Source organism: Chiloscyllium punctatum, chromosome 36, assembly GCF_047496795.1.
Source record: "Chiloscyllium punctatum isolate Juve2018m chromosome 36, sChiPun1.3, whole genome shotgun sequence".
Lineage (NCBI taxonomy): Eukaryota > Metazoa > Chordata > Chondrichthyes > Orectolobiformes > Hemiscylliidae > Chiloscyllium > Chiloscyllium punctatum.
This window is the reverse complement of record NC_092774.1, coordinates 65,808,271-65,880,359: the sequence shown is the minus strand read 5'-3', so window position 1 is coordinate 65,880,359 and position 72,089 is coordinate 65,808,271. Positions and strand designations below refer to the sequence as shown.

At 46.4% G+C, this 72,089-nt stretch overlaps 1 protein-coding gene and 4 non-coding genes across 5 annotated transcripts; 1 reads left to right on the top strand and 4 right to left on the bottom strand.

Annotated features, from left to right (window-relative positions):
• Window positions 1-196: 196 nt before the first annotated feature.
• trnae-cuc (transfer RNA glutamic acid (anticodon CUC)) lies at window positions 197-268 on the bottom strand. Its single transcript has one exon. It is a non-coding gene; the product is annotated as a tRNA-Glu (tRNA).
• Window positions 269-13,678: 13,410 nt separating this feature from the next.
• Window positions 13,679-59,346, bottom strand: LOC140460115 (uncharacterized). Its single transcript, XM_072554513.1, has 5 exons — window positions 59,291-59,346; window positions 52,541-52,808; window positions 32,064-32,134; window positions 20,196-20,360; window positions 13,679-13,733 (listed from the first exon to the last, which is right to left on the bottom strand). Exons 1-5 carry the CDS (start codon window positions 59,344-59,346, stop codon window positions 13,679-13,681), a joined length of 615 nt encoding a protein of 204 aa, XP_072410614.1.
• On the top strand, window positions 22,190-22,261 carry trnae-uuc (transfer RNA glutamic acid (anticodon UUC)). The gene has a single exon. It is a non-coding gene; the product is annotated as a tRNA-Glu (tRNA).
• On the bottom strand, window positions 47,175-47,246 carry trnae-cuc (transfer RNA glutamic acid (anticodon CUC)). Its single transcript has one exon. It is a non-coding gene; the product is annotated as a tRNA-Glu (tRNA).
• On the bottom strand, window positions 54,492-54,563 carry trnae-cuc (transfer RNA glutamic acid (anticodon CUC)). The gene has a single exon. It is a non-coding gene; the product is annotated as a tRNA-Glu (tRNA).
• Window positions 59,347-72,089: the final 12,743 nt, after the last annotated feature.

Genomic DNA, 72,089 nt, shown 5'->3' with positions numbered 1-72,089 from the left:
TACAGGAAAACAACGCACGCGAAAAAAGAACTTAACTACAGAAGCAAACATCCCTACACATACAAACAAATCTGCATTAGGAAGCTATTTCAACGATCCACTACACACTGCAGCACCCAGGAACTATGAAGATCAATAAATAACTGTACAGCGCATTTAAGAAGAATTAGTAGCCAACAGACACGCAAACAATTGGTTTCCTGACCGGGAATCGAACCCGGGCCGCAGCGGTGAGAGCGCCGAATCCTAACCACTAGACCACCAGGGAGATATGCACGCTCTGTGCTAGCTCTACTGAGAATTGCTTCTCTGCCCGGGAATCGAACCCGTGCCGCGATGGTAAGAAGACTTTCACCTGAACATCCACCAATGTAATGTTTTGCATCCATTGCTCCCGATGCGATCTCTACAACTTTGGGGAGACTGGAGAGTCAAGTCACATCTCCGGGACACCGGCACCAATCAACCCCATCGTCCTATGCCCAACATTTCAAACCCCCCCCTCCCACTCTGCCAAGGACACATACGTCCTGGGCCTGCTTCACCGCCACCCCCTCCCCACCCGACGCCTGGAGGAAGAACACCTCATCTTCCGCCTCAGAACACTTCAACCCCAGGGCATCAATGTGGACTTCACCAGTTTCCTCATTTCCCCTCCCCGCACCTTACTTCAGTTTTAAACTTCCAGCTCAACACTGACATCATGACCTATTCTACTTGCCAAGCTCCCTTCCCACCTATCCGCTCCACTCTCCTCTCTGACCGATCGCCTCCATACCCACCACCATTCACCTATTTTACTCTTTGCTACCTTCGCCCCAGCACACCCCCCATCCCCAATTTATCTCTCCAACCTGGAGGCGTCCTACCTCTACTCCTGATGAAGGGCCTTTGCCGGAAACTTCGATTTTCCTGCTCCTCGGAAGCTGCTTGACCTGTTGTGCTTTTCCAGCACCACTCTGATCTAAATCTGGCTTCCAGCATCTCCAATCCTCAGTTTTGCCTACCCAATAAACCCAGAATGCCGATTTCTCATCAACAAATTGACACGAGCAGACACAACGTGTGCAGAATCCCGAGCCGCAATACCTTACATTAAATACATCTGTTAAATGATGTCCAGACAACTCAAACCCCTCAGCATCATGGTAGCCCACAAACCTACCAACACACTTGAACAGCGGCTAATGAACCTGAAATACCCGATACAAACAACCAGCAAACGAATGTTAATTACAAAATACCATGCAAGGAAATATATACATGAACTCTGCCGCACGGGTCTCTGTGGCAAGAAATGCTGGGATGAGATAAGGAAGATATTTTCAGCCAAAAAGAATTGACACTGACTGGACAGCCATTTAAAATCACCCCTGTCAGCCCAGGATGGAAGACCCGAAGGAATGAACATTTTTCTTATTTCCTGAAGATTTACAAAGCTGAGACTGGGTTTTGGTGTTTGTTGCCTTTCCACTCCCAGGAGCCGCAGTGGTTGGGGCGGTGAGTTGGGGAAAGTGAAATGTGCCCGTGAGCAGCGTGTGGGTCTCTTTCAGCTTCCCCTCCTCTGACAACGCTATGACTTGACTTTGATGTTCTCAGGAACAGTCACTGACGCGAGACAGTGAAAAGAGTCTCATTCCCGCAGATCGGGAATTCAAACCTTATGCCCGCTTCACGACAATGAGAAAGATTATTTGGGGTGTGTGAAGAAGCTGTGAGCTGCATTTCAAACAGGTAGGTGGAGTCAGATGCGTCATCCATTGCGGCCCTGGCACTGTGCGTACCTGACACCGCCATGCTGCAGAGTTCTGATGTTAACACGGACATGCGCAGCAATGGGAACATTCACAAGGTGAACAGCCAAAGATAATCACCGTCACTGCTTCCCTTCCATAGTACAACTTTGTGAAGCAGTATCTTTCACTGGCAAATATAGCACCTTTGTCCTCAGGTGCCTGCTTCATTTCGATCACGACTTCACGCCCCTCATTGTTCTCATCTCATTTCCAAATACTTGACTCACTGCCTCAAAAGCAGCTCTGTGGGTATCTGCTTGTACCACCCTGAGAGGCAGTGGGTTGCAGATTCCCGACCAGTCCTAACATGAGCGAAATATCTTTCACCCTCCACTGATTTGAATCTGAAAGAAGAAACCAGGGAACAGTCTCTCTTTCTTTTTGACGACATTTCTCATTTTGTAGTCGGCAGGCTTCACACCTGCGTGGGGAAATCGCAGTTTTTAAATCCTTATGTTCAGCAGCACAAGAAAACTGTAGGTCAGCAATCGTATTTCGAGAGTGGTACTTCCAGCTCTGGTAGTCCTGCTGGGTCACCAGAGAGGCAGGGAGAGAAGATGTCACATCTAAAAAGCAAACCGAAAAGTTTTTGTTTGTTCCGTCAGTTGAGTGGGTTCTGCACTCAGATGACACTGGATACTGATTTTAATGGATCAGAATTGAACACTACAATGGAACACATTACATTTCAAGAGTGTTGAAAGGGCAAATCAAACTGTAACCTTGGAGAGATATGCTTCCATTTCTAACCTTAGGGAATCCAAATGAGACATTTTTACTGATCACTCCATTTCAGAGTGCTGCTCTTTCATCGGGTGGTCGTGGACAATAAGATCATGATCACAGAATTTATAGCCAAAGGAGTCCACGGTCATGGAACTGTCCTTCACTAAACAATTTTAGATTAAATCTTTCATATTTTAGAATGGGCTTCTGTTCTTTGGTACATTAATCCCAGAACTTGTTTTAAATTACCTTCAAGAACTTCATTTAAACGCAGAGCTTTTTGAACAACAATGCCAGTCTGACTCGATATTGGGACACAGACAGAATTCACACCTATTTTTAGAAAAGCTCTACATTTAAATAACTTTCTGAAATGGCTGATCTTTAACATCATGCTGATGACGTCCTTTTGTTCTTGGCCAATCTGGAGGAGTCCGTTCCTCGATTGATTCAAACAGTTAATTTATTTGGCAGTGTTTTGGGTTGCAGGATCAACTTTACAAAATCGGAAGGCGTGCCGATGTGGGGGGAGAATTAGTGGAGGTGCCTGATCATATTTCAAGTAACAATATGCAGAAATACACAGAGAAGGTAAGTGAATGATACGAATAGAGACACACGTTTACTTGCTTTGTCGAACCAGCAGAGTGAAGGTGGGCCGCATGGCGTCCGTCTGCGCTGTGACACATGCTGTGATTCAGAGTGAAATCACAGTTCGACCAACAGAATGTGGGAATTGAGAAAAAAGTTTATATTTACACCGTCTCCATACGTCTGTGAAACAACATATTACACGACAGCAGTGGAGGTCTTTGACACCAGTCTCGAACGTGTCTCCTTGAGCAGCTTCTCAGATGGCAATGAACCGGTGAAGTTGAAACACATGACTTGCTGTTTTTGTGCATTTCCTGCAGTAAAGAAACCAACAGCCGTGTAACAAAAGACTTTCTGCAGGATTGCTGTGTCAAGACAAATTCTGAACACCAAACAGGCTGCACAAAAATGCACTCATATCAATTTACCTGAGGGAAGAGTCTCCGGTGTCCATTTCTCTCTGTCCCGACAGCGCAGAATCTTTCTATCTCTCCGTTAACAGGACCTTTGGAACAAGTTCAAAGTTGGCCATTTCCTACATATGACTATAACTGACTTCTCCTGATTCACGTAATAGTGAGAGAGAGAAGAAGAGTGAATGGGCTCTGCCTTCCACCAGCACAGCTTGTAAGTAGAAACGAAATGGTTCAATTATCCACCAGTGGAGACAGCCTGGCTCCTTGGGACGGGACAAACAGCAGCTTCCTGAAAACAGACAGACAGAAAGAGAAGCGGATGGTCTTGAAACTCTTTGCTGCTTGTAATTCTGGGAGCAATGTACAATGTATTTCGTACTGAGCAACTCCCAGTTGCTTTTGGAGGCGAGCACTCACATGGTATTTGGCTGGTTGGTCTCGGGGTATGATGCGAGCTTTGGGTTTTCTCGCATATACAGAAGTGTGGGAGGTGCCGGGCTCCAATCCCAGGAGAACCTTAATTTCTTAAATTGACCAAAGCAAAAATGCCGGGTCAGTTTTCTCAAAAAGCCGCTTCGTTAAATCAGATCGGACTGCCTGAATGAGGAATGGGACAGAGGTACCATTGCAGTGAACATGGCGAAGGGAAACACTTGCTCAAAGTGAAAACAAGTATTGCAGAGTTTTTGCCCGCGCAATTCGAATGAATCCTCTACCTGTATTACGCTCAATCCTCAGGGTGTTACTTCAGGAAGCGGGGAAGTGAAGTCATTGCAGACAGCACTGAATTGGTTGAAATGAATGATGCCGTGCATGAGGAATGTCAGTCATGAAGGTAGATTGGAAAGTTGGGGCAGCTCTCTTTGGTGAACAGAGGGCTGAAAGCTGGTCTGATTGAATTTTCCACGTCATGAGTCGAATTCTTCGAGGAGGTGACCAAGCATGTGGATGAGGGTAGAGCAGTGGATGTAGTGTACATGGATTTTAGTAAGGCATTTGATAAGGTTCCCCATGGTAGGCTTATGCGGAAAGTCAGGAGGCATGGGATAGAGGGAAATTTGGCCAATTGGATAGAAAACTGGCTAACCGGTCGAAGTCAGAGAGTGGTGGTAGATGGTAAATATTCAGCATGGAGTCCAGTTACAAGTGGAGTTCCGCAGGGATCAGTTCTGGGTCCTCTGCTGTTTGTAATTTTTATTAATGACTTCGATGAGGGAGTCGAAGGGTGGGTCAGTAAATTTGCAGATGATACAAAGATAGGTGGAGTTGTGGACAGTGAGGAGGGCTGTTGTCGGCTGCAGAGGGACTTAGATATGATGCAGAACTGGGCTGAGGAGTGGCAGATGGAGTTCAACCCTGCCAAGTGTGAGGTTGTCCATTTTGGAAGAACGAATAAGAATGCGGAATACAGGGTTAATGGTAGGGTTCTTGGTCAGGTGGAGGAACAGAGGGATCTTGGGGTCTATGTACATAGATCTTTGAAGGTTGCCACTCAGGTGGATAGAGTTTGTAATAGGCCTATGGAGTATTATCGTTCATTAGCAGAGGGATTGAATTCAAGAGTCGTGAAGTGATGTTGCAGCTGTACAGGACTTTGGTTAGGCCACATTTGGAGTACTGTGTGCAGTTCTGGTCGCCTCACTTCAGGAAAGATGTGGAAGCTTTGGAGAGGGTGCAGAGAAGATTTACCAGGATGTTGCCTGGAATGGAGAATAGTTCGTACGAGGATAGGTTGAGAGTTCTCGGCCTTTTCTCGTTGGAACGGCGAAGAATGAGGGGTGACTTGATCGAGGTTTATAAGATGATCAGAGGAATAGATAGAGTAGACAGTCAGAAACTTTTTCCCCGGGTACAACAGAGTGTTACAAGGGGACATAAATTTAAGGTGAAGGGTGGAAGGTATAGGGGAGATGTCAGGGGTGGGTTCTTTACCCAGAGAGTCGTGGGGGCATGGAATGCGCTGCCCGTGGGAGTGGTAGAGTCAGATTCATTGGCGACCTTTAAGCGGCATTTGGATAGGTACATGGATGGGTGCTTAATCTAGGATAGAAGTTCGGCACAACATCGTGGGCCGAAGGGCCTGTTCTGTGCTGTATTGTTCTATGTTCTATGTTCTAAGTTCTATGAGTGTTTTAGACAGAGGAAATAATGCAATGAAAAAGCTCCCAGGCCGCAAAGGATCGAGAACGATTTGGCAGAGATTGAAAGTCATCAGGAAAATCAGGAAAAGTGACATTAGGAAGACCGTTTAAGCACAGGGAGTGGGGTCAGTCAGTTCCTGTATGACAGTGATCAAGAGTTAGATTCAATGGACACAAAAGGGAATTCGGTGGTCACGTTCAATGTAACAATGTGCAGATTCACACGGAGAAGGCGACAGAATGAGATACTTATTTACATATTGTGTTGAGCCAGCAGAGCTCAGGGGGGTACATGGCCTCAGTCTGCGCTGTCACACATTTTGTGATTCTTAGTGAAATCAGAGTTGGACTAACAGAACGTGGAAAATTTGACAACGGGTATATTCTGCCCAACAGGATACTCCATCACAGCAATGAAGGTGTTTTGACAACATTATTGAAGGTACATGACACAATGCAGATTCAAAACCGAGCAATCCTTTGAATCACTGAGTAATTTGTTTAGTTATGCAGTTGAGGTGAGCGGAGTTACGCATTGGGAGCCACTCCAGTTGATAGGTCGAAGCCGTTTTCTCCTGTGTGATAGTCCCACCAGCACTCCAATTTGCTGTGCTTCCAGTTAGTAGATGCAGATTACTATCCCATACTGATACACGGGCCACGATGACCCAGCTGTGGTGATAAGCTTGTGAAGGGCTGAGTGCTCTTCTCCTGTTCTCTGTCTGGCTGCTATGATCCGAATCATCAAACCTCTCTTCTCCGAGATAGGAATAAATTGGTGAAGGTGAAACACATCAGTTGCGGTATGTTCCATGCGCAGGAGGCCCTGCAGTAATTCCCCACGCTGTTTCACACAGCAGCATCCTCTCGGTGAGTTTCACTTGGCAAAAAAAACGATTGAACCAAATCAGTGTCCGCCACTGGATTTTACTGACACTGTTTATAAAAGTCAGGCTCACCGTTAATGTGGAGAAGGCCGTCAGACTGTAGTTTCCGCTCCTTCTGTTGAATAAAGATAATTTTAATTGTGTCCAGTGAGAGGAAAGGACTTGCTGTTGGTGGGAAACATTTCTATCTGAACTCGCTGTCACTCTCCTGATAGATTGAAACATAAAGCTGGGCGTCTCTGGATTATGTTGTAAAAATATCGGTGTTATGTTGTTCACACCGCGCTGTCACCAACTGAACGAAGCGGCTGCCCAAAGGGAGACGGCTGTGTTTGAATCCCGTGATGAACTGGGGGAGCTGAGCATTTACCCAAACAATGGGCACACCACCTCCCTGACACAGTGTTCACAAATCAAACTGACAGCAAAGCTTCACATGTGTTCGAAAGTTTCCATAAAGAAGATTTGCCTCAACAGATATCCGGAATGAACATGCTCCTTTCTTGATTTGAAATGTAAGAAGTCGACGTCAGTGAACCAGATGTGATTGGAATACGTAACCTTCTGATGTGGAGTCAGACGCGCTACCCTTGCGCCACAAGCTCACGGATGACCCAGGGCTTCTGTTCATGCTTAAGGAAAGTGATCGCACTACAATGATTTTACGTTATGAGTAACAGCGGAGATCAACAGTTTATGTCTGTTCTGTCTCTCCCCTCTCTCCTCCTGTCTGTCGAAACAATTTCCAACTCTACCTCAATAAAAAGGTGAAAGAATTGCGGATGCTGTATATCAGAAACAAAAACACAGGAGTTGCCGGTGCTCCTTCCACAGAACTGATGGTGATCGGGAAAACTTTGGTTTATATGCAGGAGATATTGTGGGAGGAAGGCGGATGCAGTAAATGATAGATCAGGATAGAGCCCAAAGCGAGGGAAGAACTGTTGGACAGGAAAGAGAGTTGACAACGATGTGCGTGGGAGGGTGAATGGAGACTGTTTGTGGCTAAGAATAGGTAGTGTGCAAAGACAGACTACGTGATAACAAGGCTTGGTGTGTGTGGAAGGGACGAGGATACTATGGATTTCAGGCCCTAGAATTATTGAATTCGACATTGGGACCAGAGGGATGCCCAACCAGGGAGCCCAACCTCGTTTTGCGAAGGTGCTTTTTGAGAAAATTAATTAGGCACTTTCGCACACGTCATGAAACGCGGGCTCGTCCGCGATTCGAACCAAGGATCTCTCGCACGTCTGTGTCGACGAAGACCCAAAGCGAGAATCATGCTGCTAGACCAACGAGCCCCCCGGTTGGCGCGCTGGCGCCCCTGCCCCCACCCTACCTCTTGAACCAGTTGATATTGAACAGGCTGGGGCTGTTTTCTCTGGAACGTCGGAGGTTGAAGGGTGACTTTATGGAGGTTTACAAAAGTATGAGGGGCATGGATAGGATAAATAGGCAAAGTCTTTTCCCTGGGGTCGGGGAGTCAAGACCTCGAGGGCATAGGTTTAGGGTGAGACGGGAAAGATATAAAAGAGACCTAAGGGGCAACTTTTTCACGCAGGGGGTGGTGCGTGTATGGAATGAGCTGCCAGAGAAAGTGGCGGAGACTGGTACAATTGCAACATTTAAGAGGCGTTTGGATGGATGTATGAATAGGAAGGGTTTGGAGATATATGGGCCGGGTGCTGGCAGGTGGGACTAGATTGGGGTAGGATATCTGGTCGGCATGGACGGGTTGGACCAAAGGGTCTGTTTCCATGCTGTACATCTCTATGACTGTATGAACAGCTGCTTCTCATTCTGTCTCTCTGCTGCCGTTTGCCCGTCCCCAGGAACCGGGCCCTCTTTACTGGCAGAAAATTAAACCGTTTTCTTTCTCAACTTTTGTCTGACACCGGAGTGACCAGTGACAAGCATTGGCCTCCTCATCATAGGGTACAGAGAACAGAAGAAGACCCCGTAGACCTCCACGAGTGTGTCATCTCAACTCTGCATACTGGGCCTGTATATCAATGTGAAATATTTACGTCGAGGTTTTTTGGGAAGCAGATCAGAAGGCGAGGTGCACAACAGTGCGCCGTTCTACTGGAAAGCTGCTAAAGACGACATTGAGTGAATAGGGAAGATGGTTTCCCTTCTGGGTTATGCTCCCATCACGCACCGGCAGACATGTCGCCGACAAGCAAATATCAACTGAGTGGCGTTTCCCCAACGGAGCATGAAGTATAAACTGGGTGTCTGCTTCGCAGAACATCTCGGTTCTGCCCGCAAAAAAAGGCCCTGAGCTTCTGTTTTCCTGCCACTTTAACACGCCACCCTGTTCCCGGGCCAACATCTCTGTCTCAGGCTTGCAGCATTGTTCTAGCAAAGCTCAGCTCCAGATGGAAGAACAACGCCTCATATTCCACTTCAAAACCCTACAGCCCTCCGGTCTTCAAGATCGAGTTCCATGACTTTAGGGCCTGAAATCCCCCATGTCCTTGACCCCTACCACACACATACGAGCCCTTGTTATCACATAGTCTGCTATGACACACTACTTATTGTTAGCCACTAACGGTCTCCATTAACATTATTCACCCTCCCACACGGATTGTTATTCACTCCTTTGTCCCTCCTATTGTTCTCTCTCTGAGCTGGCGGGAAAGAGAGCAATGTACACTGGAGACTCTGAGCCAGCTGAAACTTGCTCAGTGTGAAACACATTCCACTTTGCTCCAAGAATTGCAAGCAGCAAAGAGTTTCCAGAACATCTGCTTGTCATTCTGTCCCCGGGATGCGGTTTCTGACATGCGGATCGTCTTGTCATTCACGTCGGAACCGGCGTGGCGAACTACTGCAGGGAAGGCACGAAATCACAAGGTATGCGTTTCAATTTTATCAACTCATTGGCATCTCAGAGAAGTGGTTTTGCGATTAAGTTCATAGGAAACCGACGAAGAACAGGAGAAGACCACTCAGACCTCCAAACGCACGCAACTTGAACGGTGTGAGTTTCGCGACAGTATCGGCCTGATAGGGGGCATTCAGACACTGAGGAAGTCGTTTGAAAGGCAAGATGCTGAACAGAGTACCTTCACAAGTGAAAGTCGCTCGAGGAGGCACTGAGCAATAGCAAAGGATGGTTTCGATCCATTGACCGCGGGGTTATCGGCCCAGCACGCTCCCGCTGCGCCAATCGGCACCAACGCGCCGTCTGCTTTTCCACAGGTCCCGTCAGCCTTTCGTCTGTGGCGTGGCATGCACGTTCGAGACTGATGTCAAAGATCTTCACTGCTGTCGTCTTATATGGTGTTGCACAGACGTATGGAGGCTGTGTAAATATAAACTTTTTCTAACTTCGCACATTCTCTTGTGATTTCACTCTGAATAGACGCCATGCGGCCCACCTTCGCTCTGCTGGGTCGACACAGTAAGTAAACGTGGGTCTCTATTCGTATCATTCTCTTGCCTTCTCCATGTAATTCTGCACATTGTTACTTTAAACAGGACCACCGAATTCCCGTTTGCGTCTAATGAATCTGCCTCTTTGTCAGTGTCAGTTAGGGATTCACTGACCCCAACCACTCCCTGTACGAAAGCATTCTTCCTAATGTCACTTTTGGTTCTTTTCCTCATGACTTTAAAACTCTGCCGAATCGTTGCCGATCCTTTCAGGCGTGGGAACATTTTGACTACATTACTTTCTCTGTCTAGACTTCGCATGACTTGAAAAGCTTCAATCGGGCCAGATTTCAAACTTCTGTTCTTCGAAGAGAGCTGTCCCAAATTTCCAATCCACCCTCATCGCTGACATCCCTCAATCACAGCACCACTCGCGTCAACCAAATTAAACTGTTTTCTTTCTAAAGTTTTCTCTGACACCGGAGTGACCAGTGACAAGCATTGCCCTCCTCAACATAGGATACAGAGAACAGGAGACCCCTCAGAGGTTGTCACCTCAACTGTGCACATTGGGCCAGTATATCATTGTGAAATATTTATGCCGAAGCTTTTTTGGGGATCGGATGAGAAGGCAAGGTGCAGAACAGAGCGCCGTTATCCGGGAAAGCTGCTAAAGACGACCTTGAATGAATAGGAGAGAATGGTCTCCCTTTTGGGTTATGGTCCCAACACGCACCCGTTGTGCCATTCTCCTGCATTGCTCAGCAGTTTTTCCAGAGAAGTATTCAGCTTTTCATCTGGCGTGTGGCAGGCACGTTTGAGAATGACGTCAGAAGATCTTCTCTGCTGTCGTGTCATTTGTTGTTGTGCAGACACATCGTCGATGTAAAAAATAAACTCTGTCTAAATTCCCACATTCTGTTTTTCGAACTGTGATTTCGCTCGGAATCACTAATTTTCAAAACTCACAATATTCAAACTTTAACAAAGTGCTCATAGAAATGATTAGTGAACACCTGGAAGAAATTCTTCCAAACTAACCTGGGGAATTTCGCTTTGAGGGGTCTTGAACTTTAAGTGGAAGGAAGGGAAGTTTGCCTCGAGGCTGTTTCATGTGGAGATGTGTTCTCTATGTAAACTGGTCGTAGTTGACCATCCCAGTGCTTCCCGATGCAGGGCTGCCTGACCCACAGCGAGGTTTACTTGTAGCAACTGGAGTGAATCCAGAGAGGGAGCAGATTCTGCAAAGGTGCTCAAATACTTTCTATCTCTCTTTTCGGTATTTTCCATGGGTATTCCCTCAGTTTGGCACGTATGTAGTTTGCACCCTGGAAAATGATTGCTTTTTTCCTCATGTTCACAATTAAAAGTGTAGTTTCTCATGGAACTGAGCCGCATTGAAAGGATTGTCATATTGATATATATATATGTACACGTATTTAGTTTAAGATTAGATTAGATTTGAATGAAGTTTTCCTCTAAACACACCTCAGCCTTTCTGGCTGCATGAGGGATTTCAGGTTTCTGTGTGCTAGGTATCATGTGATCAGCAGGCATCTGGCAAACTACAGGAACTGCCACCTATGTTATGTTCATTTTAGTGTACTGACAATGATCACTTATTTTGTGACTTTTTTTGCAGGAAGACGTGCGGAAAGAAATCTGAAAACAAATGATACATCAACTTCTGATAGAGCCACTTGATTCATTGGGACTTGAATATCAGCAGCCATTCCAATCAAGAAGACATGGTTGCTTTTGTTTGCTTGAGAGATTTTGGACACTGGTGAGACAGGAAGAATACTGAGACACCGAGTGAGGGAGATTCAGTGCGCTGACTGTGAAAAGTGCTTCACACCATTTACTCAGCTTGCGAGAATCAAAGTCTCACCCCTCACTGTGGGGATAGACTATGTCCCCGTTCTGATTGTAATTTCAAACCCAGACCAACGCATGGAAAGCTCCCCCAATGGGGAAACTGTGGAAATATGGGGACTGAGGGAAAGGATTCGCTTTCCCATCCGTGTTGGAAACCCACAGACGTATTCACAGCGGGGAGAGGCAATTCACCTGCTCAGTGTGCAGGAAGGGCTTCAGTCGGATCAGCCATCTGGAGACGCACGAGTGGATCCACAAGTGAGAGAAGCCATTCACGTGCCCCATGTACGGAAGGGGGTTCACTCAGTCAGCTGCACTGCTGACCCACCAGTGGGTCCACACCGGAGAGAGGCCGTTCACCTGCTGTCAGTGCCGGAAGGACTTCACCTGCTCCTCCCACCTGTGGAAGCACCAGCGCGTTCACGTGCCATCGCAGGGGGGATGGAAGGAGCAATGGCCGAGCGCCGCTAACAACCCAGCTCTGGGGACTCCCAGGTTCGAATCCCGTCGCGGCAGACGGCAGAATTGGGATTCGGTCAGTAATCTGGAATTCAGAATCTAAGGATGAAACTGTTTTAAGAGGACAAAAACCCACCTGATTCACTCATGTCCTTTTCAGTGATGGAAACTGCCGTTACGGGAAAGGATTCACTCAGTCGTCCCAGCTGCATGCTTTACCCGGCTTTACGAAGGATCCAGTTACAAAGGGACAACAACTCAACTGACCAATAATAAAGAAAGTGTGGTGGGAGGAGTGGGGGTGAGTGTGTGCACTTTGAGCTTGAGGTGTTTTTTTTGAAGAAAAGCAACTTTTTGTACGCCTTGTGATGTGGAGATCTGAAGCTGCAACAAAGTTGGGTCGCAGTAATGGTTACCTGAACTTACCGTCAGTCTTAAACTCTCATTGAAAGCTGGGAGATCCAACAGCTTCTCATTTCTTTCAGCCCCCAGCACCGAGTTTCCAATATCGTGTCTCAGAAGGAGCAGTGAATGAGTAGATGGTATTGTTCGAGATTGTAATTTTTTTAGGACTGCAGGTTTATTGTTTCATTGGCATTGCAAAGTTTACTGGCAACAGTGGGAGGTGTGGGCTGTATTCACTGGAAACAGTTTTAAAATGACACAATCACCAGGGTATAGTCCAACAGGTTTATTTGGAAGCACTCGGTTTTGGAGCGCTGTTCCTTCATCAGGGAGCTGTTGAGTCGGATGGTAAGACACAGAATATATAGCAAAAGATTACAGTGTCGTGCAACATAAATGATATATTGAAGACACCTGTTAAGTTTTTCATCTTTTAAAATGGGTTGCAGATTTCGGTTCATTAATCTGTAAATCTCAGAACTTCTTTTTAGTAACATTCTCCAGGTAAATTAATGTTTTATAAAGGGGAGTGACACCTGAGTTCAGATAATGCATGAGAGCTGTGAGGTTAGAGTCTGTCTGTATCCCAGTCTTGAGTCAGACTTTTTCTATTTCCAAACATATAATCCTGCAAATGCAATTCACCCCAAAGACTTCTATGTGTGAGTGAATTCATGAGACAGAACGTCTGTGTGTGTGTGTGTGTGTGTGTGTGTGTGTGTGTGTGCATGCTGGGTAAAGTGTGCGTGTGATGGAGTATAATTGTGTGAGAAGGTGTGTGCATGGATGTGAGTGTGAGGGGTTTATCAATGTGTTTTTAAGAGAGAGCCTGTCGATCAGAGAGGGTTTGCACGACCGTGTGTGTGTGTGTGTGTGTGTGTGTGTGTGTGTGTGTGTGTGCATGTTTGTGTGTGTGAGGCAGAGAGAGAGATAGGGTTTGTGTGTATTGTGTAGCTGGGTCTCCTGTAGTGAGACATGAATCCAAGGTCTCAGCTGAATTCATTCTCGTGTGTTCCAAACTTGTTATCAGCCTCTGCTCGGTCACTAGAAATGATTAAGCAGTTAAGCAGTTTCACAACACACACTGGAGAGGGCAAGGTGAAGGGCTTATGTCTGAAACGTTGATTCCCCTGCTCCTTGGATGCTGCCTGACCTACTGTGCTTTTTCAACACCACACTCTCGACTCTGATCTCCATCATCTGCAGTTCTCACTTTCTCCTCATGGGCGAGGTGGGATTTGTCTTTTATTCACTCATTCACTCTTACAGCCTATCCTTGGTTGTGGCCCAACTGTGCATCCTGAAGAAGGGCTTATGCCCGAATCATCGATTTTTCTGTTCCTTGGATGCTTCCTGACCTGCTACGCTTTTCCAGCAACACATTTTCAACTCTGATCTCCAGCATCTGCAGTCCTCACTTTCTCCTCAGAGAATAGGGCCCCTCAAAGATCAGAAAGGCGGCCTTTGTGTGGAGCCACAGAAAATGGGGGAGATACTAAATGAATATTTTGCATCAGTATTTACTGTGGAAAAGGATTTCGAAGATATAGACTGAAGGGAAATAGATGGTGACACCTTGCAAAATGTCCAGATTACAGAGGAAGAAGTGCTGGATGTCTTGAAACGGTTAAAGATGGATAAATCCCCAGGACCTGATCAGGTGTAACCAAGAACTCTGTGGGAATCTAGAGAAGTGATTGCTGGGCCTCGTGCTGAGTTATTTGTATCATCGATAGTCACAGGTGAGGTGCCGGAAGACTGGAGGTTGGCAAATGTGGTGCCACTGTTTAAGAAGGGCTGTAAAGACAGTCCAGGAACCATAGACCGGTAAGCCTGACCACGGTGGTGGCCAAGTTGTTGGAGGGAATCCTGAGGGGCAGGATGTACATGTATTTGGAAGGGCAAGGACTGATTCGGGATAGACAACATGGCTTTATGCATAGGAATTCATGTCTCAGAAACTTGATTGAGTTTTTTGAAGAAGTAACAAAGAAGATTGATGAGGGCAGAGCAGTAGGTGTGATCTATATGGACTTCAGTAAGGCGTTTGACAAGGTTCCCCATGGGAGATTGATTAGCAAGATTAGATCTCAGGGAGAACTAGCCATTTGGATACAGAACTGGCTCAAAGGTAGAAGGCAGAGGGTGGTGGTGGAGGGCTGTTTTTCCGGCTGGAGGCCTGTGACCAGTGGAGTGCCACAAGGATCAGTGCTAGGCCCTCTACTTTTTGTCATTTGCATAAATTATTTGGATGCGAGCATAAAAGGTACTGTTAGTAAGTTTTCAGATGACACCAAAATTGGAGGTGTAGTGGACAGCAAAGAGGGTTACCTCAGATTACAACAGGATCTGCAACAGATGGGCCAAGGGGCTGAGAAGTGGCAGATGGAGTTTAATTCAGATAAATGTGAGGTGCTGCATTTTGGGAAAGCAAATCTTAGCAGGACTTATACAATTAATAGTAAGGTCCTAGGGAGTGTTGCTGAACAAAGAGACCTTGGAGTGCAGGTTCATAGCTACTTAAAATTGGAGTCGCAGGTAGATAGGATAGTGAAGAATGCGTTTGGTATGCTTTCCTTTATTGGTCAGAGTATTGAGTACCCCATTTGGGCGGTCATGTTGCGGCTGGAAAGGACATTGGTTAGGCCACTGTTGGAATATTGCATGCAATTCTGGTCTCCTTCCCATCGGAAAGATGTTGTGAAACTTGAACGGGCTCAGAAAAGATTTACAAGGATGTTGTGAAGGTTGCAGGATCTGAGCTAGAGGGAGAGGCTGAACAGGCTGGGGCTGTTTTCCCTGGCGCATCAGAGGCTGAGGGGTGACCTGACAGAGGTTTACAAAATTATGCGGGGCATGGATAGATTAAATAGGCAAAGGCTTTTCTTTGGGATCGGGGAGTCCAGAACGAGAGGTCATAGGTTTAGGGTGAGAGGGGAAAGATAGAAATGAGACCGAAGGAGCAACTGAATCACGCAGAGGGTGGTACGTGTATGGAATGAGCTGCCAGAGGAAACGGTGGAGGCTGGTACAATTGCCACATTTAAGAGGCTTTTGGATGGCTATATGAATAGGAAGGGTTCGGAAGGATATGGGCTGGGTGCCGGCAGGTGGGACTAGATTGGATTGTGATATCTGGTCGGCATGGATGGGTTGGACTAAAGGGTCTGTTTCCATGCTGGACATCTCTGTGACTCTATGATTTTGTCTGGCAGCTCAACCTTTGTATATCTATTCCCCAGGGTGGTGGAATTCCAAACCTAGAGGTGTTTAGGCTGAGAGGGAAAAGGTTTAAAAGGGACCGAACGGGGTAACTTTTTCACGCAGAGCGTGGCATGTGTTTGGAATAAGCTGCCAGAAGCAGTGTTCGAGGCTAGTAGAATTACAACATTTAAAAGGCATCTGGATGGAGGTATGAAGAGAAAGGGCTGAGAGAGATATGGGCCAAATGCTGGCAAATGGATCACGAGGTTAATTTAGGAAATGTTGTCTGCGTGGACCGAAAGGATTGTTTGTCTTCTCTGCAACTCTTTGACTGCATTTCTACATATTCTGAACCAATTTCACAAGACAAGGAATAGGCCATTCCAAGTTTACCGGCTGTCCTCAATTGTGGCCCAACTGCGCAGATTTCAATGCAAGTTTCAGAAAGATGTCTGCAGCTTTTTTTAAACATTTGAATGTGCTTTCAGACATTACTGATGTTTCTGAATATATCATTTTCGCTATTCTCAATGTTAAAGGTCAACCATTTCTCACACTTCCTTTCCCCACCCTCACCCCAGGTCGCCATCACCATCCATTCTCTCTCTATCATTAGAAGGGTTTTATACAGTGATCAAAGACGGCTCGAGGCACGAGAAAGGACGGGGGAGGGTACTCAGAGTGAGATTGGACGGGGGTGGGGCGCGGAGACTGGGGGAAGAGAAAGAGAGAAAATGGGTAGGAGAACAGAGCATCGGGGGTAGAGAATCCATGGGGGGACACAGGGTGGGAGCAGAGAGAGAGAATGTGGTGAAGAGGATTGGGGAGGAGAGAGAGAATGCGGAGTTGCAAAGTGTGAAGTGAAAGAAATTGGTTGCAGAGTGTGGGGAGAGAGAATGGACGGGGCAGTGGGTGGGGAGAGAATGGACGGGGGCCTGTGGTGGGGAGAGAATGGACGGGACAGTGGGTGGGGAGAGAATGGACGGGGGCAATGGGTGGGGAGAGAATTCATGGGGCAGTGGATGGGGAGAGATTGGACGGGGAGCAGTGGGTCAGGACAGAATGGACACGGGGCAGTCGGTGGGAATAGAATGGACAGGGGTCAATGGGTGGGGAGATAATGGACGGGGCAGTAGGTGGGGAGAGAATGGATGGGGTCAATGGGTGGGGAGAGATTGGACGGGGAGCAGTGGGTGGGGAGAGAATGGACGGGGTAGAGGGTGGAGAAAGAGAGCAACAATGAATGGCAGGAGAAGGTGTTGGAGAGAAGGAATGGATGAGAGGAGCGTGTGGGAGGTGAGAGAAAATGAGTGTAAGGGAAGGGACTGGATTGGGGAAGGCAGAGGGTGGAGCGATAAAGGGAATGGATGGGGACAGAGGGTGGATGAGGTGCAGGACAGAGGGCAGAGGGTGCAGAGATAGAATGGACGGGGTGGGGAGAGTGGCATGTGTAAGAGAGAGAGAGAAGGGACTGGTAGGTTAGGGTAGAGAGAGAGAATGGACAGGGGATGCTATGGGTGGCGGTGAGGGAATGGACATGGGACGCTATTGGGATGATTGGATGGGGAGGTGAGAATGCATCTCACCCACTCCCAGCATCCCCTTCTCTGCACATGCAGACTTTTCTGAATGACACGAGAGACGAGTCTGGAACACTGTGTGAGTGCAGTCACCCTCACATCCTGGAATCAGCAAACCACTGCCTTTCTGTTTTAAAAACTAAATAAAGATGTGGGCTATATACTAAGGATGGCGAGATGTGGCTGAGAAACTGAACAGAGGGTCAGCACTTTCAGGAGAGGGGAGCTGGGCAAAGGCAGGAGGATGGAAGGATGAATTTGGATTGGAATACATTGAAAGGTTTAGGAATTGAGAGACAGAGATTTCGGGTAGAAGAAAGATAAGGCTGTTCTGTGCAAACTAAAATTCTCTCATCCTATTTTCTGCCCTGCACTGACAGCAGTGATCTGTTTTCTCAAGTTATTCGCAGAGGAGGATTTGGTTTTCAGGCATGGACAAGAAATTTAGTCAGGGCCTGAATATCAGCAGTGTTTGAATCCAGGAGGGGAAATGTTTGTCTGCAGGAAATGATTTCAAATATCAACATGCATTGAGAATCCCCGTGAATACACGCAGCCTGCGTGGGAGTACTCAAGGGTTCAAATTGCGGAGAGAACTTTAATTTTTCAGCGAAATGTGGACCAGTGTTCTCGCTATAGACGAGCCCTTCATTGGATCGTTGAATCTGCCGAGTAACAACGAACCCTGCCCCATGGAAACTCTATGGAAGCAAATTGAATTCCTCAAACTGATTGGAGTGTCACCAGGATTGGGGAGAAGCCAATCGATTGCCGAGAGCTGGAGAGGGGATTCCTCACAGCGCCAGGGACCTGGGTTCAATCCCACCATCACAGTGACTGTGTGGATTTTGCACTTTCCTACCCCTCCCCCACCCCCTGTCCGCGTCGGTTTCCTCTGGGTGCTCGGGTTTTCTCACATGTTCCAAAGATGTGCAGGCTAGAGTGGATTGGGCATTCTAAATTCAGGGATTCGCTGTGGGGTTATTGGGTGGGTCGGGGGGGTGGGGGTATGTTCTTCGGAGGGTCAGTGTGGACTTGGTGGGCCAAACGGCCTGTTTCCACAGTGAATCCCCCAACGTGTCTGCAGCCTGGCTTCCAGCTCCATCTCTCTGTGTCCTCCAGTATGTGTATTCCTTCGTTTCCAGCAATCAGAACGTCCCACCTTCTGCAAATCGAAAGACAAGTCCCACCCTGCCCTCTCCAATGTGTGTTGTGTAACTGCTTAATCACTTTTAGAGGCCCAGCACAGGCTAATAGCCAAGTTCGGAAATCAGGAGGATGGCCTCAACCGCGAACTTGGGTTCATGTCACATGACAGGTAACCCCACTTCACTGTTACGCTCTCTATCTCTCACTCTCTCACTCTCACACACACTCTTACATACTCACACGCTCGTCCAGAGCCTTTCCAATAGACATGCTCTCTCTCAGACACACACTAATACGCCCCCCACTCACACCCACGCATACATCTTCGCACATGATTACACTCCATCACACACACACTTTAAACAGCATGCACACGCACATACACACTCTCTCTCTCATGCATGCACTCAAACATTTGGTGTGAATTTGCATTTGCAGGATTATATATTTGGAAATAGAAACAGTCTGACTCAAGATTGGGATACAGACAGACTCTCACCTCACAGCTTTCATGCGTTGTTTGATGTGAGGTGTTACCTCCTTTATTTCCTCCTTTTATTTAACATCAAGTTTCCTGGAAAACGTGACTTAAAAGAAGTTCTGGAATGTACATATTAATGAACCGAAATCTGCAGCCCATTTAAAAAGATGAAAGATTTAACAGCAATCTAGGTTTCTTCAATACATCACTTATGTTGCATGACACTATAATCTTTTTGCGATATATTCTGTGTCTTATGATGGTACTCCACAGCTACCTGAAGAAGGAGCAGCACTTTGAAACCTCGTGCTTCCAAATAAACCTGTTAGAATATACTCTGGTGTTTGTGAGATTTTAAAACTTTGTTTCCAGTGAATACAGCCCACAGCTCCCACTGTTGCCATTAAACTTTGCAATTCCAATGAAACAATGAACCTGAAGTCCTGAAAAAATATGCAATGTCTAACAATATTAGCTACTCATTCACTGGTCCTTCTGAGACATGACATTAGTGCTGGAGGCTGAAAGAAATGAGCAGCTTTAAAACAAAAACCTGTTGGACCTCACAGAGTCTAAGCCTGGCGGTAAGTTCAGGTAACCTTTACTACGACCCTATTTTGTTACAGCTTCAGATTTCCCCAGGAAAAAGGCATACAAAAAGTAGTTTTTAAAGAAAACACCTCCAGCTCAAAAGGCACCCACTCCCCCACTCCCCCACCCCACTTTCTTTGTTGGTCAGTTGAGTTGTCCGTTTGTAACTGGGTCCCTGGTACAGCCGGGTAAAACATGCAGCTGGGATGACTGAGTGAACCCTTTCCCGCAACGGCAGTTTCCTTCACTAAAAAGGACATGAGTGAATCAGATGATGTTTTTTCCCCCTAAAAGTGGCTTCATCCTTAGATTATGAAGTCCAGATTACTGACCGAACTCCAATTCTGCAATCTACCGCAGTTGTATTCGAACCTGGGACGCCCCAATGCTGGGTTGATCGGAGCACTTGGCCATCGCTCCTTCGATCCCCTTGCGCTGGCATGTGAACTCGGTGGTGCCTCCTCAGGTGGGAGGAGCAGGTGAAGCCCTTTTGGAACTTACAGGAGGTAAATGGCCTCTCTCCAGAGTGGACCCACTGGTGGGTCAGCAGTGCAGCTGACTGAGTGAACTCTCCCCTGCACATGAGGCACGTGAATGGCTTCTCTCTGACTGAACCCCTTCCTGCACACTGAGCAGGTGAACGGCCTCACCCCGCTGTGAATGCGTCTGTGGGTTGCCAGCACGGATGGGGAAGGGAATCCTTTCCCACAGTCCCCACATTTCCACGGTTTCCACATTGGGTGGAGCTTTCCTTGTGTTGCTCTGGGTTTGAAATTACAAACATAGCGGGGACATAGTCTTTCCCACTGCGAGGGGTGTGATTTTAATTCCCCAATCTGAGAAAATGGTTTGAAGCACTTTTCAAAGTCAGCGCACTGAATCTCCCTCACTCGGTATCTCAGTATTCTCCCTGCCACACCAGTGTCCAAAGTCTCTCAAGCAGACAAAAGCAAACATTTCTTCAGGACCATGGGGGCAATGGATGACGTATCTGACTCCACCTACTTGTTTCAACTGCAGCTCACAGCTTCTTCACACATCCCAATTAATCTTTCACATTGTCATGAAACCTGCGTATGGGTACAATTCCTAATCTGCAGGAATGAGAATATTTTCACTGTCTCGCGTCAGTAAATGTCCCTGAGAACATCAGAGTCCCGTCACAGCGCTGTCAGAGGAAGCGAAGCTGAAATAGCCCCACACGCTACTCACCGGCACATTTCACTTTCCCCAACACACCGCCCCAACCACTGCGGCTCTTGGGAGTGGAAAGGGAACAAACACCAAAACCAAGTCTCAGCTTTGTAAATCTTCAAGAAATAAGAAAACTGTACATCCCTTCGGACCTTCCATCCTGGGCAGACAGCGTTGATTTTAAATGGCTGTGCAGTCAGTGTCGATTCGTTTTGGCTGTAAATAAATCTTCCTTATCTCATCCCAGCATTTCTTTCCACAGAGAACTGTGAGGCAGAGTTCATGTATATATTTCCTTGTATGGTATTTTGTAAATTACATTCGTTTTCTCGTTGTTTGTATCGGGTATTTCAGGTTCATTAGCCGCTGTTTAAGTGTGTTGGTAAATGTGTGGGCGACCATGATGCTGAGAGGGTTGAGTTGTCCGGACATCATTTCCCAGATGTCTTTAATGTAAGGTAATGTGGCTAGGGTTTCTGCAGACGTTGTGTCTGCTTGTGTCAGTTTGTTGATGAAAAATTGGCACACTGGGTTTATTGGGAGGCAAAAGTGATGCTGCAGATGTTGGAAACCAGAGTTTAGATCAGAGTGGTGCTGGAAAACCACAGCAGGTCAGACAGCTTCCGAGGAGCAGGGAAATCGACGTTTTGGGCAAAAGCCCTTAATCAGGAATAGAGGCAGGACCCCTCCAGGATGGAGAGATAAATTGGGGGTGGGGTGTGCTGGGCCGAAGGTAGCAAAAAGTACAATAGGTGAATGGGATTTGGGGATGAAGGTGACAGGTCAGAGAGAAGGATGGAGCGGATAGGTGGGGAGGGAGATTGGCAGGTAGGCGAGGTCATGAGGATAGCGCTGAGCTGGAAGGTTGGAATTGAGGTAAGGTGGGGGGAGGGGAAATGAGGAATCTGATGAAGTCCACATTGATGGCCTGGGGATGAATTGACCCCAAGCGGAAGATGAGGCGTTCATCCTCCAGGCATCGAGTGGGGAGGGAGCGGCGATGGAGGAGGCCCAGGACCTGCATGTCCTCAGCAGAGTGGGAGGGGGTTTGAAATGTTGGGCCAGAGGGCGATGGGGTTGATTGGTGCGGGTATCCTGTAGATGATCCCTCACGCGCTGTGACTTGACTCTGCGAGGAGTCTCCAGTCTCCCCAATGTAGAGGAGACTGCATCAGGAGCAATGTATACAAGAAATGACATTGTTGGATACACTGGTGAAAGCCTTCGATTGACCACGGCCCGGATGCGAATTCGGGTCAGGGAAGAAATTTTCAGTAGAGCTATCAGGGTGTACTTGCAGCTCCCTGGTGGTCTAGTGGTTAGGATTCGGCGCTTTCACCGCCGCGGCCCGGGTTCGATTCCCGGTCAGGGAGACCGTTTTCAGGGTGTTTCTCGGCTACCCGTTCTTCTTAAATGCTCTGTACAGTTGCTCATTGATCTTCGTCGTTCCTGGGTGCTGCGGTGTGTCGTGGCTCTTTGAAATCGTGTCCTGATTCGGGTTTGTTTGTATGTGGAGTGGTGATTGCTTCTGAAGTTAAGTTCTTGGTTCGCGTGCATTGTTTTCCTGTCGACGCTGTTTTGAATTTACCATTGACTGTTCGCTCTACTGTGACATCTAGAAATGGCAGTTTGTTGTTGTTCTCCTCTTTTGTGAATTTTATGCCAGTAAGGATATTGTTGATGGTGTTATCGGTTTCCTCTAATTTGTTTCATTTTTTGATGACAAAAGTGTCATCTCTGTAGCGGACTCAAAGTTTGGGTTGGATCGTTGGAAGGGCTGTTTGTTCGAGTCTCTGCATTCTTGCTTCTGCTAGCAATCCTGATGTTGCTGGTGGTTTCATGCGTATTTCGTTGATTTGTTTGTAGGGCTTGTTACTGAATATGAAGTGGGTGGTAAGGCACAGTTCCACGAGCTTGACAGTGCTATCTTTGCTGATGAAGTTGGTGCTGTATTTGTGTCTTTGGTTCTTCGAGTAGTGTCTTCAGTTTTCTTTGGCCACGTTGATGTCAATGGATGTGATCAGGGCTGTTATGTCAAAGGACAATATTATTCCTTCCTCTTCTATCTCAGTGTGTTTGGTGTTCAGGAATTCTTGCATGGAGTAAATGGAGTGGAGTGAATCTTCGACTAGGTGTTTTAGCCTTCACTGGAGGCCTTTGAATAGTCTGTATACTGGTGTTCCAAGTAGTGAGACTATGGTCTAAGGGGGGCTCCTGGTTTGAAGGGGAGGAGAAAAACAACAACGTGGCATTCCTTGATGTCACAGTAGAGCGAACAGTCAATGGGGAACTTCAAACTAGCATCTACAGAAAAACAACAGACCCAAACCAAATACTTAACTGCAGAAGCAATCATCCCAACACCCACAAACGAAGCTGCATCAGGACATTATTTCAACGAGTCACTACACACTGCAGCACAGAGAAACTACGAAGAGCACAAGAGAAATACGTATATAGTGTATTTAAGGAGAACGGGTCCCCAATAAACCCTCTCCGCCGATTTCTCATTGATGCTTTCAAGGTGACTCTCAAACATTCGGTTTGACCTTCCATTCTTTCCTGTTTGTTTTGTGTGGGTTTTGAAAGCTTTCCCAATCCTCCGACTGAGTATTGGAGTTGGAATGTTATGTTGTGGTTGTACAGGACATTCTTTAGACCACTTTTGGAATATTGTGTACAATTCTGGTCTCCCTCCTGTCAGAAGGATATTTTGAATTTTGAAAGGGGTCTGAAGCACCAATGGATCCACAGAGATGAAGAGGCCCTTCTGCTGCCCTGAGTGTGGGAAGGCCTTCAGTGATTCCTCTGCCCTGCTGACGCACCAGTTGGTCCACACCGGGGAAGGCTGTTCTCCAGCCCCAAGTGCGAGATGGCCTTCAGCAGATCTTCCCACCTACTGAGACACCAGTGGGTCCATATTGAGGAGAAGCCGTTCTTCTGCCCCGAGTGCAGGAAGTGCTTAGCTCTTTCTTCCGACCTGCTGGCCCATTGGTGGGTCCACATGGGGGAGAGGTCGTTCATTTGCCTAAGTGCAGGAAGGCCTTCATCAATTCCTCAGCTCTGCTGATGCACCAGTCCGTCCACACCGGGGAGAAGCAGTTCTCCTGCCCGAGTGTGGAAAGGGCTTTACCCGCTCCTCCACACTGCTGAAGCACCAGCTGGTCCACGTGGGGAGATGGGGGGCTGAGGGGGTGGAGGCATTTCTGCTGCCCTGAGTGCGGGAAGTCCTTCAGCAATTCCTCCTCCCTGCTGAAGCACCAGTGTGTCCACACCGAGGAGAGGCCCTTCAGCTGGCCCGAGTGTGGGAAGAGGTTCATGTTTTCCTGCAACTTGCAGAAGCACCAGTGGGGGCACCAGCGCTCCCAGCAATCAGATCCCACCAGTGACGCTGCCTTCGGTCACCCCCCAGGACTGAACCTTCTGCCAGTTCTGATAGTGGGTGCAGTGGGAGAGTAGGTGGGCTGTTTTTGTTTTCTGCTGGACTGCAATTGCCTCCCCCACCCCCCACAACCACAACCTCATGGTGGCTCACGGTTAGCACTGCTGCCTCATGGCACCAGGAACCCAGGAATACTTCTACACTTGGGTGTCTGGGTGCAATTTATGGAGGGTAGGAAAATGGAGCTGAGTAGGTTACCCTTCGGAGAATCAGTGCAGATGTGTTGGGCTGAAGGACCTGTTTCCACTCTGAAGGAGTTCAACCATCATATGAGCTTTGTTTTCATTGGAAGCTATTGCTCATTGAGCCAGGGACTGCATATCGCCGAATGAAATGATCCAGAGAAACGTGAGACCGCAAGACCATCGGAGCAGAAGTTAGGCCATTCGGCCCATAAATCTACTCAGCCATTCGTTAGTGACAAAAGTAGTGCAGATGAGATTAGCTACAGTGTGGAAACAGGCCATTTGGCCCAACAAGTCCACACCGACCCTCCGAAGAGTAACCCATCCAGACCCATTTCCCTCTGACTAATGTACCTAATTCTATGGGCAATTAAGCATGACCAATCCACATGACCTGAACATCTTTGGACTATGTAAGAAAACAGGACCACCCAGTGAAAGCCCACGCAGACACTGGGAGAATGTGCAAACTCCTCACAGACAGCCACCCAAGGTTTGAATCAAACCTGGGCCCCTGGCGCTGTGAGGCTGCAGTGGTAAACACTGAGCCACTACATGTTGCAACCTGAAGTAGGCGAGCAGGAGGCTGGGAGAATACAGCAAGCCAGGCAGCACCAGGATGTGGAGTAGTCAGCGTTTTGAGTATTAACCCTTCTTCAGGACTGAAACGTTGACTTCTCTGTGAGAAACGATTTACGGGAATGTTGCTGGGGGTTGGAGGGTTTGAGCTACAGGGAGAGGCTGAATAGGTTGGGACTGTTTTCACTGGACCATCAGAGGCAGAGGAGTGACCTAATAGAGGTTACAAAATCATGAGGGGCATAGACAGGTTAATAGACAAGGTCTTTTCCCTGGGATGGGGGAGTCCAGAACTCGAGGGCATAGGTTTAGGGTGAGAGGCGAAATATATTAAAGGGACAACGTCTTCATGCAGAGGATGGTACTTATATGAAATGAGCTGCCACAGGATATGGGTCAAGTCTTGTCAAATGGGACTAGATTATTTTATGATATCAGGTAAGCATGGACAAGTTGGACCAAAGGGTCTGTTTCCACGCTGTATGTGTCTCTCAGTACTCGTCCTGATGTAAGTTTACAATAGAGTCCAAGTAACTTTGAATAGTTCAATCTTGTTGAGCTCACCTCCTGAAAAGTTTCAGATGAATCCCTCTGAGAGATACTGTTTAAACATGCTGAGTTGGACAAAGTATCTCATCAAGTTCAACACAAACCCAGAGTTGAAGAAGTCAGAAGTCAGAACACCAAGGGGACCAAAACCGATCACAATATTCCAGGTGCAGCCTCATCAACGTCCTGTATAACTACAACATAACTTGCCAACATCTATACTCAATTCCTGAAATGATGAAGGCCAGTGTGCTGAAACCTTTCTTCACTGCCTTGTGTACCGATGTAATCAGAGTTATAGAACCTACTTTAAACTGATCCACAATCGTGCTTCTGGGAGCACAGTGACTAATAGGGAAGGCAAAAGGGAGATTGGCCTTTAAATGGAGAATAAAAGTAGGGAGGTTATAGTGGAGGTTTTGATTGAAAGGGCAGTGAAGATTCAACCAGCTGACAGTGGATCTGAATCACATGTAGATCAGACCAGGTTCGGACAGCAGGAAACCAGATAAATTTTTACAACAAACCACAACGATTTCATCATTAGACTCTTAATTCCAGATTTATATTGAATTCAGATTCCACCATCTGCCATGGCAGGTTTTGAACCCAAGTCCCTAGAACATGACCTGGGTGAATAGTCTGGTGACAATAAAGTCGGCCATCGCCTCCCCTGAACACATTGGCTGATTGTGTTTGGAGGTAATAAAGGAGCAAGGGGCTTCAGCAGCTGCTAAGTTGTTGATATTACACAAGGGAACATCAGCACTCTCAGTAATGGCACACACTGAAGTCAGTGTCCTGTATCAGAGGTAAGGGCTCGGGAACCAGAAGAATTAGGAACAGGAATATGCTATTCAGCCCCTTGAGCCTGCTTCTCCATTCAGTAGGATTCTGGGTGACCTGGCATTCCCCACATTCACTTTTCTGCCCGTATCCTGCAACTGTTCATCCCCCAACTCTTCACGAATCTATCGATCTTCGTTTTAAAGTGACATGAAGGCTGTCAACAGAGTTACTGGGGTGACGGTGGGGGGGGGGGGGGGGTACGGGGGCTCAGGTCGAACTTGGGGATTAAAACAATGGCTTCACACATCACAATATTTAACTTAGGGAATGTTTATGGTTATCCAATGCTGGAAATTGGGCAGGCATTCAGATGCAATTATTGGTAAATTATGAATGACAGAGGAGTCGGGAGAGAAGTGGTGTTCAGGCACAGTTGGATATCATTAGTATAGATGCCAAAACCAGCAGCTACGGTTAAACAAATCAGAACGGAAGACGCTAAAAGCAGACCCTCCCAGAGGATAGAGTGATGCTGGAGAGGGTCAGTACTGTCATTAACTCTGATCAAGGCTGTCTGTAGGTCGACGAGGGAATGCTTAGCCCTGTCACTGCTACAAAGGATGTCAAACATGACCTTGATAAGAATTGTTTCAGGGGTCGAAACCAGACGCGAGGGCTCTAAACACAGAACTCTGGCAAAGATGGGAATGGCTAATTCAACAATGATACATTCAAACCAACACTTCCATTGGTGCGATAATAATAGAAGTGTTTTGGTTTTTATTTCGAAGATTTTCAGCAACACTTAGGAAGAAGCAACAAAATTAACACAAGAAATACTGCAATTGCTACAATGTGCCTGCTCCCAATAGGGGGCCATCTGGTGTTCAATTAACTGGCTACAAGGGGCAATATTGGAAAGGAATTACCCAGTTCATAGCTATAAGAGGGGAGACACAGACTGCTTGATACAAACATATAATAGGCGGGAGTAGGCCACTCGGCACTTCGAGCCTGCTGCACCATTCAATAATATCATGGCTGATCTGAATTCAACCTCAACTCTGCATTCCAACACATCCCCGACAATCTTTCATCCACTTGGTTATCAAGAACCTATCTACCACTGCCTTAAAGATTTTGAATCCACTGCCTTTTTAAGAAGACACATAATCTCAGAAAGAAAAGAAATCATCCTCATTTTTGTCTTCTACATTTAAAATATGACCCTGTACTTTCAGATATTAAGATAGGGACACATGCTGCATTCAAATAATACCTGTCGTGCAGTTAACTATGTCAAAGTGCTTCACATGAACATAATGAGAATTCCTTTAAAAATCACAAGAGCGGAGCACAGATTAGGACAGGTGACCAAATACTTGGTCAAAGGGACAAGTTTAGGGCAATTTTTTAAACAGGTTCAATTTCCCAAACATCAGAAGACAAAGACGTGAACAACAAACACAAAATAGCAAAGAATGGGAAACAACAGTGTAGTCATAATGTCACAGGATGAGTAATCCAGGGAACATGAGTTCAAATCCCACCACAGCAAGAGGTAAGATGTGAATAATTCAAATCATAAATGGGGAACACAAAGTAAGTCTCAGTATGGTATCGATGGCACTGACGTCAATTGTCCTAAAAACCCATGTTCACCAATGTCCTTTCATGGAAACTACCATCCTTGCATGGTCTGACTTACATGTGACTCCAGACCCACAGCAATGTGGTTGACTCTTAAACTGCCCTCTGAATTGGCACAAGACACTTTGCACTTAGGGATGGATAACAAACATGAACCTTGTGAAAGTGTCATAACAGAAATTTCTGGAGAAACTCAGCCAGTCTGGCAACATTGGTGGAGAGAGAGAGAAAGAAACAAAGACAATATCCTGGCTTGAGTCCAGAACAGTTGTGAAGAAGGGTCACAGCACTTGAAATGCTAACTCTGCTTCTCTCTCCACATGTGCTGCCAGTCCTATTGAGTTTCTCCAGCATTTGATGCGTTTTTGTGTTTCAGATCTCCATCATCTGCAGTTCTTCATTACACTGACTTAGGGAAGCTCAAATCCCATAAAAGGGTAGAGCAGAAGGGCTGGAATTACTCAGCAAGTCTGGCACCAGTTATGGAGATAAAAGCAGTTCGTCCTTCGGGTCATTGAATGATCTTACATCAGGGACAAACTTTTGGGGAAGCTGCAAGAGTAAAAGGTACTGGTGTAACTTCAACATCTGGGAGAACTCTCTCAGCCTGGAAGTCAGGCTGACTCAGCATTCTCTCCTGCTCATTACCTGTCAAATATTCCATTTGTTGTTCTTGTTATATTTCTACATGGTTGACACATTCCTATATTTTAAAATGAAATTACAAACAGACAGGAATTTTCCATGTAAGTAATCATACATTTGAGGGTTTGGAACGTGAATGTAACTTTTAAACAGAAAGTATTTATTCATGCATGGGGTGTGGGCATCGCTGGCAATGCCAGCATTTATACCCATCCTTAACCACCCTGTGGTTGGTTGGAAAAGTGCATGAAGGTGTCTGAGATTGTCTTGATCAGCACAGCAATCTCAAAGATGGGTGTGCTCAGGTAGAAGTACCCTCCACTCCCACAGCCAAGTCTGCATTCACTTCAATTATAGATGCCATCTAAACCTCCCAGGACAAGGACAGCATGGGATTACAATCAGAATAAAGCTTCCTCTACTCTTCAATTGCAAGTGAAGCTACCTCAACACTGTCTCCAACAAACACTGCCAAGACAGAGACTGCATTGGGTTAGATACAGAGTAAAACACCCTCTGCACTTCCCCATTCATACAGTCCCAGGGGAACGACAGCAAAGGCTTAAATAAACAGTAGAGCTTCTTCCATTCTGACTGACACTTAGTCCGTTCTATACCAATCCTCAAGGAGAATTCAGAACTGAGACGATTATCTGGTACTGAATTCACACATCCTTATGCGAATGACAGCAACAGAAAATCATGTAGTGAAACACAGATAAAATACACACAATGTACAACAAAACTAGACTGTTATTGGGATCAAAAACATAGTCCCTGCAATGATCTGAATGTGAGCTGAACAAATTTCACACTTGAACAATATTCTCTGGGAATGCAATGTCCACCTCACTGCTGTCTATTCAGTTCCTCTGCTCTCGTTCAGGGCTGAGTTGTGGCTGACCACATTGTGGCGTGGGGGTCAAGAGGTTGGACAGTTAAGGTCAACTTGGATTGAGGGCATCCTTTGTCATGCCAGTGAGGTGGAGGGTCGCTCATTTACTCAGCTTATAATCGGGGACAAGGGGATGTCAGGCTGGGCTTGTATCAGTTTGAGTTTAGAAGAAACAGATGACCCGATGGAGCTGTATAACATCTGGAGAGGACTTAATGTAAATGTAACGTCAACTCAATTCTAGCCAGAGACTAGTCTCTCATTTAAGATAGGAGAGTTTTGTTTTTCTCACAAGTGTTCTCGAGTCTTTCAAATTCACTTCTTTAAAGAGCAGCATGTGGTGGTGTCACGGTGGTTAGCGTTGCTGCCTCACGGCATCAGTGACCTGGGTTTGATCCCACCCTCGGGCCGACTGTCTGTGTGGAGTTTGCACATTCTACCCTTGTGTCTGCGTTCCTGTGGTGCTCTGGCCTCCTCCCACGGTCCAAAGGATGTGCAGTTGAGGGTAGATTTACCATGGGAGATGCAGGGTTACAGGGATAGAGTAACGAACTAGGTCTGGGTGGGACGGTCAGTCAATGTTGACTCGATGGGCTGAATGGCCTACTTGCACGCAATTGGCCTATATCAATCAATAGTATGCACTTGCTTTATGATTACCGACATCAAATTACATTAGTGGTATTGGTTATTTCATCTCTTACGTTATCGTATTCAACCAACAACAGCATCTAGAAACTAGCTCAATTACAATATCCAATATCTGCAGAGTACCTTTTCTTTTTGTCACGACCATTATCTTGAACTCTGACGTGTGACCTCTTCATTGCTGTCAAAGTTCCTTATTCGTCCCAACGTTGTCATGGTTTTACATTGTCGAATATTTTCTTGCCTTTTGCAGTTAAGACCCTATATTCTGCCCTTGTCAACATTTCCCCTTACAATTCTCTACTAAGGATTTCATGAAAAACTTCAGAGTGTGGTGAGACTGTGGAACTCACTACCATAGTGAATAGTTGGGGTGGAAGACACTACAACTAAGGGTAAGCAACCCAATACAAATGAATGTCACTGTCACCAGATTCACAACACAGTGAAATTAAAACATGCAATGTCCCTCAATTTCTCAACTGTTCTGAACCAGACTTGATGAAGAACAGATCTTGCACATCAACGTTATAATTTAAACAAAAACCAACAATTATAAATATGGCAAATTTTCTTGGGCAAAGTTAAAGAAGATAATCTAATTAATAGCAATTATATAAACCCTTTGATCAAGTTCCCCATCATCTCAGAGACTGAATCTTTAGCGGCAAATTAAGAAAGAATTATTTTTAAACTTACCAATTCAAGCAAACAGTTTCCAACAATGGATTGCCAAGCCTTTGTGCAATCCTTGGAGTATGACTGTTTCACAGACACCTAACTGTAAATCTAATTTAAAAGTCACTGCTGAATGTGAACAGACATCCCAAAATATTCAGCTATTTCTTACAGGCTGGGACTCATTCCCAGAAAGAGCCAACAATTCTTCAACTGGACAGTAGAATCTAGAGAGAACAGCTCCTGGGCTCAACAAGCAGCAACGCCCGATGGAAGCAGTTGCCGGCGGGGCAGGGCGGGGCAAGGGCATAAAACAAAAAAGCTCACTGACTCTCCCACTTCACACACACTGTCAGAATACACAGGGGCTCAGTACTGGGAATGACCCACAGCAGTTTCATCAAGAGAACCACACTTGATCAACAGATCTTGCACACCAGAATTATAATTTAAACAAAAACAAACAATTACGAATACCGCAAATTTACTCGGGCAAACTTAAACAAGATAATCCAGTTAATAGCAATGATTTAATCCCTTTGATCAAGTCTTCCACCATCTCATAGACAGAAACTTAAGGGGTAAATTAAGGGAGAGAATTTTTAAAATTATCAATTCAAGCAAACAGTTTCCAACAATGGATTGCCCAGCCTTTGGGCAATCCTTCGATGATGAGTTGTTCACAGACACATAACCGTAAATTTAATTTCTAAGTCACTGCTGAATGGGAATGGACACCCTGAAGTATTCAGCTATATCTCACAGACTGGGGCTCGTTCCCAGACAGAGTCAAGAATTATTTAACTGGACAAGAAAAAAACTAAAGAGAACAGCTCCTGGTCTCAACCAGCAGCAGCGCCCGCTGGAAGCAAAGTTGCAAGGGTAGGGGAGCACGACGGCATAAAACAAAAAAAGTCCGACCGGCTCTCCCATTATAAGCACTGTCAGAATGTGCAGGGGTTCAGTCCTTGCAGAGGCCCAAAACAGCTTCACCAGCAGAATCAGATTGTTGGGAGCACTGGTGCGCCCGCTGGCGCTTCTGCAAGGTGCAGAATGATGAGAACCTCCGGTTCCACTCGGGGCAGGTGAACGGCCTCTCCCCGGTATGGCCCCACCTGTGCCTCAGCAGGTGGGAGGAATTGCTGAAGGCCTTCCCGCACTCTGGGCAGGGGAAGGGCCTCTCCCCCGTATGGACCAGAAGGTGGGATGCCTGGGTAAAGCCCTTCCCACACTTGAGGCAGGAGAATGGGCTCTCCCCGGTGTGGACCTGCTGGTGCCTCAGCAGGGCAGAGGTATCATTGAAGGCCTTCCCGTACTTGGAGCAGCTGAAGGGCTTCTCTAATATGTGGACCCGGCGGTGGGTCAGTCGGACGGAGGAATAATTGAAGTCCTTCCCGCATTCGGGGCAGGAGAATGGCCTCTCGCCTGTGTGGACCCCCTGGTGCCTCTGCAGTACATGTCTTCCCGCACTCAGAGCAGGAGGACAGTCTCACCCCGGTGTGACTGCGCCCATGAGTCTCCAAGTCAGATGGGAAGCGGAAGCCTTTCCCACAGTCGCCACATTTTCATGGTTTCTCCACGGGACGGGATTCCTTGGGTTTCTCCATGACCGAAGCTTCAGCTGCACACAAACGCGTGTACAGCACCTCCCTGCCGTGAATTCCTCTTCCCAATCTGTATAACTTTTACTGGCTCCACAGTCAGAGTGCTGCAACAGTAGGGTCTCTCTTCCAGTCTCACTGATGCTGAAAACGTACTGCAAGAGGAACCAAAAAGCTTGGTTCCTTCTCACAGAATCATAGTCGAAAATTGTTAAAGTCCCGATGGATTCATTGACTGCCAGACATTGACGTGAAATTGAGGATTGCAAATGTTGGAGAGTCAGAGTCAAAGCACAGCAGATCAGGCAGCATCTGAGGAGCAGCAGAGTCAATGTTTCAGGCAAAGCTCTTCATCTGTTAATATTGAAACGTCTATCTTCAGATCTTCAAATAATCCGTAAAAAGAGATGACAAAAGTCATTACTGTCAGTCCAGGTTAGAGATTCCAAACAAGCAATTCTACTTTCCGCAGAACATTCTTTTCTTTTCCCACAAAATTGAAAGCACCATCCCAACCCCTCTCACCCCTCTATTCTCACTCCGCTCAAACTAATCCTCCCAACGGTACTGATACAGGATCTTACAGAGACCGAAAAGTGAAAACATCGAGACTGACACCTCTGAATTTTGGATACCTCCACCTGAAAGTTAGTATCTTTCACGATATGTAGGAGTGAGTAAGTCTGATTTTGCGAAGCAAAAAAAAGTGTCAATTCAGGCTGAACCTTCAATGCAGCTTCTTGAGAAACAACCAGACACGAAATGGTTAACATCTGGGGAGGTGGAAGAGGGGAGATGGAGGAAATGAGATATCAAGGCATTGACACCGACACCAGACAGAAACTGAACACACAGGCAGGGCAAACATTACAGGCAAGCCAGAGTCATAGAGATACACAGCACAGAAACAGGTCCTTCAGTCCAACTCATCCGTGCCGACCAGATAGCCTAAATTAATCTCGTCTCATTTGCCAGCACTTGGCCCATATCCCTCTGATTTCTTCCTATTCATATATCCATCCAGATGCCTTTTAAATGTTACAATTGGACCTACATCCACCACTTCCTCCGGCAGATCATTCCTTACACTTGCCTCCCTCACCCCAAACATATTATGCTCCTGTACTGGACTTCTCCAATCCCAGAGAAATGACCTTGTCTATTTATCCTATCCATGCCTCTCACGATTCTATAAACGTCTGTAAGAACATCCCTCACCCTCTGGTATACCGGGGAAAACAGCTGAAGCAATGCGTTTACTTTCAGCTTCACACTCACTGAACTTTACTCCCGTGTAAAAAATTGTTTCCCTCCCCCACATTGTCCATAGGAAAAACCAAGAGTGCTGAGACTCTGGAGTTGGGGAATGCCACGTAGAATTCCTGTAATGTGGAACCACGCCAGTCAGCCCAACAAATCCATACCGACCATCCAAAGCGTAACTCATGTGGACACATTCCCCTATCCCATTCCACCAAACTTACTGCACACTATGGACCCATTTAGTATGGCCACTTCTCCCGAAACTGCACATCATTATATTTTGGGAGGAAACTAGAGCACCCGGAGGAAACCCAGCAGTCACGGCAGGGAGAATATGCAAACTCCACACAGACAGTCGCCCCAAGGCTGAAATCGAAAACCGATCCCTGGCGCTGTAAGGCAGCAGTGCGAACCACTGATCCATCGTGCTGCTTATGTGTGCGGAAAGAGGTGGGGGCTGGGAACTTTGTTAATTGTAATACACAGTGGATTGTTGAGTAAGGTTAAATCTCACGGGATCCAGGGAGAGCTAACCAACTGGGTACAAAATTTAGATGCGCGTTGTTGTGGATGCTGGAATCCTTCCTGAAAACAACAAATGCTCGAGATCACAGTGGGTCAGGCAGCGCTGTGCTACTCTATGATTGGATGGTGTGGGCGTGGAGATGATGTTTCCACTCGGAGACGGGTTGAGGATGTCAAGTCATTGAGGGCATTTAAGACAGAGATAGGTTCTTGATTAATAAGGGGTCAAGGGTTATGAGGAGAGGGCAGCAGAATGGGAAAGAGAAACATATCAGCCATGATCGACTGGTGGAGAGATTCGATGGACCAAATGGCCTCATCCTGCTCCTGTGTATTATGGTCTTCAAGCTGGGCAGCTGACTTAAGGGGTTCTCACAACCTATTTCAGAATCCCGAAGAGGAGTTGTTGGACGTAAAACTTTAACACTGCTTTCTCTCCACAGATGCTTCCAGTCCTGCTGAGTTTTTCCCGTATTCTCAGTTTTTGTTTCAGATTTCCAGCATCCACAGTTCTTTGTCTTATTTGTCAAATTCATTTCTTGCCCTTCCCAAGTGGCTGGAACTTTATCTCCCTGATCTACAAACTGTTCACTTACCCTAGAAATGACCACTACCTCCTTATCAAAGTCGACCCCTTTGTTGCAAAATGATTGTTCAATTCTGTGACCAAAATTATTGCATTCATAATTACTTACACCAGGGACTCTCAATATCTCAGGCCAGAACACAGCTAGATTGTTTCAGACAGTACATTTATGTGATTTGGTACAATTCCCTATTCCTGACTTTACCAGCGTGTTGCTGGGAATGGAGGGTTTGAATTAAGAAGAAGCTGCAACATTTTTCCAATGGAGCCGAGGAAGTTGACAGATAACTTGAGATTTTTAAAATCAGGAGGAGTATAGATAATGTGTCATTTCCAGGAGGCTCAGAATATTTTATTGCTCCAGAAGGTGTAAAAGGCGGTCAAAGCTTCAGCAGAAATCGAGCAGAGCTGAGAACAGACAACATTTAACTCTGTGGTAAGAGGGAGATGAGAGGACAGAGAAATCAGGACCTGAAATCCGAGCTGACAGCAGACGACCATGATATCAGTGCTTTGATTAGCAGTTTGAGAATAGACTCAGCATGGACTAGTTGGATGAAGGTTGTGTTCAGTGCTGTCTGACTCTGTGACTGATCTGTACTGGTCTGAAAGCCATTTTCTTACCTCCCCCCATAAGCATCCACTTCTTTGTTGTTCAAAAGCCAGATGAACTTCGCCTTGAATATGTTCAATGACCCCAGTTCTGAACTCAATTTCTCTTCGTAACATACCACTTGCCTTGCTCATTGACTGCTGCATCTGCCCGACAACTGGCATGGACTGGTGTGGAGGGACTCTGAGACCCCTTTGTACATCCATACATCATTCCTGATGAAGGGTTTTTCCCTGTCCTGCTCCTCAGATGCTACCTGACCGGTTGTGCTTTTCCAGTGCCACATTTTTCGACTTTCACCTCCAGTCCTCAGTTTCTCCACATTCCAATTTCTCACCATTTAAACAATGCACTGTTTTTTTAAAAAACAGCAAATGCTATAACTTCACATTGCGGCACTGCACTTGCCATGTGTTTGCCAATTGAGACACAGACCTGGACCAACTTCGGGAAGAGGCAAAAGACTGAGTTCTGAACAAAAACCGTAGCACACTCAAAGCGCCGGCTTTGTTTCCCTTTCCACAGATGCTGCTCGACCCGTTGGCTTTCTGCAGTATTCGCTGTGTTTGTTCGACACAAATGCTGCTTTCCATTAAAGAACTTCAATCCGTGTCCTCTGGTAACTGACCCTAGTCAGTGGAAATAGGTTCTTCTGATCATTAACCTGCCCATTCACACCACGTCTTCTCCCATCATTGCCAACAGCCCCTGGAAATCTCCAGTTAACCTTCGTTGCTCCAAAGAGAACATTCCCAAACTTGGGAATGTCTCCACAAAATGGAAATTGCTCATCCCTGGACATGATGCAAATGTTACAATGGGGAAGAGGTTTTGGCAAAATATTATCAGTTAGCAGGTGGAAAAATGTTCAGGAAGTAAAACACAAATCCCAGTCTCCAGCTTTGTGAATCTTTAGAAACTCTTTGGGAAGTCGAATTAGAGGAGAATGAAGGATGAACTGACGGACTGAGCAGAGACAGTCCAGACACCGTCCCCTTGTTTAAGAGGCTGATTGACTCTGATATTCTCCGGACATGAACTGACCCGAGACATTGAAAGAATTCTCTGCACATCAGGAGTTCAAACCCATTCTCGGCTCGGGGCCAATGAGAAAATTCGGGAAGAGGCAGAACACTGAAAGGCTCGGAGGGTGATGGCCCCGGTGTAGGAGAGCTCGTTCCTCGTGACATGGATGTGCCTGCAGATGGTTGGATCAGGCTGTCCCCATGTCTCCACAATGAATGTCCAAGGCTTTATTATGGAAAAGTAAAACTGATTTCGGACAATGGTAATTTTAGGCGGGGCGGGTTGAATTATGAATTGAATTGTAGGTTCCGCAAATACACTGCGGGGGCGGTGGGACCTGTCTCTGTGGCGCAATTGGTCAGTGCGTTCGGTTAGTAGCCGAAGGGTTAGTGGCTCGAGACCAACCAGGGGGGGAGGGTTCCTTGTTCTCACTCCTACCGCTTTCTTGGCTATGAAAGTGCACGTTTTTAATGGTTTCAGGAAAATGTTTCCCAAACGAAAATCTTTTCCACTGAGGCAGTACAAAGTAGTTTCTGAATTGATTGAATTTCTAACGTAAAGGACTGCGGATGCTGAGAATCCGAGACTGAAAGCGAAACTGCTGGAGAAACTCAGCAGGTTTGGCTGTACCTGGATAAGGAAAAAAACGAGTTCTGACATGTTGTCTCTGATTCTCTTTCCACAGATGCTGCCTGACCTGCTGAGTTGCTCCTGCAATTTCTGTTTTTGTTTTTAACTGAACGTCCATTTCATCTTTCGGGATGAAACACGCAGACTCGCCATTTGCAGATATTTAACCCTTTCGAAACCTGTGAAGTGATTGGATTCAAACAAACTCTGCAATGATTCACTCTTTCTCAGCTCCACAGGCAGAGAGACCTGGGAAATGAAGCTGTCAGTGTGGTTCTGTATTGATGGGCCGAGTGGTGAATGCGATGGACATGAAATCCATTGCGGTTTCCCCACGCAGGTGTGAACCCTGCCGACTACAAATGAGAAGTGACGTCAAAAAGAAAGGGAGATTGCTCCACGGGTTTTTTAAAGATGCAAATCAGTGGAGGAGTTGAAGTATTTCAATCACCTTGGGACTGGTCGGGAATCTGTAGCCCACTGCCTGTCAGGGTGGGACAAGCAAATACCCACAGAGCTGCTATTGAGGCGATGAGCCAAGAGTTTGGAAATGAGATAGAACAGTGTGGGGCGTGAAGTCGTAATCGAAATGAAGCAGGCACCTGAGGACAAAGGTGTTTTATTTACCAGTGAAAGATACTGCTTCACAAAGTTGGGACTATGGAAGGGAAGCAGTGACGGTGATTATCTTTGGCTGTTCCTCTTATGAATGTTCCGATTGCTGCACATGTCCGTGTTAACGTCAGAACTCTGCAGCTTGGCGGCGTCAGATCCACACAGTGCCAGGGGCACAATGGATGACGCATCTGACTCCAGCGACCTGTTTGAAAAGCAGCTCACAGCTTCTTCACACACCCCAATTAATCTTTCTCATTGTCTTGAAGCCGGCATAAGGTTTGAATTCCTGATCTGCAGGAACGAGACTCTTTTCACCGTCTCGCGTCAGTAAGTGTCCCTGAGAACATCAGAGTCAAGTCATAACGCTGTCAGAGGAGAGGAAGCTGAAATAGTCCCACACGCTGCTCACGGGCACATTTCACTTTCCCCAACTCACCGCCCCAACCACTGCGGATCTTGGGAGTGGAAAGGGAACAAACACCAAAACCCAGTCTCAGCTTTGTAAATCTTCAGGAAATATGAAAACTGTTCATCCCTTCGGGTCTTCCATCCTGGGCAGACAGCGTTGATTTTAAATGGCTGTCCAGTCAGTGCCGATTTGTTTTGAAAAAAAAACTTCCTTATCTCATTGTTGGAAACTGTTTGCTTGAATTGATAATGTTAAAAATTCTCTTCCTTAATTACCAATATTCATAATTGTTTGTTTTTGTTTAAATTATGATTCTGGTGTGCAAGATCTGTTCATCAAGTGTGGGTCTCTTGATGAAACTGCTATGAGTCACTCACAGTACTGAGCCCCTGTGTATTCTGACAGTGTGTGTGAAGTGGAAGAGTCAGTGGGCTTTTTTGTTTTCTGCCCTTGCCCCGCCCTGCCCGCCACCAACTGCTTCCATTGGGTGTTGCTGCTTGTTGAGCCCAGGAGCTGTTCTCCCTAGATGCTACTGTCCAGTTGAAGAATTGTTGGCTCTTTCTGGGAATGAGCCCCAGCATGTAAGAAATGGCTGAATACTTTGGGGTGTCTATTCACATTCAGCAGTGACTTTTCAATTAGATTTACAGTTACGTGTCTGTGAAACAGTCATAGTCGAAGGATTGCACAAAGGCTTGGCAATCCATTGTTTGAAACTGTTTGCTTGAATTGGTAAGTTTTTTAAAAAATTCTTTCTTAATTTGCCGCTTAAGTTTCAGTAAGGTGGGGAACTTGATAAAAGGGTTTAAATAATTGCTATTAATTAGATTATCTTCTTTATCTTTGCCCTAGAAATTTTGCCGTATTTATAATTGTTGGTTTTTGTTTAAATTATAATGTTGATGTGCAAGATCTGTTCTTCATCAAGTCTGTATCGGAACAGTTGAGAAATTGAGGGACATTGAATGTTTTAATTTCACTCTGTTGTGAATCTAGTGACAGTGACATTCATTTGTATTGGGTTGCTTACCCTTAGTTGTCGTGTCTTCCACCCCAACTATTCACTATGGTAGTGAGTTCCGCAGTCTCACCACACTCTGAAGTTTTTCATGAAATCCTTAGTAGAGAATTGTAAGGGGAAATGTTGACAAGGGCAGAATATAAGGTCTTAACTGCAAAAGCCAGGAAGACATTCGACAAAGTAAAACCATGACAATGTCGGGATAAATAAGGAACTTTGACAGCAATGAAGAGGTCACACGTCAGAGTTCAAGATATTGGTCGTGACAAAAAGAAAAAGTACTCTGCAGATATTGGATATTGTAATTAAGCAAGTTTCTAGATGCTGTAGTTGGTTGAATCCATAATAAGAGATGAAATAACCAAAATCATTCATGTAATTTGATGTCGGTAACCATAAAGCAAGTGCATACTATTGATTGATATAGGCCAACTGCGTGCAAGGAGGTCATTCAGCCCATTGAGTCAACATTGACTGACCGTCCCACCCAGACCCAGTTTGTTACACTATCCCTGTAACCCTGCATCTCCCATGGTCAATCCACCCTCACCTGCACATCCTTTGGACTGTGGGAGGAGACCAGAGCACCAGAGGAAACCCACGCAGACACAAGGGGAGAATGTGCAAACTCTACACAGACAGTCGGACCGAAGGTGGGATCAAACCCAGGTCACTGATGCCGTGAGGCAGCAGTGCTAACCACCGTGCCACCACCACATGCTGCTATCTTAAAAAGTGAATTTCAAAGACTCGAGAACACTTGAGAGAAAAACAGAACTCTCCTATCTTAAATGAGAGACTAGTCTCTTGCTAGAATTGTGTTGACATTACATTTACATTAACTCCTCTCCAGATGTTATACAGCTCCATCGGATCATCTGTTTCTTCTAAACTCAAACTGATACAAGCCCAGCCTGAGATCCCCTTGTCCCCGATTATAAGTTGAGTAAATGAGCGACCCTCGACCTCACTGGCATGACAAAGGATTGCCTCAATCCAAGTTGACCTTAACTGTCTAACGTCTTGATCCCCACGCCACAATGTGGACAGCCGCAACTCAGCCCTGAACGAGAGCAGAGGAACTAACCAGACAGCAGTGAGGTGGACATTGCATTCCCAGAGAGTATTATTCACATGAGAATGTTGTTCAGGTCACATTCGGATCACTGCAGGGACTATGTCTCCTGTCATTTAAATGTCTTTGATCCCAATAACAGTCCAGTTTTGTTGTACATTGTGTGTGTTTTATCTGTGTTTCACTACATGATTTTCAGTTGCTGTCATTCCCATTAGGATGCGTGAATTCAGTACCAGATAATAGTCTCAGTTCTGAATGTTCCTTGAGGATTGGTGTAGGACGTACTAAGTGTCAGTCAGATTGGAAGAAGCTCGACTGTTTATTTAACCCTTTGCTGTCCTTCCCCTGGGACTGTATTAATGGGACAGCGTAGAGGATGTTTTAAATTGTATCTAAACCAATGCTGTTTCTGTCTTGGCAGTGTTTGTTGGGGACAGTGTTGAGGTAGCTTCACTTGCAATTTAAAAGTAGAGGAAGTTTTATTCTGATTGTCATCCCATGCTGTCCTTGTCCTGGGAGGTTTAGATGGCATCTATAATTGAAGTGAATGCAGACTTGGCTGTTGGAGTGGAGGTACTTCTGCCTGAGCACACCCATCTTTGAGATTGCTGTGCTGATCAAGACAATCTCAGACACCTTCATGCACTTTTCCAACCAACCACAGGGTGGTTAAGGATGGGTATAAATGCTGGCATTGCCAGCGATGCCCACACCCCATGCATGAATAAATACTTTCTGTTTAAAATTTACATTCACGTTCCAAACCCTCTAAAATATGATTACTTACATGGAAAATTCCTGTCTGCTGGAATTTCATTTTAAAACATAGGAATGTGTCAACCATGTAGAAATATAACAAGAACAACAAATGGAGAATTTAACAGGTAATGAGCAGGACCAGAATGCTGAGTCAGCCTGACCCCCAAGGCTGAGAGAGTTCTCCCAGATGTTGAAGTTACACCAGTGCCTTTTACTCTTGCAGCTTCCCCAAAAGTTTGTCCCTGATGTAAGATCATTCAATGACTCGAAGTACGAACTGTTTTTATCTCCATAGCTGGTGCCAGACATACTAATTCCAGCCCTTCTGCTCTACCCTTTTATGGGATTTGAGCTTCCCTAAGTCAGTGTAATAAAGAACTGCAGATGCTGGAGATCTGAAACATAAAAATGCATCAAATGCTGGAGAAACTCAATAGGACTGGCAGCACATGTGGAGAGAGAAGCATAGTTAGCATTTCAAGTGCTGTGACCCTTCTTCACAACTGTTCTGGACTCAGGCCAGGATATTGACTGTGTTTCTTTCTCTTTCTCTCCACCGGTGTTGCCAGACTGGCAGAATTTCTCCAGCAATTTCTGTTATGACACTTTCATAAGGTTGATGTTTGTTAACCATCCCTAAGTGCAAGGTGTCTTGCTTGTGCCAATTCAGAGGGCAGTTTAAGAGTCAACCACATTGCTGTGGGTCTGGAGTCACATGTAAGACTGACCATGCAAGGATAGCAGTTTCCCTCCTGAAAGGACATTGGTGAACATGGGATTTATGACAATTGACGTCAGTGCCATCGATGCCATACTGAGACTAACTTTGTGTTCCCCATTTATGATTTGAATTATTCACATCTCACCTCTTGCTGTGGTGGGATTTGAACTCATGTTCCCTGGATTACTCATCCTGTGACATTATGACTACACTGTTGTTTCCCATTCTTTTCTATTTTGTGTTTGCTGTTCACGTCTTTGTCCTCTGATGTTTGGGAAATTGAACCTGTTTAAAAGATTGCCCTAAACTTGTCCCTTTGACCAAGTCTTTGGTCACCTGTCCTAATCTGTGCTCCGGTCTTGTGATTTTTAAAGGAATTCTCATTATGTTCATGTGAAGCACTTTGACATAGTTAACTGTACCACAGGTATTACTTGAATGCAGCTAGTGTCCCTATCTCAATATCTGAAAGTACAGGGTCATATTTTAAATGTAGAAGACAAAAATGAGGATGATTTCTTTTCTTTCTGAGGGTTGTGTGTCTTCTTCAAAAGGCAGTGGATTCAAAATCTTTAAGGCAGAGGTAGATCGGTTCTTGATAACCAAGTGGATGAAAGATTGTCGGGGATGTGTTGGAATGTAGAGTATAGGTTGAATTCAGATCAGCCATGATCTTATTGAATGTTGCAGCAGGCTCGAAGTGCCGAGTGGCCTACTCCCGCCCATTATATGTTTGTATCAAGCAGTCTGTGTCTCCCCTCTTACAGCTATGAACTGGGTCATTCCTTTCCAATCTTGCCCCTTGTAGACAGTTAATTTAACCACAGATGGCCCCCTCTTGGGAGCAGGCACATCGTAGCAATTGCAGTATTTCTTGTGTTAATTTTGTTGCTTCTTACTCAGTGTTGCTGAGAATCTTCGAAATAAAAAACAAAATACTTCTTTTATTATCGCACCAATGGAAGTGTAGGTTTGGATGTAACATTGTTGATTAACCATTCCCATCACTTCCAGAATTTTGTGTTTAAAGCCCTCGAGTCTGGTTTCCACCCCTGAAACAGCTCTTATCAAGGTCATATTTAACATCCTTTGTAACGGTGACAGGGCTAAATATTTCCTCATCGACCTGCGGACAGCCTTGATCAGGGTTAAAACAGTACTGACCCTCTCCAGCATCACTCTATCCTCTGGGAGGGTCTGCTTTTAGCGTCTTCAGTTCTTAATTGTTTTACCGTAGCTGCTGGTGTTGGCATCTGTACTGATGATATCCAACTGTGCCTGAACACCACTTCTCTCCCGACTCCTCTGTCATTCATAATTTACCAATAAATTCATCTGAATGCCTGCCCCATTTCCAGCATTGGATAACCATAAACATTCCCTTAGTTAAATATTGTGAAGTGTGAAGCCATTGTTTTAGCCCCAAATTTCGACGTGAGCCCCACCCCCCAAGTAACTCTGCTGACAGGCTTCATGTCACATTTAAAACTAGAATCGATAGATTCATGAAGAGTCGGGGGATGAACAGTTACAGGAAAAGGGCAGGAAAGTGAATGTGGGGAATGCCACATCACCCAGAATCCTACTGAATGGAGAAGCAGGCTCAACGGGCTGAATGGCATATTCCTGTTCCTATTTCTTATGGTTCCCGAGCCCTTACCTCTGATACAGGACACTGACGTCAGTGTGTGCCATTACTGAGAGTGCCGATGTTCCCTTGTGTCATATCAACAATTTAGCAGCTGCTAAAACCTCTTGCTCCTTTCTTACCTCCAAACACAATCAGCCAATATGTTCAGGGGAGGCGATGGCCGACTTTATTGTCACCAGACTATTCACCCAGGTAATGTTCCGGCGACTTGGATTTACAACCTGCCGCAGCAGATGGTGGAATCTGAATTCAATATAAATCTGGAATTAAGAGTCTAATGATGAAATCGTTGTGGTTTGTTGTAAAAACTTATCTGATTTTTTGCTGTCCGAACCTGACCTGATCTACTTGTGATTCAGATCCACTGTCAGCTGGTTGAATCTTCACTGCACTTTCAATCAAAACCTCCACTATAACCTCCCTACTTTTATACTCCATTTAAAGGCCAATCTCCCTTTTGCCTTCCCTATTAGTCACTGTGCTCTCGGAAGCAGGATTGTGGATCAGTTTAAAGTATGTCCTATATTTCTGATTACATCGGTACACAAGGCAGTGAAGAAAGGTTTAGGCACACTAACCTTCATCACTTCGGGAATTGAGTATAGATGTTGGCAAGTTATGTTGTAGTTATACAGGACGTTGATGAGGCTGCACCTGGAATATCAGTTTTGGTCCCCTTGGTGATCTGACTTCTGACTTCTTCAACTCTGGGTTTGTGTTGAACTTGATGGGATACTTTGTCCAACTCAGCATGTTTAAACAGTATCTCTCAGAGGGATTCATCTGAAACTTTTCAGGAGGTGAGCTCAACAAGATTGAACTATTCAAACTTACTTGGACTCTATTTTAAACTTACATCAGGACGAGTAGTGAGAGACACATACAGCATGGAAACAGACCCTTTGTTCCAACTTGTCCATGCTGATCTGATATCCTAAATTAATCTACTCCCATTTGACAACACCTGACCCATATACTCTGGCAGCTCATTTCATATAAGTACCACCCTCTGCATGAAGAAGTTGTCCATTTAATATATTTCGCCTCTCACCCTAAACCTATGCCCTCGAGTTCTGGACTCCCCTATCCCAGGGAAAAGACCTTGTCTATTAACCTGTCCATGCCCCTCATGATTTTGTAACCTCTATTAGGTCACTCCTCTGCCTCTGATGGTCCAGTGAAAACATTCCTAGCTTATTCAGCCTCTCGCTGTAGCTCGAACCCTCCAACCCCCAGCAACATTCCCGTAAATCGTTTCTCACAGAGAAGTCAACGTTTCAGTCCTGAAGAAGGGTTAATACCCAAAACACTGACTATTCCACATCCTTGTGCTGCCTGGCTTGCTGTATTCTCCCAGCCTCCTGCTTGCGTACTTCGGGTTGCAATATGTAGTTGCTCAGTGTTTACCACTGCAGGCTCACAGTGCCGGGGACCCAGGTTTGATTCCAGCCTTGGGTGGCTGTCTGTGAGAAGTTTGCACATTCTCCCAGTGTCTGGGTGGTCCTGTTTTCTTCCATAGTCCAAAGATGTTCAGGTCATGTCGATTGGTCGTGCTTAATTGCCCAAAGAGTTAGGTACATTAGTCAGAGGGAAATGGGTCTGGATGGGTTACTCTTCGAAGGGTCGATGTGCACTTGTTGGGACAAATGGCCTGTTTCCACATCTAGCTAATCTCATCTGCACTACTTTTGTCACTAACGAATGGCTGAGTAGACTCGATGGGCCGAATCGCCTAACTTCTGCTCCGATGGTCTTGCGGTCTTACGTTGCTCTGGATCATTTCATTTGGCAACGTGCAGTCCCTGGCTCAATGAGCAGCAGTTTCCAATGAAAGCAAAGCTCATATGATGGTTGTACTCCTACAGCGTGGAAACAGGTCCTTCAGCCCAACACATTTGCACAGATTCTCCGAAGAGTAACCCACTCAGATCCATTTTCCTACCCTCCATAAATTGCACACAGATCCCCAAGGGTGGAAGCATTCCTGGGTTCCTGGTGGCATGAGGCAGCAGTGCTAACCCTGAGCCACCATGAGGTTGTGGTTGTGGGGGGTGGGGGAGGCAATTGCAGTCCAGCAGAAAACAAAAACAGCCCACCTACTCTCCCACAGCACCCACTGTCAGAACTGGCAGGAGGTTCAGTCCTTGGGGGTGACTAAAGGCAGCGTTACCTGTAGGATCTGATTGCAGGGAGCGCTGGTGCCCCCGCTGGTGCTTCCGCAAGTTGCAGGAAAACATGAACCTCTTCCCACACTCGGGCCAGCTGAAGGGCCGCTCCCCGGTGTGGACACACTGGTGCCTCAGCAGGGCAGAGGAATCACTGAAGGTCTTACCACACTCAGGGCAGCAGAAGGGCCTCTTCCCCTCTGTGGATCCATTAGTGCTTCAGAACCCTTTCAAATATCACAATATCCATCTGATAGGAGGGAGACCAGAACTGTACACAATATTCGAAAAGTGGTCAACCACAACATAACCTCCCAATTCTTGTACTCAGTCAGAGGATTGCGAAAGCTTTCAAAACCCACAAAAAACAAACAGGAAAAAATGGAGGGTCAAACCGAATTTTTGAGAGTCACCTTGAAAGCATCAATGAGAAATCGGCGGAGGGGGTTTATTGGGGACCCGTTCTCCTTAAATACACTATATACGTATTTCTCTTGTGCTCTTCGTAGTTTCTCTGAGCTGCAGTGTGTAGTGGCTCGTTGAAATAATGTCCTGATGCAGCTTCGTTTGTGGGTGTTGGGATGATTGCTTCTGCAGTTAAGTACTTGGTTTGGGTCTGTTGTTTTTCTGTAGATGCCAGTTTGAAGTTCCCATTGATTGTTCGCTCCACTGTGACATCTAGGAATGGCACTTTGTTGTTGTTCTCCTCCCCTTCAAACCTGGAACCCCCCTTAGACCATAGTATCACTACTTGGAACACCAATATACAGACTAGTCAAAGGCCTCTACTGAAGGCTAAAACACCTCGTCGAAGATTCACTCCACTCCATTTACTCCATCCAAGAATTCCTGAACACCAAAGACAATGAGATAGAACAAGAGGGAATAGTGTTTTCCTTTGACATAACAGCCCTGTTCACATCCGTTAACATCAACGTGGCCAAAGAAAACTGAAGACACTACTCGAAGAACCAAAGACACAAACACAGCATCAACTTCATCAGCAAAGACAGCACTGTCGAGCTCGTGGAACTGTGCCTTAGCATCCACTTCATATTCAATAACAAGCCCTACAAACAAATCAACAAAATACGCATGAAACCACCAGCATTAGGATTCCTAGCAAAAGCAATAATGCAGAGACTCGAACAAACAGCCCTTCCAACGATCCAACCCAAACTTAGTGTCCGCGACAGCGATGACACTTTTGCCATCAAAAAATGAAAAAAATTAGAGGAAACCTACAACACCATCAACAATATCCTTCCTGTAATAAAATTCACAAAAGAGGAGAACAACAACAAAGTGCCATTTCTAGATGTCACAGTAGAGCGAACAGTCAATGGTAAATTCGAAACAGCGTCTTCCGGAAAACAATGCACGCGAACCAAGAACTTAACTACAGAAGCAATCACCACTACACATACAAACAAATCTGAATCAGGACATTATTTCAACGAGCCACGACACACTGCAGCAACCAGGAACGACAAAGATCAATAAAAAACTGCGCAGAGCATTTAAGAAGAACGGGTAGCCTCCAAATCCCCGGAAAAGGGCTTCCCTGACAGGGAATCGAACCCGGGCCGCGGCGGTGAGAGCGCCGAATCCTAACCACTAGACCACCAGGGAGATGCAGATGCGTTCTGATAGCTCTACTGAAAATTTCTTTCCTTCCCGGAAATCGAATCCGGGCCGTGGTCGGTCGAAGGCTTTCACCTGTGTATCCAACAATGTCATTTCTGATATCCATTGCTCCTGATGCGGTCTCCTCTACATTGGGGAGAATGGAGACTCCTCGCAGAGTCAAGTCACAGCGCTTGAGGGAACATCTACAGAACACCCACACCAATCAACCCCATCGCCCTTTGGCCCAACATTTCAAACCCCCTCCCACTCTGCCGAGGACATGCAGGTCCTGGGCCTCCTCCATCACCGCTCCCTTCCCACTCGATGCCTGGAGGATGAACGCCTCATCTTCCACTTGGGGTAAATTCAACCCCAAACCATCAATGTGAACTTCATCAGATTCCTCATTTCCCCTCCCCCCACCTTACCTCAGTTCCAAACATCCAGCTCAGCGCTGTCCTCATGACCTCGCCTTCCTGCCAATCTCCCTCCCCACCTATCCGCTCCACCCTCCTCCCTGACCTGTCACCTCCATCCCCACCCCCATTCACCTATTGTGCTCCTTGCTACCTTCTGCCCAGCACACCCCACCCCCAATTTATCTCTCCACCCTGGAATGGGTCCTGCCTCTATTCCTGATGAAAGCCTTTTGCGCCAAACGTCGATTTTCCTGCTCCTCGGAAGCTGTCTGACATGCTGTGCTTTTCTAGCACCACTCTGATCTAAACTCTTGTATCCAGCATCTGCAGTCCCCACTTTTGCCGACCCAATAAACCCAGTGTGCCAATTTCACATCAACAAACTGACACAAGCAGACACAACGTCTGCAGAAACCCTAGCCACATTACATTACATTAAAGACATCTGGGAAATGATGTCCAGACAACTCAACCCTCTCAGCATCATGGTAGCCCACAAATTTACCAACACACTCAAACAGCGGCTAATGAACCTGAAATACCCGATACAAACAACCAGAAAACGAATGTAATTTACAAAATACCATACAAGGAAATATATACATGAACTCTGCCACACAGTTCTCTGTGGCAAGAAATGCTGGGATGAGATAACGAAGATTTTTTTTTAGCCAAAAAGAATCGGCACTGACTGGACAGCCATTTAAAATCAACGCAGTCTGCCCAGGATGGAAGACCCGAAGGGATGTACAGTTTTCTTAATTCCTGAAAATTTACAAAGCTGAGACTGGGTTTTGGTGTTTGTTCCCTTTCCACTCCCAGGAGCCACAGTAGTTGGGGCGGTGAGTTGGGGAAAGTGAAATGTGCCCGTGAGCAGCGTGTGGGGTTATTTCAGCCTCCTCTCCTCTGACAGCGCTGTGACTTGACTCTGATGTTCTCAGGGCCATTTCCTGACGCGAGACAGTGAAAAGATCCTCATTCCCGCAGACTGACCATGCAAGGATGGCAGTTTCCCTCCTGAAAGGACATTGGTGAACTTGGGATTTATGACAATTGACGTCAGTGCCATTGATACCAGACTGAGACTAACTTTGTGTTCCCCATTTATGATTTGAATTATTCACATCTCACCTCTTGCTGTGGTAGGATTTGAACCCATGTTCCCTGGATTACTCATCCTGTGACATTATGACTACACTGTTGTTTCCCATTCTTTTCTATTTTGTGTTTGCTGTTCACGTCTTTGTCCTCTGATGTTTGGGAAATTGAATCTGTTTAAAAGATTGCCCTAAACATGTCCCTTTGACAAAGTCTTTGGTCACCTGTCCTAATCTGTGCTCCGGTCTTGTGATTTTTAAAGGAATTCTCATTATGTTCATGTGAAGCACTTTGACATAGTTAACTGTACCACAGGTATTACTTGAATGCAGCTAGTGTCCCTATCTTAATATCTGAAAGTACAGGGTCATATTTTAAATGTAGAAGACAAAAATGAGGATTATTTCTTTTCTTTCTGAGGGTTGTGTGTCTTCTTCAAAAGGCAGTGGATTCAAAATCTTTAAGGCAGAGGTAGATCGGTTCTTGATAACCAAGTGGATGAAAGATTGTCGGGGATGTGTTGGAATGTAGAGTAGAGGTTGAATTCAGATCAGCCATGATCTTATTGAATGTTGCAGCAGGCTCGAAGTGCCGAGTGGCCTACTCCCGCCCATTATATGTTTGTATCAAGCAGTCTGTGTCTCCCCTCTTACAGCTATGAACTGGGTCATTCCTTTCCAATATTGCCCCTTGTAGACATTTAATTGAACACCAGATGGCCCCCTCTTGGGAGCAGGCACATTGTAGCAATTGCAGTATTTCTTGTGTTAATTTTGTTGCTTCTTACTCAGTGTTGCTGAGAATCTTTGAAATAAAAAATAAAATACTTCTTTTATTATCGCACCAATGGAAGTGTAGGTTTGGATGTAACATTGTTGAATTAGCCATTCCCATCACTTCCAGAATTTTGTGTTTAAAGCCCTCGAGTCTGGTTTCCACCCCTGAAACAGCTCTTATCAAGGTCATATTTAACATCCTTTGTAACGGTGACAGGGCTAAATATTCCCTCGTCGACCTGCGGACAGCCTTGATCAGGGTTAAAACAGTACTGACCCTCTCCAGCATCACTCTATCCTCTGGGAGGGTCTGCTTTTAGCGTCTTCAGTTCTTAATTGTTTTACCGTAGCTGCTGGTGTTGGCATCTGTACTGATGATATCCAACTGTGCCTGAACACCATTTCTCTCCCGACTCCTCTGTCATTCATAATTTACCAATAATTTCATCTGAGTGCCTGCCCCATTTCCAGCATTGGATAACCATAAACATTCCCTTAGTTAAATATTGTGAAGTGTGAAGCCATTGTTTTAGCCCCAAATTTCGACGTGAGCCCCACCCCCCAAGTAACTCTGCTGACAGGCTTCATGTCACATTTAAAACTAGAATCGATAGATTCATGAAGAGTCGGGGGATGAACAGTTACAGGAAAAGGGCAGGAAAGTGAATGTGGGGAATGCCACATCACCCAGAATCCAACTGAATGGAGAAGCAGGCTCAACGGGCTGAATGGTATATTCCTGTTCCTATTTCTTATGGTTCCCGAGCCCTTACCTCTGATACAGGACACTGACGTTAGTGTGCGCCATTACTGAGAGTGCCGATGTTCCCTTGTGTAATATCAACAATTTAGCAGCTGCTAAAACCTCTTGCTCCTTTCTTACCTCCAAACACAATAAGCCAAAATGTTCAGGGGAGGCGATGGCCGACTTTATTGTCACCAGACTATTCACCCAGGTAATGTTCCGGCGACTTGGATTTACAACCTGCCGCAGCAGATGGTGGAATCTGAATTCAATATAAATCTGGAATTAAGAGTCTAATGATGAAATCGTTGTGGTTTGTTGTAAAAACTTATCTGATTTTTTGCTGTCCGAACCTGACCTGATCTACTTGTGATTCAGATCCACTGTCAGCTGGTTGAATCTTCACTGCACTTTCAATCAAAACCTCCACTATAACCTCCCTACTTTTATACTCCATTTAAAGGCCAATCTCCCTTTTGCCTTCCCTATTAGTCACTGTGCTCTCGGAAGCAGGATTGTGGATCAGTTTGAAGTATGTCCTATATTTCTGATTACATCGGTACACAAGGCAGTGAAGAAAGGTTTAGGCACACTAACCTTCATCACTTCGGGAATTGAGTATAGATGTTGGCAAGTTATGTTGTAGTTATACAGGACGTTGATGAGGCTGCACCTGGAATATTGTGATCAGTTTTGGTCCCCTTGGTGATCTGACTTCTGACTTCTTCAACTCTGGGTTTGTGTTGAACTTGATGGGATACTTTGTCCAACTCAGCATGTTTAAACAGTATCTCTCAGAGGGATTCATCTGAAACTTTTCAGGAGGTGAGCTCAACAAGATTGAACTATTCAAAGTTACTTGGACTCTATTTTAAACTTACATCAGGACGAGTAGTGAGAGACACATACAGCATGGAAACAGACCCTTTGGTCCAACTTGTCCATGCTGACCTGATATCCTAAATTAATCTACTCCCATTTGACAACACCTGACCCATATACTCTGGCAGCTCATTTCATATAAGTACCACCCTCTGCATGAAGAAGTTGTCCATTTAATATATTTCGCCTCTCACCCTAAACCTATGCCCTCTAGTTCTGGACTCCCCCATCCCAGGGAAAAGACCTTGTCTATTAACCTGTCCATGCCCCTCATGATTTTATAACCTCTATTAGGTCACTCCTCTGCCTCTGATGATCCAGTGAAAACAGTCCCAGCCCATTCAGCCTCTGGCTGTAGCTCAAACCCACCAACCCCCAGCAACATTCCCGTAAATAGTTTCTCACAGAGAAGTCAACGTTTCAGTCCTGAAGAAGGGTTAATACCCTAAACACTGACTATTCCACATCCTGGTGCTGCCTGGCTTGCTGTATTCTCCCAGCCTCCTGCTTGCCTACTTCGGGTTGCAATATGTAGTGGCTCAGTGTTTACCACTGCAGGCTCACACTGCCGGGAACCCAGGTTTGATTCCAGCCTTGGGTGGCTGTCTGTGAGAAGTTTGCACATTCTCCCAGTGTCTGCGTGGGTTTTCTCTGGGTGGTACTGTTTTCTTCCATAGTCCAAAGATGTTCAGGTCATGTCGATTGGTCGTGCTTAATTGCCCAAAGAGTTAGGTACATTAGTCAGAGGGAAATGGGTCTGGATGGGTTACTCTTCGAAGGGTCGATGTGGACTTGTTGGGACAAATGGCCTGTTTCCACACTATAGCTAATCTCATCTGCACTACTTTTGTCACTAACGAATGGCTGAGTAGACTCGATGGGCCGAATCGCCTAACTTCTGCTCCAATGGTCTTGCGGTCTTACGTTTCTCTGGATCATTTCATTTGGCAATGTGCAGTCCCTGGCTCAATGAGCAGCAGTTTCCAATGAAAGCAAAGCTCATATGATGGTTGAACTCCTACAGCGTGGAAACAGGGCCTTCAGCCCAACACATTTGCACAGATTCTCCGAAGAGTAACCCACTCAGATCCATTTTCCTACCCTCCATAAATTGCACACAGACCCCCAAGGGTGGAAGCATTCCTAGGTTCCTGGTGCCATGAGGCAGCAGTCCTAAACCTGAGCCACCATGAGGTTGTGGTTGTGGGGGATGGGGGAGGCAGTCCAGCAGAAAACAAAAACAGCCCACCTACTCTCCCACAGCACCCACTGTCAGAACTGGCAGGAGGTTCAGTCCTTGGGGGGACTAAAGGCAGCGTTACCTGTTGGATCTGATTGCTGGGAGCGCTGGTGCCCCCGCTGGTGCTTCCGCAAGTTGCAGGAAAACATGAACCTCTTCCCACACTCGGGCCAGCTGAAGGGCCGCTCCCCGGTGTGGACACACTGGTGCTTCAGCAGGGCGGAGGAATTGCTGAAGGACTTCCCGCATTCAGGGCAGCAGAAAGGCCTCCTCCCTCCGCCCCCCCATTCCCCCGTGTGGACCAGCTGGTGCTTCAGCAGTGTGGAGGAGCGGGTAAAGCCCTTCCCACACTCGGGCAGGAGAATGGCATCTCCCCGGTGTGGACGGACTGGTGCATCAGCAGGGCTGAGGAATTGATGAAGGACTTTCTGCACTTAGGCAACTGAACGACCTCTCTCCCATGTGGACCCACCAATGGGCCAGCAGGTCGGAAGAAAGAGCAAAGCTCTTCCTGCAATCGGGTCAGAAGAACGGCTTCTCCTCAAGATGGACCCACTGGTGTCTCAGCAGGTGGGAAGAACTGCTGAAGGCCATCTCGCACTTGGGGCCGGAGGACAGCCTTCCCGGTGTGGACCAACTGGTGCGTCAGCAGGGCAGAGGAATCCCTGAAGGTCTTACCACACTCAGGGCAGCAGAAGGGCCTCTTCCCCTCTGTGGATCCATTAGTGCTTCAGAACCCTTTCAAATATCACAATATCCGTCTGATAGGAGGGAGACCAGAATTGAACACAATATTCGAAAAGTGGTCTAAAAAATGTCCTGTACAACCACAACATAACCTCCCAACTCTAATACTCAGTCAGAGGATTGCGAAAGCTTTCAAAACCCACAAAAAACAAACAGGAAAAAATGGAGGGTCAAACCGAATTTTTGAGAGTCACCTTGAAAGCATCAATAAAAAATCGGCGGAGGGGGTTTATTGGGGACCCGTTCTCCTTAAATACACTATATACGTATTTCTCTTGTGCTCTTCGTAGTTTCTCTGAGCTGCAGTGTGTAGTGGCTCGTTGAAATAATGTCCTGATGCAGCTTCGTTTGTGGGTGTTGGGATGATTGCTTCTGCAGTTAAGTACTTGTTTTGGGTCTGTTGTTTTTCTGTACATGCCAGCTTGAAGTTCCCATTGACTGTTCGCTCCACTGTGACATCTAGGAATGGCACTTTGTTGTTGTTCTCCTCCCCTTCAAACCTGGAGCCCCCCTTAGACCATAGTCTCACCACTTGGAACACCAATATACAGACTAGTCAAAGGCCTCTACTGAAGGCTAAAAGACCTAGTCGAAGATTCACTCCACTCCATTTACTCCATCCAAGAATTCCTGGACACCAAAGACACTGAGATAGAACAAGAGGGAATAATGTTGTCCTGTGACATAACAGCCCTGTTCACATCCGTTAACATCAACGTGGCCAAAGAAAACTGAAGACACTACTCGAAGAACCAAAGACACAAACACAGCATCAACTTCATCAGCAAAGACAGCACTGTCGAGCTCGTGGAACTGTGCCTTAGCATCCACTTCATATTCAATAACAAGCCCTACAAACAAATCAACAAAATACGCATGAAACCACCAGCATCAGGATTCCTAGCAAAAGCAACAATGCAGAGACTCGAACAAACAGCACTTCCAACGATCCAACCCAAACCTAGTGTCCGCGACAGCGATGACACTTTTGCCATCAAAAACTGAAAAAAATTAGAGGAAACCTACAACACCATCAACAATATCCTTCCTGGCATAAAATTCACAAAAGAGGAGAACAACAACAAAGTGCCATTTCGAGATGTCACAGTTGAGCGAACAGTCAATGATAAATTCAAAACAGCGTCTACAGGAAAACAATGCACGCGAACCAAGAACTTAACTACAGAAGCAATCACCCCTACACATACAAACATATCTGAATCAGGACACTATTTCAACGAGCCACGACACACTGCAGCACCCAGGAACTACGAAAATCAATAAATAACTGTGCAGAGCATTTAAGAAGAACGGGGAGCCTATAAACCCCCTGAAAACAGTTTCCCTGACCAGGAATCGAACCCGGGCTCCGGTGGTGAGAGCGCCGAATCCTAACCACTAGACCACCAGGGAGACGCAAGAACGGCCTGATAGCTCTACTGAAAATTACCTCCCTGCCCGGAAATCGAATCCGGGCCGTGGTCGGTCGAAGGCTTTCACCTGTGTATCCAACAATGTCATTTCTTGTATGCATTGCTCCCAATGCGGTCTCCTGTACATTGGGGAGACTGGAGACTCCTCGCCGAGTCAAGTCACAGCGCTTGAGGGAACATCTTCCGGACACCCGCACCAATCAACCCCATCGCCCTATGGCCCAACATTTCAAACCCCCTCCCACTCTGCCGAGGACATGCAGGTCCTGGGCCTCCTCCATCGCCGCTCCCTCCCCACCCGATGCCTGGAGGATGAACATCTCATCTTCCGCTTGGGGTAAATTCAACCCCAGGCCATCAATGTGGACTTCATCAGTTTCCTCATTTCCCCTCCCCCCACCTTACCTCAATTCTAGCCTTCCAGCTCAGCGCTGTCCTCATGATCTCTCCGACCTGCCAATCTCCCTCCCCACCTATCCGCTCCACCCTCCTCTCTGATCTGTCACCTCCATCCCCACCCCCATTCACCTATTGTACTTTTTGCTACCTTCAGCCCAGCACACGCCAGCCCCAATTTATCTCTCCACCCTGGAGGGGTCCTGCCTCTAATCCTGATGAAGGGCTTTTGCCCGAAACGTCGATTTTCCTGCTCCTCGGAAGCTTTCTGACCTGCTGTGCTTTTCTACCACCACTCTGATCTAAGCTCTGCTTTCCAGCATCTGCAGTCCTCATTTTTGCCGACCCAATAAACTCAGTGTGCCGATTTCACATCAACAAACTGACACAAGTAGACACAACGTCTGCAGAAACCCTAGCCATATTACAATAAAGACATCTGGGAAATGATGTCCGGAAAACCCAATCCTCTCAGCATCATGGTAGCCCACAAACCTACCAACACACTTAAACAGCGGCTAATGAACCTGAAATACCCGATACAAATAAGCAGCAAACGAATGTAATTTACAAAATACCATACAAGGAAATATATACATGAACTCTGCCGCACAGTTCTCTGTGGCAAGAAATGCTGGGGTGAGATAAGGAAGATTTTTTCAGCCAAAACGAATCGACACTGACTGGACAGCCATTTAAAATCAACGCTGTCTGCCCAGAATGGAAGACCCGAAGGGATGGACAGTTTTCTTATTTCCTGAAGATTTACAAAGCTGAGACCGGGTTTTGGTGTTTGTTCACTTTCCACTCCCAAGAGCCGCAGTGGTTGGGGCGGTGAGTTGGGGAAAGTGAAATGTGCCCGTGAGCAGCATGTGGGTCTCTTTCAGCTTCCCCTCCTCTGACAGCGCTGTGACTTGACTCTGATGTTCTCAGGGACATTTACTGACGCGAGACAGTGAAAAGAGTCTCGTTCCTGCAGATTAGGAATTGCACCCATACGCCGGTTTCATGACAATGAGAAAGATTAATTGGGATGCGTAAAGAAGCTGTGAGCTGCAGTTGAAACAAGTAGGTGGAGTCAGATACGTCATCCATTGTCCCCATGGTCCTGAAGAAATGTTTGCTTTTGTCTGCTTGAGAGACTTTGGACACTGGTGTGGCAGGGAGAATACTGAGATACCGAGTGAGGGAGATTCAGTGCGCTGACTGTGAAAAGTGCTTTAAGCCATTTACTCAGATTGGGGAATTAAAATCACACCCCTCGCAGTGGGAAAGACTATGTCCCCGCTCTGTTTGTAATTTCAAACCCAGAGCAACACAAGGAAAGCTCCACCCAATGGGGAAACCGTGGAAATGTGGGGACTGTGGGAAAGGATTCCCTTCCCCATCAGTGCTGGAAACCCACAGACTGATTCAGAATGGGGTGAGGCCGTTCACCTGCTCAGTGAGCAGGAAGCGGTTCAGACAGAGAGAAGCCATTCACGTGCCCCATGTGCAGGGGAGAGTTCACTCAGTCAGCTGCACTGCTGACCCACCAGTGGGTCCACACTGGAGGGAGGCCATTCTCCGACTGTAAGTTTCAAAATGGCTTCACCTGCTCTTCCCACCTAAGGAGGCACCATCGAGTTCACGTGCCAGCGCAAGGAGATGAAAGGAGCGATGGCCAAGTGCTCCGATCAACCCAGCACTGTGGCGTCCCAGGTTCGAATCCCACTGCGGTAGATGGCAGAATTGGAGTTCGGTCAGTAATCTGGACTTCAGAATCTGAGGATGAAACCACTTTTAGGGGAAAAAACACCACCTGATTCACTCATGTCCTTTTTTCGTGAAGGAAATTGCCGTTGCGGGAAAGGGTTCACTCAGTCATCCCAGCTGCATGTTTTACCCGGCTGTACCAGGGATCCAGTTACAAACGGACAACTCAGCTGACCAACAAAGAAAGTGGGGTGGGGGAGTGGGTGCACTTTGACCTGGAGTTGTTTTCTTTAAAAACTACTTTTTGTATGCCTTTTTCCTGGGGAAATCTGAAGCTGTAACAAAATAGGGTCGTAGTGAAGGTTACCTGAATTTACCACCAGGTTTAGACTCTGTGAGATCCAACAGGTTTTTGTTTTAAAGCTGCTCATTTCTTTCAGCCTCCAGCACTAATGTCATGTCTCAGAAGGACCAGTGAATGAGTAGCTAATATTGTTACAAGTTGTATATTTTTTCAGGACTTCTGGTTCATTGTTTCATTGGAATTGCAAAGTTTACTGGCAACAGTGGGAGGTGTGGGCTGTATTCACTGGAAACAAAGTTTTAAAATCTCACACACGCCAGGGTATATTCTAACAGGTTTATTTGGAAGCACTAGGTTTCGAAGTGCTGCTCCTTCTTCAGGTAGCTGTGGTGTAGAATCACAAGACACAGAATATATCGCAAAAACATTAGAGTGTCATTCAACATAAGTGACATATTGAAGAAACCGAGATTACTGTTAAATCTTTCATCTTTTAAAATGGGCTGCAGATTTCGGTTCACTAATATGTACATTCCAGAACTTCTTTTAAGTCATGTTCTCCAGGAAACTTGATGTTTTATAAAAGCGGTAACACCTCACATCAAACAACGCATGAAAGCTGTGAGGTGAGATTCTGTCTGTATCCCAATCTTGAGTCAGACTGGTTCTATTTCCAAATATATAATCCTGCAAATGCAAATTCACCCCAAATGTGTGAGTGCATGAATGAGAGAGACAGTGTGTATGTGCTTGTGCAGGCTGGGTAAAGTGTGTGTGTGATGGAGTATAATCATGTGCGAAGATGTATGCGTGGGTGTGAGTGTGGGGGGCGTATTAGTGTGTGTCTGAGAGAGAGCATGTCTATCGGAAAGGCTCTGCACGAGCGTGTGAGTATGTAAGTGTGTGTGTGTGTGTGAGGGTGAGAGAGTTAGAAAGGGAGAGAGAGAGCGTAACAGTGAAGTGGGGTTACCTTTCATGTGACATGAACCCATGGTCGCGATTGAGGCCATCCTCCTGGTTTCCGAACTTGGCTATCAGCCTTTGCTGGGCCACTAAAAATGATTAAGCAGTTACACAACACACATTGGAGAGGGCAGGGTGGGACTTGTCTTTCGATTTGCAGAAGGTGGGACGTTCTGGGTGTTGGAAACGAAGGAATACACATACTGGAGGACCTTCGGCACAGAGAGATGGAGCTGGAAGCCAGGCTGCAGACACGTTGGGGGATTCACTGTGGAAACAGGCCGTTTGGTCCACCAAGGCCACACTGACCCTCCGAAGAACATACCCCCACCCCCCCGACCTACCCGATAACCCCACAGCTAATCCCTGAATTTAGAACGCCCAATCCACACTAGCCTGCACATCTTTGGAACATGGGAGGAAACCCGAGCACCCAGAGGAAACCGACGTGGACAGGGGGTGTGGGAGGGGTAGGAAAGTGCAAAATCCACACAGTCACTGTGAGGGTGGGATTGAACCCAGGTCCCTGGCGCTGCGAGGAATCCCCTCTCCAGCTCTCGCAATCAAATGGCTTCTCCCCAATCCTGGTGACACTCCAATCAGTTTGAGGAATTCAATTTGCTTCCATAGAGTTTCCACGGGGCAGGTGTCGTTGTTACTCGGCAGATTCAACGATCCTATGAAGGGCTTGTCTATAGCGAGAACACTGGTCCACATTTCGCTGAAAAATTAAAGTTCTCTCCGCAATTAGAACCCTTGAGTACTCCCACGCAGGCTGCGTGTATTCACGGGGATTCTCAATGCATGTTGATATTTGAAATCATTTCCTGCAGACAAACATTTCCCCTCCTGGATTCAAACACTGCTGATATTCAGGCCCTGACTAAATTTCTTGTCCATGGCTGAAAAGCAAATCCTCCTCTGCTAATAACTTGAGAAAACAGATCACTGCTGTCAGTGCAAGGCAGAAAATAGGATGAGAGAATTTTGGTTTGCACAGAACAGCCTTCTCTTTCTTCTACCCGAAATCTCTGTCTCTCAATTCCTAAATCTTTCAATGTATTCCAACCCAAATTCATCCTTCTATCCTCCTGCCTTTGCCCAGCTCCCCTCTCCTGAAAGTGCTGACCCTCTGTTCAGTTTCTCAGCCACATCTCGCCATCCTCAGTATATAGCCCATATCTTTATTTAGTTTTTAAAACAGAAAGGCAGTGGTTTACTGATTCCAGGATGTGAGGGTGACTGCACTCACACAGTGTTCCAGACTCGTCTCTCGTGTCATTCAGAAAAGTCTGCACTGCACATGTGCAGAGAAGGGGATGCTGGGAGTGGGTGGGATGCATTCTCACCTCCCCATCCAATCATCCCCATAGCGTCCCATGTCCATTCCCTCACCGCCACCCATAGCATCCCCTGTCCATTCTCTCTCTCTACCCTAACCTACCAGTCCCTTCTCTCTCTCTCCCACACATGCCACTCTCCCCACCCCGTCCATTCTATCTCTGCACCCTCTGCCCTCTGTCCTGCACCTCATCCACCCTCTGTCCCCATCCATTCCCTTTATCGCTCCACCCTCTGCCTTCCCCAATCCAGTCCCTTCCCTTACACTCATTTTCTCTCACCTCCCACACGCTGCCCCCATCCATTCCTTCTCTCCCCCAACTTCTCCTGCCATTCATTGTTGCTCTCTTTCTCCACCCTCTACCCCGTCCATTCTCACCCCAACCTTTGCCCCGTCCATTCTTTCCCCACCCACTGCTCCCTGTCCAATCTCTCCCCACCCATTGACCCCATCAATTCTCTCCCCACCTACTGCCCCGTCCATTCTCTCCCCACCCACTGCCCTGTCCATTCACTCCCTACCCACTATCCCCGTCCATTATCTCCCCACCCATTGACCCCTGTCCATTCTCTCCCTACCCACTGCCCCGTGTCCATTCTGTCCTGATCCACTGCTCCCCGTCCAATCTCTCCCCATCCACTGCCCCATGAATTCTCTCCCCACCCATTGCCCCCGTCCATTCTCTCCCCACCCTCTGCTCCGTCCATTCTCTCCCCACCACAGGCCCCCGTCCATTCTCTCTCCACCCACTGCCCCGTCCATTCCCTCTCCCCACACTCTGCAACCAATTTCTTTCACTTCACACTTTGCAACTCCGTATTCTCTCTCTCCTCCCCAATCCTCTTCACCACATTCTCTCTCTCTGCTCCCACCCTGTGTACCCCCATGGATTCTCTACCCCCGATGCTCTGCTCTCCTGCCCATTTTCTCTCTTTCTCTTCCCACAGTCTCTGCGCCCCCGGTCAAATCTCACTCTGACTGCCCTCTCCCCGTCCTTTCTCGTGCTTCGAGCCCTCTTTGATCTCTGTATCAAACCCTTCTAATGATAGAGAGAGAATGGATGGCGATGGCGACCTGGGTGGGGGTGGGGAAGGGAAGCGTGAGAAATGGCTGACCTTTAACATTGAGAATAGCTAAAATGATGTATTCAGAAACATCAGTAATGTCTGAAAGCACATTCAAATGTTTAAAAAAAGCTGCAGACATCTTTCTGAAACTTGCATTGAAATCTGTGCAGTTAGGCCACAATTGAGCACAGCCGGTAAACTTGGAATGGCCTATTCCTAGTCTTGTGAAATTGGTTCAGAATATGTAGAAATACAGTCATAGAGTTGCAGAGAACAGAAACAAACCTTTCGGTCCACGCCGACAACATTTCCTAAATTAACCTAGTGATCCATTTGCCAGCATTTGGCCCATATCTCTCTCAGCCCTTCCTATTCATACCTCCATCCAGATGCCTTTTAAATGTTGTAATCCTACCAGCCTCGACCACTGCTTCTGGCAGCTTATTCCAAACGTATGCCACGCTCTGTGTGAAAAAGTTACCCCATTCGGTCCCTTTTAAACCTTTTCCCTCTCAGCCTAAACACCTCTAGTTTTGGACTTCCTCCACCCTGGGGAATAGATATACAAACGTTGAGCTGCCAGACAAAATCATAGAGTCACAGAGATGTCCAGCATGGAAACAGACCCTTTAGTCCAACCCATCCATGCCGACCAGATATCACAACCCAATCTCGTCCCACCTGCCAGCACCCAGCCCATATCCCTCCAAACCCTTCCTATTCATATTGCCATCCAAAAGGCTCTTAAATGTGACAGTTGTACCAGCCTCCACCGTTTCCTCTGGCAGCTCATTCCATACACGTACCACCCTCTGCGTGATTCAGTTGCTCCTTCGCTCTCATTTCTATCTTTCCCCTCTCACCCTAAACCTATGCCCTGTAGTTCTGGATTCCCCGATCCCAGAGAAAAACATTTGCCTATTTATTCTATCCATGCCCCTCATAATTTTGTTAACCTCTATAAGGTCACCTCTCACCCTCTGATGCGCCAGGGAAAACAGGCCCAGCCTGTTCAGCCTCTCCCTCTAGCTCAGACCTCCAACCCTGGCAACACCCTTGTAAATCTTTCTGAACCCTTTCAAGTTTCACAACATCTTTCCGATAGGAAGGAGACCAGAATTGCTCGCAATATTCCAACAGTGGCCTAACCAATGTCCTGTACAGCCGCAACATGACCGCCCAAATCCTGTCCTCAATACACTGACCAATAAAGGAAAGCATACCAAACGCCTTCTTCACTATCCTATCTACCTGCGACTCCACTTTTAAGGAGCTATGAACCTGCACTCCAAGGTCTTTTTGTTCAGCAACACTCCCTAGGACCTTACGATTAATTGTATAAGTCCTGCTAAGATTTGCTTTCCCAAAATGCAGCACCTCACGTTTATCTGAATTAAACTCCATCTGCCACTTCTCAGCCCCTTGGCCCATCTGGTCCAGATCCTGTTGTAATCTGAGGTAACCCTCTTTGCTGTCCACTACACCTCCAATTTTGGTGTCATCTGAAAACTTACTAACTGTACCTTTTATGCTCGCATCCAAATCATTTATGTAAATGACAAAAAGTAGAGGGCCCAGCACTGATCCTTGTGGCACTCCACTGATAACAGGCCTCCAGCCGGAAAAAAGCAGCCCTCCACCACCACCCTCTGCCTTCTACCTGTGAGCCAGTTCTGTATCCAAATGGCTCGTTCTCCCTGAGATCTAACCTTGCTAATCAATCTCCCCTGGGGAACCTTGTCGAACGCCTTACTGAAGTCCATATAGATCACATCTACTGCTCTGCCCTCATCAATCTTCTTTGTTACTTCTTCAAAAAACTCAATCAAGTTTCTGAGACATGAATTCCGATGCACAAAGCCATGTTGACGATCCCGAATCAGTCTTTGAATTTCCAAATACATGTACATCCTGCCCCTCAGGATTCCCTCCAACAACTTGCCCACCACCGTGGTCAGGCTCACCGGTCTATAGTTCCCTGGACTGTCTTTACTGCCCTTATGAAACAGTGGCACCACATTTGCCAACCTCCAGTCTTCCGATACCTCACCTGTGACTATCGATGATGCAAATAACTCAGCAGGAGGCCCAGCAATCACTTCTCTAGCTTCCCACAGAGTTCTTGGTTACACCTGATCAGGTCCTGGGGATTTATCCATCTTTAACCGTTTCAAGACATCCAGCACTTCTTCCTCTGTAATCTGGACATTTTGCAAGGTGTCACCATCTATTTCCCTTCAGTCTATATCTTCGATATTCTTTTCCACAGTAAATACTGATGCAAAATATTCATTTAGTATCTCCCCCATTTTCTGTGGCTCCACACAAAGGCCGCCTTTCTGATCATTGAGGGGCCCTAATCTCTGAGGAGAAAGTGAGGACTGCAGATGCTGGAGATCAGAGCTGAAAATGTGTTGCTGGAAAAGCGCAGCAGGTCAGGAAGCATCCAAGGAACAGGAGAATCGACGTTTCTGGCATAAGCCCTTCTTCCGGATGCACAGTTGGGCCACAACCAAGGATAGGCTGTAAGAGTGAATGAGTGAATAAAAGACAAATCCCACCTCGCCCATGAGGAGAAAGTAAGAACTGCAGATGCTGGAGATCAGAGTCGAGAGTGTGGTGTTGAAAAAGCACAGCAGGTCAGGCAGCATCCAATGAGCAGGAGAACCAACGTTTCAGACATAAGCCCTTCACCTTGCCCTCTCCAGTGTGTGTTGGGAAACTGCTTAACTGCTAAATCATTTCTAGTGGCCGAGCAGAGGCTGATAACAAGTTTGGAACACACGAGAATGACCTCAGCTGAAACCTTGGATTCATGTCTCACTACAGGAGACCCAGCTACACAATACATACAAACCCTATCTCTATCTCTCTCTCTCTCTCTCTCTCTCTCATACACACACACACACACACACACACACACACACACACACACACACACACAACACAAACACGTACTCACACGGTCGAACAGACCCTCTGATCGACAGGCTCTCTCTCAGACACACATTGATACACCCCTCACACTCTCATTCATGCACACACCTTCTCACACAATAATACTCCACCACACGCACACTTTAGACAATAGACAATAGACAATAGACAATAGATGCAGGAGTAGGCCATTCTGCCCTTCGAGCCTGCACCGCCATTCAATATGATCATGGCTGATCATTCCCAATCAGTATCCTGTTCCAGCCTTATCTCCATAACCCTTGACTCCACTATCTTTAAGAGCTCTATCCAATTCTTTCTTAAATGAATCCAGAGACTGGGCCTCCACTGCCCTCTGGGGCAGAGCATTCCACACAGCCACCACTCTCTGGGTGAAGTAGTTTCTCCTCATCTCTGTCCTAAATGGTCTACTCCGTATTTTCAAGTTGTGTCCTCTGGTTCGGCACTCCCCCATCAACGGAAATATGTTCCCTCCTGCCAGAGTGTCCAGTCCTTTCATAATCCTATACGTTTCAATCAGATCCCCTCTCAGTCTTCTAAACTCAAGGGTATACAAGCCCAGTCGCTTCAGTCTTTCCGTGTAAGGCAATCCTGCCATTCCAGGAATTGACCTCGTGAACCTCTGCTGCACTCCATCAATAGCCAGAATGTCTTTCCTCAAATTTGGAGACCAGAACTGGACACAGTACTCCAGGTGTGGTCTCACCAGGGCCCTGTACAGCTGCAGAAGCACCTCTTTGCTTCTATACTCAATTCCTCTTGTTATGAAGGCCAGCATGCTATTAGCCTTCTTCACGACCTGCTGTACCTGCATGCTTGCCTTCATTGACTGGTGGACAAGAACACCCAGATCTCTCTGAACAGCCCCTTTACCTAATTTGATACCATTGAGGTAGTAATCTGCCTTCCTGCTCTTGCCACCAAAGTGGATAAGCATGCATTTATCCACATTAAACTGCATCTGCCATGCATCTGCCCACTCACCTAACTTGTCCAGGTCACCCTGTAATCTCCTAACATCGTCATCACATTTCACCCTACCACCCAGCTTTGTATCATCAGCAAATTTGCTAATGTTATTGCTGATACCATCTTCTATATCATTTACATATATTGTAAAAAGCTGCGGTCCCAGCACGGATCCCTGCGGTACCCCACTGAACACTGCCTGCCATTCCGAAATGGAGCCGTTAATCACTACCCTTTGTTTCCTATCAGCCAACCAATTCTCTATCCAATCTAGTACTTTGCCCCCAATACCGTGCGCCCTAATTTTACTCACTAACCTCTTGTGTGGGACTTTATCAAAAGCTTTCTGAAAGTCCAGGTACACTACATCCACTGGATCTCCCTCATCCATCTTCCGGGTTACATCCTCAAAAAATTCAAGAAGATTAGTCAAGCATGATTTCCCCTTCATAAATCCATGCTGACTCTGTCCTATCCTGTTACTATTATCCAGATGTGCCGTAATTCCATCCTTTATAATAGACTCCAGCATCTTTCCCACCACTGAGGTCAGACTAACTGGTCTATAATTTCCTGCTTTCTCCCGCCCACCCTTCTTAAAAAGTGGCACAACATTAGCCGCCCTCCAATCCTCAGGAACCGACCCCGATTCTATTGAACTCTGGAAAATAATCACCAGCGCATCCACGATTTCCCGAGCCACCTCCTTCAGTACCCTGGGATGCAGGCCATCAGGTCCCGGAGACTTATCAACCTTCAGACCTAACAGTCTCTCCAACACCAAATCCTGGCAAATATAAATTCCCTTAAGTTCAGGTCCTTCAGCCACTGTTACCTCAGGGAGATTGCTTGTGTCTTCCCCTTTGAACACAGATCTGAAGTACCCATTTAATTCCTCTGCCATTTCTTTGTTCCCAGTAATATATTCCCCTGTTTCTGTCTTCAAGGGCCCAATTTTTGTCCTAACCATTTTTTGCCTTGGACATACCTAAAAAAGCTTTTACTATCCTCCTTTATATTCTTGGCCAGTTTACCTTCGTACCTCATTTTTTCTCTGCGTATTTCCTTCTTACTAATCCTCTGTTGTTCTTTAAAAGCTTCCCAGTCCTCAGTTTGCCCACTTATCTTCGCTAAGTTATACTTTTTCTCTTTTAACTTTATATGTTTCTTTACTTCCCTCGTCAGCCACGGCCGCCCATGTCTCCTCCTGGGATCTTTCTTCCTTTTAGGAATGAACTGATCCTGCAACTTCTGCATTATACACAGAAATATCCGCCATTGTTCCTCCACGGTCTTCCCTGTTAAGGTATTGCACCATTGAACTTTGGCCAGTTGCTCCCTCATAGCTCCATATTTCCCTTTATCAACTGAAATACTGTCACTTCCGATTGTACCCACTCCCTCTCAAATTGCAGATTGAAGCTTATTGTATTGTGGTCACTACTTCCCAATGCCTCCTTCACTTCGAGGTCACTGACCAATTCTGGTTCGTTCCACAATACCAGATCCAGAATCACCTTATCCCTGGTCGGCTCCAGCACCAGCTGCTCTAAAAATCCATCTCTGAGGCACTCCACAAAGTCTCTTTCTTGAGGCCCGATACCATCCTGATTCTCCCAGTCTACCTGCATGTTAAAATCCCCCATAACAACTGTAGTAACATCTTTGCGACAAGCCAATTTCAGCTCCTGATTCAACTTACCTCCAACATCCAGACTACTGTTTGGGGGCCTGTAGATGACTCCCATGAGGGTCTTTTTACCCTTAGTGTTTCGAAGCTCTGTCCACACCGACTCTACATCCCCTGAATCTAGGTCCCCCCGCGCAAGGGACTGAATATCCTCCCTAACCAACAAGGCCACCCCACCCCCTCTGCCCGTCAGTCTGTCCTTACGATAGCACGTGTAGCCTTGAATATTCATTTCCCAGGCCCTGTCCCCATGAAGCCACGTCTCAGTTATCCCCACAATATCGTATCTGCCAATTTCCAAAAGAGCCTCAAGTTCATCCACCTTGTGTCTAATGCTTCGTGCATTCATATATAGAATTTTTAATTTGTTACTGCTCTCACCCTTCCCCTCAACCCTTATTTCACTCAACTTTACAGCATGATGCCTTTTCAGGTTTTCTGCATCCTTGATACAGTTGCCTTTCTTGACTTCTCTTGTTCTAACTACCCCTTCAATTTCCTTTTTAAACATCCAGCTTGTCCCCTCCCCCCCGCTACTTAGTTTAAATGTAGCGGTGTTGCAGCAGAAAACCTGCCTGCCAGAATGCTGATCCCTGATCTATTAAGGTGCAAGCCGTCTCTCTTGTAGAATTTATGGTTACCATAAAATATACCCCAGTGATGCAAGAACTTGAAACCTTGCTTCCTGCACCAGTTCCCCAACCACACGTTCAAGTCCATTATCTCCCGTTTTCTGGCCACACTAGCCCGAGGAACTGGAAGCAAACTGAAGATAACCACCTTGGACGTCCTGCTTTTTAGCCTTCTTCCTAGTTCTCCGAAGTCTCGCTGTAGTATGTTCCTCCTCTTCTTCCCGACATCATTTTTGCCGACGTGTACCACCACCTCGGGCTCTTCACCCTCGTCCTTGAGGATGTCCTGCACTCTGTCCGCGATGTCTTTCACTCTAGCACCAGGAAGGCAACACACCATCCTTAAATCCCGTCTGCTGCCACAAAAACCCCGGTCAGTTCCTCTCACGATGGAGTCCCCTATTACCACGGCTCTGTGCGATGTCCGACTCTTCCGCTCTGCTTCTGCGGCAACCTTTGATTGACAAACATGGCCGCCTTGCGAACTGGCAGTGTCATCAGAATCTACTGTTTCCAAAAGCTTCAACTTGTTCCTGACAGGTACTTTACCCAGCATGCGCACACACACACACAGACGCTCTGTCTCATGAATTCAGTCACATGTAGAAGTCTTTGGGGTGAATTGCATTTGCAGGATTATATGTTTGGAAATAGAAAAAATCTGACTCAAGACTGTGATACAGGCAGACTGTAACCTCACAGCTCTCATGCGTTGTCTGACCTGAGGTGTCACCTCCCTTTATAAAACATTAAGTTACCTGGAGAATGTTACTAAAAAGAAGTTCTGGGATTTACAAATTAATGAACCGAAATCTGCAACCCATTTTAAAAGATGAAAGACTTCACAGGTTTCTTCAATGTATCATTTATGTTGCATGACACTATAATCTTTTGCTATATATTCTGTGTCTTACCATTCTACTCAACAGCTACCTGATGAAGGGACAGCGCTCCAAAACCTAGTGCTTCCAAATAAACCTGTTGGACTATACCCTGGTGTTTGTGTCATTTTCAAACTTTGTTTCAAGTGAATACAGCCCACACCCCCCACTGTTGCCAGTAACCTTTGCAATGTCAATGAAACAATAAACCTGCAGTCCTAAAAAATTTACAATTTCGAACAATCCATCTACTCATTCACTGTTCCTTCTGAGACACGACATTGGAAACTCGGTGCTGGTGGCTGAAAGAAATGAGAAGCTGTTGGATCTCCCAGCTTTCAATGAGAGTTTAAGCCTGACGGTAAGTTCAGGTAACCTTTACTGCGACCCAACTTTGTTGCAGCTTCAGATCTCCACATCACAAGGCGTACGAATAGTAGCTTTTCTTAAAAAAAAGCCCCTCAAGCTAAAAGTGCACACACTCACCCCCACTCCTCCCACCACACTTTCTTTATTATTGGTCAGTTAAGTTGTCCCTTGGTAACTGGATCCTTCGAACATCCGGGTAAAGCATGCAGCTGGGACGACTGAGTGAATCCTTTCCCGCAACGGCAGTTTCCATCACTGAAAAGGACATGAGTGAATCAGGTGGGTTTTTGTCCTCTTAAAACAGTTTCATCCTTAGATTCTGAAGTCCAGATTACTGACCGAATCCCAATTCTGCCATCTGCCGCGACGTGATTCGAACCTGAGAGTCCCCAGAGCTGGGTTGTTAGCGGCGCTCGGCCATCCCTCCTTCTGTCCCCCCTGCGATGGCACGTGAACGCGCTGGTGCTTCCACAGGTGGGAGGAGCAGGTGAAGCCCTTCTGGCACTGACAGAAGGTGAACGGCCTCTCTCCGGTGTGGACCCACTGGTGGGTCAGCAGTGCAGCTGACTGAGTGAACCCCCTTCCGTACATGGGGCACGTGAATGGCTTCTCTCACTTGTGGACCCACTCGTGCGTCTCCAGATGGCTGATCCGACTGAAGCCCTTCCTGCACACCGAGCAGGTGAATGGCCTCTCCCCGCTGTGAATACGTCTGTGGGTTCACGGATGGGGAAGGGAATCCTTTCCCTCAGTCCCCACATTCCCACAGTTTCCCCATTGGGGGAGCTTTCCTTGTGTTGGTCTGGGTTTGAAATTACAATCAGAACGGGGACATAGTCTATCCCCACCGTGAGGGATGAGACTTTGATTCCCCCAAGCTGAGTAAATGGTGTGAAGCACTTTTCACAGTCAGCGCACTGAATCTCCCTCACTCGGTGTCTCAGTATTCTTCCTGTCTCAGCAGTGTCCAAAATCTCTCAAGCAAACAAAAGCAACCATGTCTTCTTGATTGGAATGGTTGCTGATATTCAAGTCCCAATGAATCAAGTGGCTCTGTCAGAAGTTGATGTATCATTTGTTTTCAGATTTCTTTCGGCACGTCTTCCTGCAAAAAAAAGGCACAAAATAAGTGATCATTGTCAGTACACTAAAACGAACATAACATAGGTGGCAGTTCCTGTAGTTTGCCAGATGCCTGCTGATCACATAATACCTAGCACACAGAAACCTGAAATCCGTCATTCAGCCAGATCGGCTTAGGTGTGTTTAGAAGAAAACTTCATTCAAATCTAATTTAATCTTAAACTAAATACGTGTACATATATATATCAATATGGCAATCCTTTCAATGCGGCTCAGTTCCATGAGAAACTGCAATTTTAATTATGAACATGAGGAAAAAAGCAATCATTTTCCAGGGTGCAAACTGCATACGTGCCAAACTGAGGAAATACACAAGGAAAATACCTAAAAGAGAGATAGAAAGTATTTAAGCACCTTTGCAGAATCTTCCCCCTGTCTGGTTTCACTCCAGTTGCTGCAAGTAAACCTCCCTGGGGGTCAGGCAGCCCTGCATCGGGAAGCACTGGGATGGTCAACTACGACCAGTTTACATGGAGAACACATCTCCACATTAAACAGCCTCGAGGCAAACTTCCCTTCCTTCCACTTCAAGTTCAAGACCCCTCAAAGCGAAATTCCCCAGGTAAGTTTGGAAGAATTTCTTCCAGGTGTTCACTAATCATTTCTAAGAGCAATTTGTTAAAGTGTGAATATTGCGAGTTTTGAAAATGCGTGATTCTGAGCGATATCATTGTTCCAAAAACAGAATGTGGGAATTTAGACAGAGTTTATTTTTGCACATCGACGATATGTCTGCACAACAGCATATGACACGACAGCAGAGAAGATCTTCTGACGTCATTCTCAAACGTGCCTGCCACACGCCAGATGAAAAGCTGAATACTTCTCTGGAAAAACTGCCGAGCAATGCAGCAGAATGGCACAACGGGTGTGTGTTGGGACCGTAACCCAAAAGAGAGACCATTCTCTCCTATTCATTCAACGTCGTCTTTAGCAGCTTTCCCGTATAACGGCGCTCTTTTCTGCACCTTGCCTTCTCATCCGCTTCCCAAAAAAGCTTCGACATAAATATTTCACAATGATATACTGGCCCAATGTGTACAGTTGAGGTGAGAACCTCTGAGGGGTCTCCTGTTCTCTGTATCCTATGTTGAGGAGGGCAATGCTTGTTACTGGCCACTCGGGTGTCAGAGAAAAGTTTCGAAACAGTGGAGGGAGCCCGGTTCCTGGGGACGGGACAAACAGCAGCAGGGAGACAGAATGAGAAGCAGCTGTTCTGGAAACTCTTCGTCACTTGCAATTCTTCGAGCAATGTCAAATGTATTTCACACGAAGCAAGTCTCAGCTGGCTCAAGAGGTGTGCGGTGGATGCGGAAAGAGCCGCTGTCTGGCTTGTTGGTCTGGGGGCATGATTCTCACATAGAGTCTTTAACTGTGCCGACTTGTGCGCGGTTCGGGATTCCAATTCCAGACGAGGCTGCGTCTCTTAACTTGATTTGTGAAAAATTGGGCCAGCTCTCCTCGGAGAACCAAAGTTTTCCAAGTCAGTAGGGGCCTAGAAACAGGAAATACTGCTGTGAAAATGCTCCCATGCCTGAAAGGATCAATAGTGATTCGGCAGAGATTTAAAGTCACGAGGACGAGCGAATGCAGTAGACGAGGTTGCAGCAAATGTGCAGGTAAAGTGCTGCTTCACCTGGAAGGATATTCAGGAGGGAGCAGGTAAATTGTGCTTCTGAGTGAAATCACGGTTTTTAAAAACAGAATGTGGCAATTTAGACAGAGTTAATATTTGTTCGTCGGCGATATGTCTGCCGGTGCGTGATGGGAGGATAACTCAGAAGGGAAACCATCTTCCTTCTTCACTCAATGTCGAGTTTCGCAGCTTTCCCGTCGAACGGCACACTGTTGTGCACCTCGCCTTCTCATCTGCTTCCCAAAAAATTTCGACGTAAATATTTCACATTAATACACAGGCCCAGTATGCAGAGTTGAGATGACACACTCGTGGAGGTCTGCGGGGTCTTCTCCTGTTCTCTGTACCCTATGTTGAGGAGGGCAATACTCTGACACTCCGGTGTCAGAGAAAAGTTTAGGAAGAAAACAGTTTAATTTTCTGCCAGTAGAGAAGGCCCGGTTCCTGGGGACGGGCAAACGGCAGCAGAGAGACAGAATGAGAAGCAGCTGTTCATACAGTCATAGAGATGTACAGCATGGAAACACACCCTTCGGTCCAACCCGTCCAGATATCCCACCCCAATCTAGTCCCACCTGCCAGCACCCGGCCCATACACCTCCAAACCCTTCCTATTCATATATCCATCCAAACGCCTCTTAAATGTTGCAATTGTACCAATCTCCACCACTTTCTCTGGCAGCTCATTCCATACACGTGCCACCCTCTGCTTGAAAAAGTTGCCCCTGAGGTCTCTTTTATATCTTTCCCCTCTCACCCTAAACCTATGCCCTCTAGTTCTTGACTCCCTGACCCCAGGGAAAAGACTTTGTCTATTTATCCTATCTATGCCCCTCATAATTTGGTAAACCTCCATAAAGTCACCCTCCAACCTCCGACGTTCCAGAGAAAACAGCCCCAGCCTGTTCAATGTCAATTGGACTTTACTCTGAGCAAGACGCAGCTAATTCAAGAGGTAGGACGGGGGCAGGGGCGGGGGCGAGGGCGGGGGCAAGGGTGCTGTGTGGTTCGTTGGTCTAGGGGTATGATTCTCGCTTGGGGTCTTCATCGACTTTTCATGACTTGCGCAAACGTGCCTGTTTAACTTTCTCAAAAAGCACCTTCGTAAAACGAGGTTGGGCTCCCTGGAGGACCAATGGGACAGAAAGCAGCGAAGTGAAATGATTGGAGATAGCGTTGAATAAGTTGACGTGAGTGGTGCAGTGTTTGAGGGATGTCAGCGATGAGGGTCGATTGGAAATTTGGGACAGCTCTCTTTGGAGTACAGAAGTTTGAAATCTGGCCCGATTGAAGCTTTTCAAGTCATGCGAAGTCTAGACAGAGAAAGTAATGTCGTCAAAGTGTTCCCACGCCTGAAAGGATCGGCAACGATTCGGCAGAGTTTAAAAGTCATGAGGAAAAGAAACAAAAGTGGCATTAGGAAGAATGCTTTTGTAAAGGGAGTGGTTGGGGTCAGTAAAT

Coding starts and splice junctions, on each gene's coding strand:
- LOC140460115 (XM_072554513.1), bottom strand. CDS start 59,346: ATGGGTGGCGGTGAGGGAATGGACATGGGACGCTATGGGGATGATTGG. Junction 32,135..52,540: donor AGAGGTTCATGTTTTCCTGC/AACTTGCGGAAG, acceptor CTGGTCCATACG/GGGGAGAGGCCCTTCCCCTG. Junction 13,734..20,195: donor AGAGAGGCCATTTACCTCCT/GTAAGTTCCAAA, acceptor AATCATTTCTAG/TGACCGAGCAGAGGCTGATA.